The 72089-nt window shown below is 42.4% G+C and overlaps 1 protein-coding gene across 1 annotated transcript; it reads right to left on the reverse strand.

The window, feature by feature from the left end:
- Positions 1-26360: 26360 nt before the first annotated feature.
- Positions 26361-54061, reverse strand: LOC145397252 (dynein axonemal assembly factor 11-like). The gene is made up of 11 exons (XM_080270449.1): positions 54052-54061; positions 51080-51247; positions 49201-49375; positions 47434-47535; positions 45996-46072; positions 41155-41233; positions 38772-38889; positions 37946-38070; positions 32094-32259; positions 27934-28292; positions 26361-26553 (listed from the first exon to the last, which is right to left on the reverse strand). The coding sequence occupies exons 1-11, from the start codon at positions 54059-54061 to the stop codon at positions 26361-26363; spliced, it is 1572 nt and encodes a 523-aa protein (XP_080126575.1).
- Positions 54062-72089: the final 18028 nt, after the last annotated feature.

The following is a 72089-nucleotide window of genomic DNA, read 5'->3' on the forward strand; positions in this document are numbered from 1 at the left end:
TCTCTCTCTCTCTCTCTCTCTCCACGTCTTTGTTCTAAATCCCATAATTACTGCCCTGCCCTGCCGCTCCCTCCTTTCCCTCTGGTGCCACTGGACTTCTCAAGTACTTGTTAAAATCTCCTCACACCGTCGCCCCATTACCTCCTCGTGCTGCTATAATAATCCATCCTCTTCCCCCTATTAATCCCTCGCTTCTGCCATCTCTCTCCTTCATAAATTCAACTCTTAAATAAAGCTTTCCTATATGTCTATCACTATGGTCCATCTATTTTATGAAGAGCGTTTGGGCGTTGTCCGTCTTGGGGAGTCCCCGTCCCACAGTGTTGCCATACTTTGTACTGGGCAACTTAATCGGATTAGAAACAAAGCGCTAATGACAACTCTCTTTCCCAGCACACCACTGTCTCTCTGCATATAGAAATTGCATTTTTTATAGATTAATTCTATAAAAAGTCTACGCACTTTTATAAATTTTTAGAATTTGAGGAAAAGCCTCCAGAGTGACTGTCTGTCTGTCTTGTTGCGCTCTTATTCATTCCCTTTCTCCATGACCTTTCCCCCTACTCTGTTTCTGTGTGTCTGTCTGTCTTTCTCTCTCTCTCTAACATTATTTTTTATTATGACTGTGATTTTCTCCTTAAAGTGTAGGTTTATTTGTGGTTTATAATTTCGATTTATTTTCTACACCACCTTTGAGGTCCTCCGTTTGCCTTCTCTTCTAAAAAATACTTATTTACGTTGTAAATAAGTTCTTTTTCTCTATTGTGGAGCACACGAGAGCGAGTAGCAGGAGTAAGAGCATCCATCTCAGGTGGCGGCCAGAGTGGAAATGACCTGGATTAACACGGTCACTCTACCCTTACAAGTTTGGCACCGTTGGAAAGCAACGTTGCCAAGTGTTGTGGTATTTATAAAAAGTAACTTATTAAAAGAAGAAGAGGCACTTACAACACTATATAGCCTTATTGAAGAATTAACATATATATACTGTAAATAAACTTCATTTAGAAGTAGTAAATAGCTGACATGAGACAGACAGGTGTACACGTTTGGCAAAGAGGCGGCCTAGGAAATTCCCAGGAGGGACAACGCCCAAACGCTCTTCATAAAATAGACGGACCATAGGTATGCTCCATCATGTATACTGAACTAGATATACTATTTCCCATGTAATATAATTATACAGTGTTACTATTTTTTGTATTGGATGCCTATCGCTACTTGTATTTTAAATGTATATACCAATGAAGCATCATTATATGCTGTATATATTGTGTAAGTATATATATTACGTAGGACTATGTATATGCATTACCTTTTGTCAATATGTCTGTCACACTCCATCATGTATACTAATCTAGACATACTGTCTCATGTAACATATATAGTCATTGCTATATTTTGTAATTTAATGTCTGTCGCTAATCATAATTTAAATTTATATACCAATGAAGCATCAATAAAGCTGTATGTATTGTGTATATGTATATATGTATATATATATATATATATTAAGTAGGCCATATATACACATTACCATTTGTCACAAACGCTTATACCAATATGTCCTTTTTATTTTATAATCTTTGTAATTATGTGTACTATAGTAACATGTAAATTCTAGCCCAAATTACTCTTACAACTAGCTGGGAGGAATCTCAGCGAGATAACTCTTCCTTTATTGGCCAACCATGTATAGTCATCATCTACTGACGCTGCCTTCTCACAGGATGAGGAAGGGGTGTCCAATAAACTAGCCCTACGGGGTCAAATTCAAAATTCAATTCGGGATGGCAGCTTCACCACCTTTGCTAACTGGAGATTCATCCACCGCGCCCGTCTGAACCTCATACCATTGAAAGAAGCCCGCCGCCAGGGAGGACCCAACCAACAGTGCGAGATGCCATCACCATCAGGAGACTCTGCCTCATGTGGTCAACCACTGCATGCAACACGCAGTAGCCACGCAGCACCGCCACAATGCCCTTGTTACACGGGTAAAGAGGGCTGGAGAGGGCAGGAACTGGGAAGCGTTAATGGAAAAGCAACATGTACCTGACACCAATGACATGGGCCGCCCAGACTTAGTGTTAAGAAATGGCAGGGAAGTGATAATAGTGGATATCACCTGCCCTTTGAAAATGGGGAGGCTTTCCACGAGGCCAGGAGAAGAAGAGAGCAGAAATATACAGATCAGGGAAGAGAACTGCGATTGACTCACGAGAGAGTAAGTGTGGAAGCATTTGTTGTAGGACCTCTAGGGGGTTATGATCCCAGGAATGAACGCTTAATGCGAAGACTGGCTTCCAAGTCTTACCTGAAACTGTTTAGGAAACTCTGTGTTAGTGACATCATAAGCTCGAGCAGGAAAATATATATTGAACACCTTACTGGTGCTCAAGTTTAAACTTTTTCACCCTATGCTGTTCCCATGAAGGGTCCTATGCACTCCTAAAATTCAGAGAGGCAAGGTTGTTGAAATGCGTGGCTTGCAAGACAGTGGCCCTGGAAACGAGGTGAGGGAAGAACAGTGTAGTGCCCCCAGAAACATGGTGAGAGAGAAACAGTGTAGTGCCCCCAGAACCGCAGTGAGAGAAGAACAGCGTAGTGCCCCCAGAAACACACCAACACCCCTACACGGACCCCACGGAGTAGCCACACCCACACTAGGGGACCCAATAAGACAATGGCATAAGGCAGCCCGGGTACCAGATCAGACTGGGGTGGAGCTGATATCTCAGTTCCTGACAGCATCCCTCTGGAGATGGCCAATTGCCACTCCCACCTTCGTCAGTTGGCCAAGTGTCGCACTGAAGGTGTTTCCTCCAAGACAGCCTATTGCCGCTCATCTCTTCTGCTCCAGGGGATGGCCTATTGCCGCTCCTTCCTCCTACCGAAGGAGACGACCTATTGCCGCTCTGAAGGCGCTGCCCCTGAGATGGCCTATTGCCACTCTAAAGGTGCTGCCCCTGAGACGGCCTATTGCTGCTCATCCCTCCTGCCAATGGAGATGGCCTATTGCTGCTCTGAAGGCACCACCCCCAAAATGGCCTATTGCCGCTCTGAAGGTGCTGCCCCTGAGACGGCCGATTGCCGCTCACCCCTCCTGTCGAAGGAGACGGCCTATTGCTGCTCTGAAGGTGCTGCCCATGAGACGGCCAATTGCCGCTCTTCCCTCCTGCCGACGGAGACGGCCAATTGCCGCTCCAAAGGCACTGCCCCTGAGACGGCCTACTGCCGCTCCCCCCTCCTGTAGAAGAGAAAGGCCAACGGTTGCTTGAGAGGTAACCAGAGGCACGCTGACTCCCCCACACAGCCACGGCCTATTGCCGGGCCCCACGGCCAAAAGGAGGTGTCATCATCACCCCTGCGTGAAACAGGCGCCCGGCTCCCCAGCACCAGAGAGACCCTGCGAGGCCTAACGGCTTCCCCTGGCCTACGGTCTCTACGCCTGGCCCTGGAGAAGACTCACCTGTTGGCCCCTAATGCAGGATGGTGCTGCAGCCCCTACCTGATGGCGCCCCTTGATTCTGGGGACCGCAGCCATCAGTCTCTCCAGGCCCTCCCCAGGACCCCCAGGCGCAACCTCTCCACGCCCAAGAGACAGCGAAAGACCTCCACCTCCGGCCAAAACCTGAGCCAGAGACTTCTGGACCTGTTTGGCCCCAGTCCTGAGGGCCACACCCCTAAACCTAGCCTGGAGACTATGGGCTCCTGTGCCACGTGCAGCCCTGGACGCGAGAGGACGCCCTTGCGAGCCGTCCCGTGCCCTCTCGGCACGCCCTCCCTTGGCGGTGCCCCTAGTCCGGCAGAATAGATGCTGGCATGTCTCCCCACCGCCCCCACAACACGAGTGAATTATGTCAAGTGTGGTATTGCCCCAGAACTAGTGACGTGAAATCATGTTAAGTGTGACGTTGCCCTAGAAAACAGGTTACAGTGATATAGTGACTTAATGTATGTCAAATGTTGGGGTGAGTGAAATCACGGGCGAATGAATAAGAACAAGTACAGCGAGTGAGTTCTGAGGAATCTGACTCATAAGTGACGCACTGATAGGAAACCAGTAAGACTTTCCCTGAGGAATTCGCTGTAGTGAAAATATACCTATGTCCCTTGTTACTAGAAAACAATAGAGAAGTGAGAGTAATATCATCCCCTTTATATTACCGTAAACACAGTGAATATCTAGTGTCCCTCTACTCCCTCGCTTCCTACAGAATCCCCTCCCCACAGCTAACGTAACGTAAACGAGGGATAGAATCAAATGTCAAAACCCCTTTGCTATCAGGTGATACTAAGAGTGAATTAATAATACTTATCCTTTCCCAACATTACCATAACTCTGTTCCGGCCTGTCACGAGTCCTTCCCCTCCCCCCCCCTCCGTGTGAACTCCCTCTTCCCGCGCTCCCACGCGCGCCTGTGTTCCCTGTACACCTGTTCACTAGACTGTATTGGCAACCGTATTGGTTAAGTCAGTATCCTGCGAGATACTAATATCCTAGTTAAGGTTTTATTTCTGTGTCACACATTGTGCTGTAACATCTGCTGCTTTTGTCCTGTGTCTGACTGTGGTAATATACGTGTAAAAGGTTATTGCCTGAAGTTTTTGTGTCCTGCCTCTCTTCCATTGCACTAAGCTCCGGTCTCGAAAGAGGACCCCGCTACACGTTAGGTGCTTTAGGACCGAGGAGTCGGGCCTTTTTCACCTAGCATTACAGTTGTAAATAAACATTCCCACAATGTGTACATAATGTCCCAATTTTTCATATAACATAATAGGATAATATCTCTAATATTAAATGTTACTGCCATATTCCTGTAAAGTTTTGTAAGATTTTCTTCACTAAAAAATAAATCCGTTCTTATCAACTTAATCGTATCACAAATTGCCGTTTGATATGTTAATAAAATGCGAATGTATGAGCCTACACCAAATATGTAAGGCTCCCCTTAGAGAAAGATTCAGGCGCGGCGGCACACGGGTGAGGGAAGGGAAGGCAGAAAACTGCGTCAACCTGTCACTCGAGGGCATACTAGTGAAGGAATCAGTGATAAGTGAAACCGAACATCAGACAGCCTTTCAACAAGCGAGTGACCAAGAAACTTTTAAGCCTCTGAACAGGCTCAACAGCAGCTTGACCTTCCCAGCGCGTGCCTCCGTAGCCTCTCTTAGGTGCATTTAGCAACTGCATTGTGAGAACTAAAACGCCGTATTCGTGATACGACAGTATTTTCTGTCCTGCAACCATATCACCAGCGTGTCCTGCAAAGAAATGAAATCTGCTGTGCCTATAAACACCGACAGTGTCCGTAAACACACGCTAACATACGGGGGCAGTGAAGTGAGTGAAACAGTGTGCTGAACCTGTTCAATATAAGCTCATCAGCTCACCTGTGACCAGAATATTCATTCTAAATCACAAAGTGCCTCCACGAAATTAAACATTCCCAGCACGTGACTCTGCCCCCTCACCAACAAGCAATTCACAGTGCAACAATGGTAACGATAACGTTCCACCTGTGTTACTACATTTGGTAAAATCACACAAAACAATAAATCCTATGATAACTGTACTAATGTCTCTCGGCTAGGTGTGTTGGCATTCAAAACTCTAGATGTGAGAGAATGGGCTAATGGTGCAGTGTAAATCAGTGCACCATTAGCCCATTCTTTCACATCTAGAGGAATTAGTCTCTGCTGTGTACTGTTGAGAAAGTTTATAAATTCTCGTTCTGAGAGAATCGGCGAAGCAAGCCAGAATAAAGTAATCATTGCTTGATTTTTAGCAAGACCACTCATTGTCCTGCTATCAGTATTATTGAATAAATATCCTTTAATATTAAAACACTATAAAAAAAAAACCGTGACAAAAGTTTAGTATTTACCTAAAGCAAGTACTTATCCTCAAACAGTAAAAAAAATAATCTTTCCACACCCCACTTTGCTTAACTAGATAAGGATGCCACCAGGAAGGCAGTTTGGTTATGCCTGAACGCGTATTTTCTTGGGAGTATGCACTTACCGGTTAACAGGTAGCTAGGAATAAGAATAATGTAGAAGCTGTAACAATTGCAAAATAATTGTGCAGTCACAATGGTAAGAGATTGTGAAAAAAAAAAAAAAATGAAAACACTTTTATCACAGAAAACAACATTCAGCATTTATTAAGTTACAGCATGGAAAACACTGAGTTAACGGAAGGCTTACATGAAGGAGTGTTAGTGAGATTATGGTGTGGCATGAAAATGAAAAATCAGGAGTGAGAACAATGGAAATGGGACTGTTGAGGAAAGTATGTAGAGCACAGAGTGGATAGGATACAAAATAATGTGATTCATGAAAATGCAGAGTGAGGAAGTCTGTGGATATCAGAATCGAAGAGAGTGTAATGAGGTGGTATCTTCATGTGGAGAGAATGGATAACAACTGTGGTAAAAAAAAAAAGGTATGTTGGACTCTTTACAAACAAAAGGTTACGAAAAGGACTCAGTGAGGAAAATGTAAGCTATATTAAAAAAAAAAAAAAAAAAAAACTTATGTAGTCTGGTGTGTGTAATACACAGTGTAACTGGCACAGGCGTAGTGTATTGGTACCTAAGAATGAAAGTGCAGATAGCCTGTTATACTGTACAGTAATAATGATCTGCTGATGAAAGGACGAGAGTGTGTGACCGTTTCTAACACACGGAATCTGAAGGTGAATGTAGGGAAGAGTAAAATTATGGTCTTCGAGAGAAATCAAGTCACTGAATATACAGTGTGGTTGGATGAGGTGGAAATCGAAAATGTGAGTGCGTTTAAGTACTTGGGTAGTGTGATGAATGAGGATGGAAGCTTTGAAGGTGAAGTGCTTGAAAGGGTACAACAAGGCAGAAAGGTTGCTGGTTCTTTGAAAGACTCCCCTAACAATGTTGTGAAAATGCAACAGGTGAGTGGATACAGCTTATGCATGAGATGGTACAATACACATACTGAAATTGCAGAGCATAAAGAGATAAAGATCAAGTCAGATCCCACTTGTACCTCTGAATGAGACAGCGGAGATATCAAGATCTTAAAAGTTTTACCAAGTCCAATTAATCGCTCAATATGCACCCTTTTACTGGAAAATTTCCTGTCTCTCAAGACATTTTCACTGTACATCCTGTTTTCTCTTTTAAACATTGTTGGTACATGAACAGTGACACCATATGCACCAAATAAATCTTGGACATCAAAGCCCTTTTCAGCCACAATGCCATCACCTCTGTCACATGATCCTGGTAAATCACTTCGCTCAATGATACTACGGCCACTAGCGGATCCACCGTATGCTGGTGATATGTAGGATATCAGGCCACCCGGGGTTGACCTAGTAACTGCTTTGAGGGTGTTGCGGTTTTTATAATTTGAAAAAGTAGCTTGTTGTGCCACTGGAAGGGAAGGACGTTTCATAGGCACTTCGGTTCCATCAATAATCACCCTCGTATCAGGGAACATGGCAGAAAAGTCTAGTGCGGCATAAAACCTTACAAGGTCTTCCTCTGGCCACAAATTAATTTCCCTCCACTGCACGGCCATGAAGCGAACCTAAATAAGAAACATGTTTAAAATACCCATCTCAGACACTCCAAACAATTCTCAAAGTTCAAAGTTTGTTTTATTCTGCCTGAGTTTCATCATAACTACAAGAAATTGTTCAGGAATCTTGGGCCCGGAAATAGGGCCTTAGAAGTAATTTAGATGAAATGCAGCAGGTCCAAGGGTGGCCAACACAAAATTAAATTTCTCAAAGGATTCTAACCCTGTGCGGAAATGAAGGCTTTGAGGATGATTTATGAAACTTTCAACGTTAAAAACAGGTTCACTGTGTGGCTCGGCTTTTGCTGCACTCTCTGACTCAACTGCAGGCGTTTGTGCAGTACCAGAAGTTGTATGAGGCGGTCTACATTTTGCAGCTGCTTCTGTATCTGCCAAAGAAACTTCTGTGGCACCACTGTTCCCAGCACCCATACCATCATGGCATCTCCGCTGTGTAGGTGCGGGCCACCTCCGAGACACCAGAGCAGATTCCTTTGTCCGTGGAAACAGTGATGGTACAGCCCATGCTTTGAGCCTGCCAAGTATGGCTTGTGGACCTGTAAATCATGTTTAGTATAATTATTTTAAGCTCAGCATGCTTGTCTTTGTTTCTTTTCCTTTTAGTAATAGTCAAAAATGTTTTACGTTGCAATCTTTTTATCTATCTGTCTATTGCCAGACGCCTTAGTCCCATGAAGGGTGGCCACAAACTAATCGCCTCCATGTCGCCCTGTCCCACGCCATTTTACAGTTCTGCTCCTAGCTCACCCCCACCTCTCGTGTACCTCTCCACTCCATCCCTCCCTCTCATCTTTGGCCTCCCCCTCCCTCTCGCCCCTCCACCTCACTCACATACACCCTCCTCGTCAGTCTCTCGCTCTCCATCCTCTCCACATGGCCAAACCACCTCGATGTGTTTCTCCTAACGCTTCCTATCATATCCACATCCACATCACAACGATCCTTCACTTCCTCATTTGTCAGTCGTCTCTCCATGTGACCACACATGCTCCTCTCAAATAACTAATTTCCACGGAATAAAAAAAAAAAATTGTTTGTGGCCACCCATTAGGGACTGAGGTGTCCAGCATAAGATAGGTATTGGAAATTTTGGTCAATACTGAAGCAAAAACATGACCGAGACAAAATGGAAAGGTTAGACTTCTGTAACAAACCTTACCAATAAACAAAGTAAAATACAACATATACAAGGTTTGTGGCATTTATCAAGCAGGATATCCATACCCCTAGCATCAGGAGCTAAGTGGAGCTTCAAGATTTAATAACCATCAGTTGTGCTTTGTAATCTTCTGCTCTGAGTGGTTTCTGCAGACAACACTATGCATATGGAGACCAATTTTTGCGAGTGACTGCTATAGTTCACCTTTACTTCATGGCAGGATCACTGGGGAAAATGTGTCCACCCCCTGTTGCTGAACATCGGCACACAGTATAGGGTTGACATGATGAAACGTTAAGAGCCAGGCCACAATGGTCTTCTATTAAACGAACCATGGATACAACCACATGCGCCGGGAGCTAGTTAAAAGTGATCTATGTATTATCCTCATTTCGGGACGGTCGCCCATGAAATGCACAACCTGTCAAGTGGAGGTATTTGGAAAATATTCAGTTTCAGACAACCAAGGCAATGACATGCTTCAATAAGTCAGTAATCTTACTCAGAAATTCGATACGTAGATATGAAAGCCATCTACGCTGAGCTCATTCGTAATATAACGAACTGATTGTAGGTAAGGTATTGCCGGACGGCAGACCAATTTATGCAAATACAATATATCAAGTCAACAGCATGTATTCCTGTGTGTGATATATATTATTAAAGCATATTTTAGCGACTTGAGTGGCTCGTGCTCTTGCCAAATCTCATACTTTTACCCAGACATACAGAAACGTTACGATATCACGTTAATAATTCGATTGTAGGACTGAGTTTGGGCTCAACAGCTATGTAGCAGCCGGCGCTCGTAGAGTTCCTCATTGCATTCGTTGTTTCATCCTTGTTGTCCTTGAGTACTGTGCACCAGTGTGGGAGTCATCCACAGAGTTGCACCTTTGTTTGACCGACAAGGTCTTTAACACTGCAAAGTTCTGTGTGGTGGTGAAGTGTTATGTCGAACATCGTCGTGCTTTGAGTAGTTTGTGCATGCTGTATAAGACCTGGTCCAGTGCTGCTCACCATATGCATTGCCGCCCACCTCAGCAGTTCGAGCGATCTGCTATCTTTCCAACTGGTCAGATGTTTGCAGCTCCGTGCTTCAGCAGTGCTTCCTTTCTGACACAGTCTACATTTGGAACTCTCAAAATGGAGAGATTTGTGCTGCAAACAGTGTTCAGCTGTTCGTCATTTTTTTTTTTTCCGGTTGTCATGATACTGCTTTCGTGGCTTGTAGTTTGTTATGATTCATCTAGGTGTTTATAATTTGTTGAATAATAATAATAATAATAATAATAATAATGATAATAAAAGTATTATTTTTATTAATAACTTGCAAAACACTGATCGCCTAACCCCAATGAAACTGTCCAATCACATCAGTGCTCTGCAGCAACCACTGCAGTCCTTCGGTGACCCAGATACAATGCAATACCCTCCAAGAAGCAGTGCAAACCCAAGACTTGAGAACCACCGACAGAAATCAGACTTTCACAAGCCAGTGAAGCATCACGGTCACCAGCCATAACTATCTCAAAAGTGTCAGCACATGTGGCAATAGGAACAGAGGAATAGGGCAACACCGAAACAAAGGAGTACCAAGGAGGGGAGAGCGACCCTGCAGAGGGAGACTGGTTACTGTAAAATTTCTATCTAGTGGTAGATGACCTTCTTTATTGGAAAATATTTAGATGTCTTGACAAAGCAGGTCCAATGGCGTCCAGTATCATTGTTAACCACCAATAATGGCAGAGAACTCCGGGAGATATCAGTGGTTGTAAAACAATACAGCAGATATATCTCTGGATACGGCCTCCAAGTGGCAGAGTCTGTACACTCTTGTTATCACTTTTTAAAGGTTGTAGCAAGAGGCAAACGGGGCAAATGGCATCCACATCAGGGTCTGGCTCAATACTAAGTCTCAGAGCATTGACAAACGCCATTTACAGCCACTATGCAGTCTAGTGGCGAGTCAGGCCCTAATGGCAATGCAGACCCTGGGGAGTTTCCTTGCCCTGTCTGTGAGATATTGTTTACAACAAAAAAAAGGGCCTGGGTGTGCACTATCGCAGTGCTCACCCAGACCGCTACTTTGCTGACAAGGAGCCACTAAGATCAAAGGCCAGGTGCTGAAGCTGAGGCCTGGCTCCTTGCCTCGAAGGAGAATAAGGTCCGCAGAGGGAATTCACCAGCAGCCCATCACATCAATCAGCTGCTGTGGGACTCTTTCTCTAACCGGTCTCTCGAGGCGATCAAATCCCGTAAGAAGTCCACTGCTCACTGGGCCCTCGTGGAGGGGATAACCTCAGCTGGCTCCCAGCAGCACCAGGGAGGACTTACCCGTGCGGAGGGTGAGGTGAGAGATGCAGGTGTGACACCGGAAGGTGGAGAAGGAGGTACTGGCCAGAGGAGGAGGCCAACCATTGGTAGGGACGAGGAGCAAAGAGGAGTTCAGGAGTTAAACTGGAGGGAGGAGATTATGGTAGCAGTCTCCTCCTTATGTGAACAATTGTCTATCCGTGAGAGGAATGACCCGGGTGAGTTGGTTCATCTGATGCTGGAGGAGCTTCCCTGCAGGGGAGCTCCGGTGATGACAATAGGTTACTGATGGTCAAGAACTGGGCAGGCTGGTCCCTTAGGGCATTTACGGGCGAGGGGGCATCTCTTCGCCTGCACCCAAGGAATTTGGAGGAAAAACCGGGGCCGACTCATCTGGGACATTCTGGATGACAAACTCTCAGTTGACGATGAGGTTTCCGACGAGAAGATTGCTTTCTGGACTGAGTTGCCAGACGCCCCAATTCCATAAGGGGTGGTCACAAACAAATCTCCTCCGTGTTGCCCTGTTCCCTGCCATTCCCCCAGCTCACACCCCTCTCTCTCATATACCTCTCCACTCCTTCCCTCCATCTCATTCTCGGCCTCCCTCTCCCCCCTCCACCTCACTCACATACACTCTCCTCGTCAGTCTCTCATCCTCCATCCTCTCCACATGGCCAAACCACCTCACTGTATTTCTCCTAACGCATTCTGTCACATCCACACCAACACCACAATGCTCCTTCACTTCCTCACTCGTCAGTCTCACTCTCCATGTAATGCCACATACTCCTGTCTAATAATATTTCCACTGTTCTCACTCTTGACTTGTGTCCTTCTGACAAGGTCAAAGCTTCACTTCCATACGTTATAGTTGTTATTACAACACTATCATGCAGCGACTCTTTTTACACTCATGCTCACTTCCCTATTTCTTATCACTGCTTTCAAAGGTAAAGTACCCTTTCAAGCACTTCACCCTCAAACTTCCATCCTTATTCATCATACTACTCAAGTACTTAAATGAACTCATTTTTTTCAGCAGATGTACATAGTAAATAAACACTGGGCAATCCGTCTTGGGGCGATGGAAACATTGATAGATTCCAAAACAGGCTGTTAAACACCTCTTTACTGAAAGGATTAACACAGCCGACGGGTATCAACACGGTAGATGACCCTCCTCTCCTCTCTCAGATAACTGACCCCCAGGTGGATTTTACCCCATTTTCTGTCTTGGAAGTAGACTGCAGCAGGACCCCCCCCCACACACACACATACTGCCAGATGATTGTCCTAATTATTACAATGTTCTTGTGCTCATATATAACCCTTAACGCCTGAGGTTGAATCTAGCGTTCCATGTGCTCTACCCGGTAAAGTTTACAGAAACTACTTGTTTTCAGACAACCATATCTCAACAACTGCACCACCCAGAACACTCAGTAAAGGCCATAATACTCAACAGTCCTTAATTTCTCCATTGCAAAGTTACCCAGTCTCTTGATGAAGGCGTTGCACAGTGCAGAGGTGAAGAAGAGCATTAACTTTTGGGGTCGCAGCAACGCGGTGTTCGGAGAAGCATGTGAGGCCATGGCTTAGCTGGGCTGCTTCAGCGGGAAGGGGCGGTCCAGCTGTCACTTTTACCTGTCCCACTAGACTTCCCTCTCTTCGTCAGCAGCCCCTGCCACAGCCGCGGGAATAACCCCTCTGTACAATCAAAGACAAAAGTCATGTCGCGGTTTTATCTGAAGATCTAGTGTAACATGTGAAACATCATAAGAGGTCTGCAACAGTTGCTTGTTTGTGGTTGACTAACCTGACTCTCTCAAGCTTCATATTTGCCGCTGATGGGACGGTATGAACGAACCCAGGTCATTCCGAAGCCTCAACATTGATTCGCGAAAATTGTTGCATCCGAGAGACGAACTGTGAACCATATTCTGATAGGTCAGGCAATGATCGCCTGGCAATTACATTTAACATCTTACCACAAAATGTGAAGCAGACCTAGTATATACCTTGGTATGAAGAGGGAAGGCATCATGCATTCATCCAACTACTGGGGTGAAAAGAAAGGGCGGGATCTCCCTTTATTTATGGGAAGAGAATCCCGAATGGATAGTGCAAACATTCGGCGTTAGGAGAATTGTATAGAGGAGGATTAGGCAATTTCGGGAAGCACAATGGAGAACGGTCATCGTTCAGGCCACCGTCTTGTTACCACACCATAATAGGACCAGGACATAATCACAACGATGTAAGACAGCACCTGCACGCAGTGCTTATGCCGTAAGAGACGAATTGCACCTAGAAGGAAGCACACGCATAGTTGTTTGTAGACCTCTGTCTTCTGGGTTGTGTTCGAACTGCATCCTGTGGGATTCATTTCGCCACTCTTAAAATATTCGATTATCTTTATACAGTAGTAGAATAGTTTGGACAATTTTGTGTGATACACAACAGGTAATGACAGTCACAGCTTATAATTATTAGCTTAAACTAAGTAAAAGCTAAATTCATAAAGCACGAGAGCTGATTTCAGGACAGTTCTTTAGCTAACTGAACTGCAGTGTTGTTGACATGACAGTATAAAAGATAACAGATGAGAAACTGTTCATATATATTAAGTAAAAATAGCAGTCGGAAAAACACGATACATAGATATGTTTCGCTTAGTTACCAAAATATGCGCGGATCCACAGGTTCGTCACTTGGAGCAAATGGCAATTCATCAGTGCTTCCAGCTGTTGGTATGACAAGAAGAGCCCACCGAGATTTGAGCCTTTTAGCAGATGTTTTCACCAGATTTCACGACACGATTTCTAAATGCGGCTTGCTTGTTTGCCCGACGTTTTCTGGCCGTTCCAGAGTGACAGTGTCCTATGGTGTGTGGGAGGGGCCAATACCGAGGTTTTGACACTATTCACTCGTTGCCAAGGCCTTGCTTGTTGCATTTGTGTATACAGAATCAGCGTACAGCACTTGCAATGAAAGATCACAGTCTGCTACTTATGTATCTACATTCGTTCTTTCTTCTTGTATTCTAATCACCTGTGTTTATTTTTCTAAATTCTTACTTCATTAAGTGAATGTCGCTCACTGGATACATACACTGGTAATAGCATTGATTATAAAAACTGGACATTTCCATATCTAAGCAAAATTTTTTGCTTACATGTACGTATTTACGCTATACAAGTTCTGTTTATGCTTTCCCCCACACCAGTGTCTAGTAGCAGACCTACATATGGTATTGGATGTAACACTCAAGCACAGTGTCACCTTCTACTCAGCACACGCTTAGCGTCTATGTGCACTGCCTGTAGGCCTTTCTCCCTGCACGTATCTCTTCCAAGTTGCCAAGGCGGTGGCACGAGAGGTAGTCTGACTTGGCCACCCTCGCAGGCACTACAGCAGCACTGTCTCTCCTCAGTCCTGCTGCATGAACATGTGCATACCCACCAATAAGTTTATGCAAAAGTTCTCTCGTGCTCAGTTAAAGAAATACCTCTGTCAGCAATATGCTTAAAATATATGAACAATTTCAGCACAGTGATATCAAGGTGTAGAAACACCTTCATGTACCACGTGCAGCACTTTTGGAGACAGTCAGTGACACGAACCTGCATGTCAGACTTATCTACATGCATATGAGTCACATGCTCGTTTCCATGAGTCACATACTACTGTAGTATATTACAATCATTGACCACATCTGGCTTTAACACAGGGACCCTGATCATGTGGTTTTGCTTCCCAATAGCCTGCATCTCACTTGTGACCTTATGCTTGTCATGTCAGTGGATGGCCGCATATTTGCATATATCTTGGCGGGTAGAACGGCCCATTGAGTTTTGGCGGGGAGGACAGGGTAGTGTTTTCTCCTGTCACAAACAGTCCCACAGGTTCCTGTCCCAAGCTCAAGGAGATACTTCATCAACGCCGAGGAAGTGTAGAAATTGTCATTATTCAAGACGTAGTTAGCCAAGAAATACCGGTTCATGAGGACCTTTAAAACTGTGTCAGGGAAGCCATGAGGGTCGTCACTGGGTATGTTTACACGTGAGGCCGAGTATACGACAAAGTCTAGCACATAAAATTTCCAGTCTTACAGTCAGACAATGTAGAATTCTAATCCAAAGCAGTGATGCTTGGATGGCATATACTGGATAAATGCCACATGCACCTGGAACAAAACAAGTTGTTTGATTGATTGATTGTAATTAAAATCTGGCGGCGCAACAGCCAAGGGTCATATGTCGCCGGGAACAAAACAAGTGAATCTTTAAACACAACCTTCTGGATTCGGCAGAAAATCCTTATGAAGGACTCCTTCATCTTGGTCAAAATTAGGTGATCTTTTCACAACCTGTCATTGGGAGGCAGTCCCAAGTTGGTAAAAAGGCAGGGCCGGACTTAAACAAGAGTTAAAACCGTTCTCATATGGGGACATGTATACAGAACAAGCACCAGACCACTCCACTGGACACAGCCAAGGTCACTTAAAAATATTGCTTGTTGTCTTCCATGCTGATATGCCGTGTTCACAGGCCGCCCTTGTAAACAAATCATCAAATGACATTCCATTAGTTATATTTCAGTATATATGAAATCTCTCTCAAATAAAATATGTATAACAAAAGCACATATAAAGTTTATTAAAGGTGATAAAATAATCGTGACAATTCTAAACAGTTTTTTGTTCTGACTGCGGAGTTCAAGATTGCAGATGATGCACACTACTCAGCCACAACCATGAGAAACTCTGTACAGAAGAAAATACAGAGCTTTGGACAGCAACGGCGAGTGTGGACCTCCGCATATGAGTCTAGTGGCGAAATGTGCTTGGCTGTCCACGACACGACCATGGCAGCAAAACCAGACGTCCTCGGCAAAACTGGACGTCCATGTGTCCCTGCGTGATAGTGGCTTCAACACACTACAGTTTAGGGCCTCGCAGTCTGAAAGGGCCTCTCAGAATCATTTATGTATTAGATTTATAATTTATAAGTAATGATTTAACCTAATTAACTCTCCTTGTGTCAATTTGTTTACGTCTTTGTGGCATTCTTGTGAAGTTCAGTTGTTACAATGCCTTAGTCATTGTTAACAACTGCCATAATAGGACTTCACCCCTTTCCTTTAGTTTGGGGCCACACTATGCCTAAATCAAGCCCTGAGGATAAGTGCAGGAATCATTGAATGTGAAAGGACGCCTACTATTGTGACCAGGAGTAGCGGTCCACCCTCCTCCAGCCAACCCGTTTCGTTTGTTTGTGAGATTCACCCACGCTAACAATGGTGGGGCATGGGTAAACAAAGCGCCCACAGAGGTGGGCAGGAAATAAAAAGCAGACATGCAAAAAAAAAAAAAAAAAAAAACAGGAAAGACAGCCACGACAAAGTCGCAGGCAAAGGCAGAAGGCAGGTCATGGACAATGGCAAACATATGGAACAGGAAGCAATGAGTCATGAGAGCAGTCTGGTGGCGATTTAATTAATCATGGCAGCACGATCGGAATCTTCAGCAATGTCTGCACAGATACTGGCTTCTCGGGAAGGTGAGAGTTCGTTGGACATGTAAGCCACACGGATCTCCTGATAAAGCTGCTGGTAGACGAAAGGTAGAGTATCACTGTCATCGATCGGATCCATGAGGTCACTGAGAAGCTCCTAGAGGTACGTATCCGTGCAGGAAGCAAGGTGATCAACGGACGGAAATGTTGGAAGGAGGGCCTCGATGCATTGGTTAATGCTGGAGGGATCGGCCTTGCTCTTGCCACTCTTATTTTTGTTCTTCTTCCTCTTTTTCTTAGGTGGTGGGTGGGAAGAGGAACGAGTAACGTCGTCAGGCAGTGGTGAGAGGCACCTCTACGACGTCAGCAGCTCTTCTGCGTCCAGATGGATGGAAGGGACGGGAGAAGAGACCCGCTTCTCCTCAGCTCCTGACGGCGGGAGGTGAACCTCGACGATGGTCTCCCCAAGGTTGAGTTCCATGGCCTGTGACTGTGCTGGGTCACTGATCGAGGGGTCAGTAGCAGTGCCAGCCTCCCTGTTGAATAGGGGATCCAGCTACAGCCGTTTCCGTGGTGTCGTGCAGGGTGGTGGTGGCTGCAGCCACCAGGCCTGACGTTCCCGCCAAGGGGGGGGGGTCGCGTACGCGGGTAAAGCTTCGAGGGGTGGCAAGGCATGGAAGTCCATTCTCCTCAAAAAATCTGAGGGAGGAGAACAGACAGAATCGCCTTGTCACCCCCATTAAAAGCTTCACCCGTCGCGATACACATCGCAACGATCGTATTTATCTCCCCAGAACCCCCAGGCCGGTGTCCTTGGGCCGTGGGGCGCCGCCGAGCATGGGCAGAGCCCTTCACAGCAACACTCCCCGGTCCAGTGACATCCCCATCCTCGGGACCCTTGGAAGCCTGAACGACACGAAATTCAACCGTCTCCCCTTCGCCTAAAGAGCGTCGGAAATGCCGCGAACTTGGCACAGCGATCTCAGGCTGTGTACAGTCGCCCCAAGAAGTGAGGGCAGAGTTTCAGATTGCTTCGGTCACTCTGCACTGCCATACGTTCAATGAAACAGTGAATATAATGTAAATATTCAATCCCTTCATCACGTCATATCAAATACAATATATATCACGCTAAGAACGATGTAAAATGAATAACAGGAGGCAGTGATATATTAGAAGTTAACACTTATATAGTTACCTTTCCCGATTTGAATGAATGTGAAATGTATTACTCCGCGCGCGGTGGGCAGTAGGCCTAAAACTCCATGTTCCTGATTTATTTGTTTCCCATGTTTTCAAATACAGATTCTCTAGTTTTAAAGACCAGTTAAGGAAAATTCTTGCGACTGCAATACACTGCCTTATTTTCAAATGCTAATGGTGGTGATACAGCAACAATAAGGATGCCATAACAAATTATTATTCGTAATGATGCCCTACCTGCGGTAGCAGCAAGACCATACTGCCTTCTATTCCGTCTTTCTCCCGCCAATAATAATTATAATTAGCAATTTTATTCCCTACTGATGCAAAATTATTTTTACTTGTAAAGAGGTACGACAGATTCTGCCTTTTTCTCTTACACTAGGCAATTAACAGGACCAAAACATGAGTTCATAAACTCTTACAGTGCAAAAGCACGCACTCAGCTCCATCTTTTAACCTTAATATGTCTTTTTAAATAAACTGCAATGTCCTGCTGAACAGAAAATACAGCTTTGGAAGTTTTGAACTCAATTTGTTTGTGAACCTCTGCATTTTATTACTCTTGCTAATCGATTATGCACTGAGGATATCAGTGACAGAAGTTAGCATTCTCCAAGGAGCTCCGACTCTAGGGAAATTTCGGTTCTTTTTTCATACTTCTTTCACCGATAGCCCTCTGGCATATATTAAATAATCCAGAGATTTTTCTTGATGGAAAACTGGCCAAAGGCAGTATAATAACTTCATATCTTTGAGTAAATGTTATCTCCTTTCGTGCGTGTTGATCGAAACATTTAAAATAGCTTACTGGCTTGCGCCGCCTTCCCGCTTTCTGTCGTCGTGCATGGAGACATTGGAAACGGAAATAAATGACGTTAAATTATTCCCTAGTATTGTAACGGAAATTATTTTATAAATAATAATTATTTTTTATTGTTTATTGAATGTCCCTTATGTTCAGTCTTACGCTATAAAATTATTGCGTGTTACCATACTAGACGAACTCCACAAATTATTCCTGACTGTCCCTGAGCGATAGTTGTGAAATTTCAATTAGGTCCGTTTAGGATTTCCCATTATCGTAACTAACGAACTGCTTCCTACAGTTTTGAAATATACAGGTACTTTAGCATTGATTTATTGTTTTTTGTAACAATTTTACGTATTAGGTTTCACCTCGTAGAGTTATAAGCAAGAGTATGTGCACTGTCGCTGACCGAAAACTTCTGGATACTCCGCCGTCACTTCTTAGGCCGACTGTACGAAGACATAAGCGCCAGTGTCCTGGCGCTTGATGAATCCATAACACGACCTTACGTTGAACCAATTCACGATTCCCTTGATCTTATCGGCACCTGGCGGTTCGGTTCTGCTGCTGGGTGCCCCCCCTCAACGAGTCGCAGGAACGAGCAGAAGCGCTGGTATGCTCTCGGAGCTCGGGCACAGTAGCGACTGCCGACTGGCCAGGCCTAGCAATGACCGGAGAGTACAGCCGACCCACAGACTCAAACAGTGTGCTCATACGCAGCTTACTCCGCCCCCAGAATATGGCTCCTCCCACTTTTCTTCGTGTCTACGTCACTTGGAAACTGATTTTCTCTCTCTCTCTCTCTCTCTGTACAGTATATATATATATACTGTATATATATATATATGTGTGTGTGTGTGTGTGTGTGTGTAAAGATATGTTTGTTTGCATGCATGAGAGAGAGAGAGAGAGATGCCGTACCTATTTCACCTGCGGGTATTTGCCAAGCTCAAGTGTCGGAGGAATACCTCTCTCTCTCTCTCTCTCTCTCTCTCTGTAATTTCCTAACCCTTCTGTTTTTTCCGTCGGTATTTTCAAGGGTTTGAATTAATGTAATTATAAGAAGTACTGTCACATATATAGGGCGGTAGCATTAATATTTTGCTGCATTCACCAGTTGTTTCGTTATACCTAACCTCTTCATTCATATTACAATGAATCTATCACAATTTTGTCATGGAAATTGTATAAATAATTGTATGTTTAATGAAAATATAGTTATGGTGCACTGATAATGCCCTAGAGGTACTTTAGACATGGCTGGGTCCACATTCATTTATTTAGCCTGTTACACACACCCCTTGGTTTCTCCGTGATAATGCATTGCATAGGGACAAGAAAATCCTTAAAGCATCTTACGTGAACATTTGATGCTCATACTTGAACATAAATCCCCTAATAATTATTAATCTTACTGCAGTCAGTTATTTTTCACCATAAAACTATTTACTCACTGCATACCTTGCTGTTTATTAGACAGATTTTCATCAGGGACTGCTCCTGACTTTAGCAGTCTTCTGATTGGTGGTGGTGTCCCCAGCAACTCGCTTTGCAGGTCTCTTGCATACTGTTGCGAGCTGAAATGCCTTTCACTGACACGGCCAGTGGTAGAAACCTTGTTCTTCCGTCCACACAAATGTATCCACTTTTGCCTGTTGATTTTATCATTTGGCATGCGAAAGCGTCTCAGAAACTTGCCATCAGATGTCTTCCCTGAACACCCAAACACACTGCACATCGTGAAAAATATTTTAACTTGAAACGTATAAAATAAAGCAGGCTATGCGTCACAAATGGCTGGTAAAAACACACTGTTGTCCCCTGCTCCTGTGAGCGAGACAACCATCCAAGTGACGTCACGGGTCAAGGCCACCAATCATAAGGCGTTTTTTGTAGCACCTCGGAAAGTCAAAAGGGTTTGGGTTTCCGCTGTTGGAGTTTACAGAACGCTAAGCAATAGCACAGCCAGACGAACGAGCACTGTGAGCCCTGGAAGAACTGTCGTACATAGCCAGTCTGCAAGGAAATGAGATGACAACTTTTTCATAATGACATTTTATGCTCCCAAGATAAACGTAGGAACATTACTTACAATTTTCGTTCCATTCCGAAGCAAAACTTAAGGCCAGTAGAAACCATTTACTCTCCTTCTCTTTTTCAAGTAAGCCCAACCTCGCGGTGGATTTGTAAACTTGTTTCAATGGCTGCAGTTCCTGCAGTAAGACGTATGATAAACTGGAAAATTTTGGGATCCAAGCACATTTCACGTTTTGGAAATGCATCTATATCCCTCAAAAAACATATAACATGAAAATACTTATGATTGACTGAGACGTTACTTAAGAATTTTGTAAGTCTGTACTTTCGTTGGAACGAAGCCAAAACCACAGTCAATTCATTGGACGCGTCGGCCATTTTGGGGCTGGAGGTGCGAGCTGGTGCGAGACGGAACATTTAAATTGATTGATTTTCGTAATAAAGTACATTGTTAGAATTCCTTATTGTCATATAGTCATTAACATGATTATTTGTTATACATTATAATATAAAAAATGAATAGTTATCTTCTGATATTGCGAATTAAACACCATGCTAAACTCCCTAACTGGCTATACTCCGCTACACAACACGCTGATTGGTAGTTTGGGTATGCACCACTGCAGAGGCAAACTCCTCGGTGAGGAGTTTGACTTTTCAACAGCAGAATCTCAAACCCCTTTGACTTTCCGAGGTGGTACAAAAAACGCCTATTGATGACCTGCGCAAAACCGACCTTATTTTGGTCCAGAGATGAGCACACTGTTTGAGTCTCTACACTGTGAACAAGTCTACCCCGCCTTCTGCCCCCAACTCCCCCACCCTCCACCTCCAGCTGCCAGTTACTGATTAGACGCAAATTTTCTCATGTCCTTAAACATGACTAAACTGTCGTCGCACATGCTTTCAACGGTCAAGATTTGGACTATATTTTTAAAATAAATTATTACCGTATTGAACTGCATTCTCAAATTGAAAATATTCACCATCATTGTAATCCAGTGTCGTCCGCTGCACAATTCTGGGTTCCAGTGCTAACCTTTTCACTTCCCCCAGCTGTCTCTCTCTGAATTTACTTTTCCCACTCGCTCTTTCTTTTAAATTTATATAACTTTCTCTTTGCTTCTCTCCCCCTCTCCCCCTTCTCTCTCGTTCTTTGTCTTAAGTCTTCCCCGCCTCTCATCCCTCCCCTCCCCCCACCTTAGGCCTGATCAGCAGTCAGTTATACCGTCACCGCTCCTTCACATTTATCACACAAACTTAGGTCAGATGTATGGAAAGCTATTTTTTTTTATATGTATAATTGTATTTCTCATTGTGCCAAGTTCAAATAGAGAAAACCAGACCAATAATCGTAATTTTTATTAGAGTGACCGTTCCACTTCACATAGCTGGGTAGCTGGGCTTATAAACTGCACACACACACACACACACACACACACACACACGACTTAAATTTTGCACTGACAGCGTGGCGACTACAAATATAGTCATTCTAACAACTGGATCTGCTGGCTCCAAACCTTCCCTGTCCCAGTCAAACTCCTCATTCAATAACCGGTTATTCAATAATTTGACTTCTGTCCTGTAACTTGGTCTTTGGTCCATTGTTCTCAGAATTGAATCTCATCTTCTACCTTTCCTCCAAGCCTGGTACAAACAAAGAAAAGTTCGAGACAAATGTTCGTACCTTTGAGCTGGCACTGAGACCTTGACCTTGAACTACTTATTCTCAAACTAAAGCCCTTCATTCTTACTCTGCTCTAACCATTTCACTTTGTTTAGTATCATATCAAAACTTTAAGTTAACCTTATTATTTGACTCTAACCTCTTACCTATTTTTGTTCTAGAACAAGTGGCTGATCATTAAGTGCTGTTAAAATCGAATAGAAACTGTTTTTTTTTTTCAATTCACATACACATGTGCACGCATCTGCCGAGCAGAAAATTAACCCGCCAGATAGTCATAATTATGTGCGAGCATAATAAACAGTGCTGTTATAAAGAACAGGTACATTATTTAGTGTTACAGCAAACAGATATATTGATGAACTAGGGTTTTGTTGGGAATATAAATTTCAGAGTAATTATTGGCTCTAAATTTAGAAACTTATTATACTGCGTCGCAAAACAAAACAAATGAGAGCAACGCAGCTTATCTTACTGGAAGACACTCTGAAAAAAAACTTTCCTGCTCTCAAATCATTAATCCTGCAGCACCCATTTCAACATGGACCATTTGCACTCCAGCCACAATTCTAATTAATCTCACCCACGTCTTTGTCCCCCACGCACATTTCTTTAACCCCAGACGTTCATTCTCAAAGGATAGTTTGACATTCATTCAGTCATCCTTACTGCACTCAGATACACAATTTCGGAGGTTGTGCGTCACTGCCCTAGCCCCACCACACACCAAAGTTCCGGTCCATTCCATCCGTTCCTTTGTTCAGCACGTCTATGTATTGGGGCACCATAGGTCACGGGGTTGACAAAGGCGCTTGTTACTGTCAGGGAAAGTAAGATCTGAAATTTTGTATTGCTTCTAATATATCATTGTCTTACAGCCGTCACTGCTGAATGTATTGCCTTTTGGAATACAATATATTATTTCATCACTGGAAGTGCTCTTGTCCCCGCCGCAAAACTTTAATAGCGTAAATCTGATGACGTATATTGCTATTTATTACACTCGTGTTCGCGAGTTTATTCGAGCGCGATTTTAGTCAGCCTTTGTGGAAGGACTGAGAGTCAACCAAAGAGGAAACTCATTTTTGTCTTATAACAATAGGTCAAATGTCAAGGGTACAGGGCTGGGTCAATCGTTGACCTAGTAAGATTGACTTTTAAAAATTTCTACCCAGTTTAGACTAAACTTGGGCAGAGGATTAAGGGTCAGGCAAGAATGAACTGATTCAGTTTTGAGAACATTCAGTCAAAGATCAAGGTCAACTTACTAACCATTTATGTGACTACTGGCAAAATAACTCGAACAGTGTTGATCCTATTTTAACCCAACTTAATGGAGTTGTTGAGGCTCAGCCAAGGAGTATACTTCTTCTCCTTCCTGTGTATGTGTGTGTGTGTGTGTGTGTGTGTGTGTGTGTGTGTGTGTGTGTGTGTGTGTGGTATAAGCTAGATGATCTGTTACCTGAGATCAGTCTATTCCAAAGGTGGCACTTAACAATCCTTCATAAATACAGACACGTTGGTTCCATTTAGGGAGAGGTGGGGTATAGAACAGACGATCCCTTCCCTGAGGCCCGTCTGTTCTAAAGTTCCACGTCACAATCGTCCACAACACCTTGGGAATTTGGTGTATCTAGGGAGTGTTTCGTACCCCAATTCTCTCCATTCCTCCCCCTTGTTCACCTTAGCATCCTCAAGACTCCTTTCAGCGTTCTTCCACACCCGCAGACCGACACAAATAATGATGAATAACAAACTCTTCTGGTTACATTAAGAAACAGTGCCAACATCCATATATATTTTACTGTTAATTCTAGGCCTTTAACTTGGCCCAGATTTTATCGATTCTTTGTTTATATCAAGTAGCTCAGTGGCAAAATTAGACATGACTGTGACTCTGTATCCTTCCCATAGTACTCCTACAAAACTATCATCATATTTCTGTGTCAATTTCTTGTTACAACTCGTTACTGAAGATGGAGAGAAAGTAATTCTTTACCGAACTGCCGCGGTAATTCCAACTACATTGTAACAAACTCACGATCTCATGGAAAGTAATTTTGATACATATGCAACACAAATAGATATATGTTGAATTCTGACTGCAAGGAGTGATTAGAAAAAAGAACAAGACAAAATGTACCTAATTTTGAGTACTTGAAGAAGCGGCCAGGTAGACCGCAGCAATGTGTTTACCGACGATCTCTCCAACTGGCTGCGTTGTTTCCCAACCGTCGCTCCGACTGGACGCGTCAGTGTATCAAACATACTCAAATGTACGCAAGGAGTGGAAACATTAATAGCCGTGTCAAAGCTATGGGACTTAACTGCTTGACCAAACCTAATCTAACCTAATCCAACCCAACCTCTGACAGCCAGCTTGCAGATTTTAAAACGTGCCTTAGGAACGCATTTTAAATCCTCGTTTGCAGTTTCAGAGGTAAGTTCATAAAAATGTCCTGTAGCTGTGGTAATCCAGAAAAAATAACATGTAACCTGCGAAAGACTCGTTTCAATAAAAAAAATATGTAAAGGCCGCGTCCGTTTGGTAAAGAATTAATAATAGTATCACTGCAAGATAAGCTCATATATATATATATATATATATATATATATATATATATATATATATATATATATATATATATATATATATATATATATATATGCAAATTACTCTGAAAATGAAAATGGGAAGTTATTCTGGAAAGAGGTGCGGAAATGTAGAAGTGACAGTGGAAAGAAATGTGAAAGTATGAAGGATGTAAGTGGTAGATTTTAACCCATGGGGATGAAGTAAGGACCAGATAGAAATGTCTGTGAGCGTCGTGCCTTGAGAGTAAACGTAGAAAAGTGTAAAGTGATGGTAATCGAGAGAGATGGTGAATCCCAGTGTGATGTTACAGTGAATGGAGAGAGACTGGAATTGGTGAGAGAAAAAATACCTAGGTACTGTGATAGAAAATAATATGCAAAAGGAATGGAAAGTAGAGTGACACAAGGACGGAAAGTAGTTAGTGCTATGACGACCTTGATGAGAAACAGAGACTTGAGTGTTCCAGCTGCACGAGGCTTACATGAAGGAGTGTTAGTGCCAACTTTAACGTATGGAAGTGAGACTGTGATGTGGAAACACTCATGAGTAAGAGCAGTGGAGATGGGACTGCTGAGGATTGTATGTGGAGTACAGAGGGTGGATAGGATATGAAACAATATGATTCTTGAAAGATGTGGAGTAAGGAAGTCTGGACATCAGAATCGAAGAGAGTGTACTGAGATGGTATGGTCATGTGGAGAGAATGGATAACAATAGAGTGGCGAAAAAGGTATATCTGGGCGAATTTGAAGGAGGAAGGAGGCGAAGTAGGCCAAGGAGAAGGTGGAAGGATATGGTGGATGAATGTGTGAGGAAGAGAGGTTTGGAAGCCGGTGAGGCTAGGAGATTGATAAGAGATCGAGCCGGCTGGATGAATGTTGTAAGATAAAGTGCATGATCGGGTATTTGGCACCCCTTTTTAATGTGACAGCGTCCGGATTGACTCTATCTGACACGTTTATGTGAAGCTACAGAATGTGGTGAATGTTTTTGGCGTATCAGACAGAGTCCGGATTCCGGGGGCTTGAATGATAAATGAATGGGAGTGTGGCCTCATTGAATTGGGAAAATTTGGGCTGTCTGGACGTGCTACTCCTCACCCTGCCGTAGGGTGGGAAAGGAGGTCCGGATGATGATGATTTTATTGACATTATATACATTCTGCCAAGTCAGAATGAGTAAAAAAAAATCATATTTAGTACAGACTTACGTTATTTTCTTAAAGTTTTTGACAGTTACAGCAGTCTGTCGTGGCCCCCAGGTTGACATTTACTCTCTCTATAGGTAAAGGGGAAGGGGGAGGGTATATCCTAGACGATCCGTTCCCTGAAGCCAGTCTATTCCACTCCCTTTTTACACTCCTCCACAAATCCAGCCAAATTTTGCTCTGATATTTAAGGGGAAGTGAAGAATAGAGTAGGCGATCCGTTCCCTGAAGCTGTCTACTCCAAGGGCGGCACTTCACAATCGTCAACAAACCCTGGCGAGTTGGGTCTGTCTGGGGGAAGGTGGGGGTGGTGGGTGGTATAGGCTAGTTGGTCCCTTCCCTGAGCCTGTGATGGGAGTGTCGTGTTGTTGACGATGTTGGTGTAGTCAGTTTTACCCACCTCACACACCTCCAAGTACTGCCCACTCCTGCAAAGTACATCATCATCATCATCATCATCATCATCTAGTATTATAAACATCATTTCCAATATTATCAACATTTATCATCTTCAACATCATCGTCATCATCATCATCATCATCATCTTCACTATCATCATCATCATCATCACCATCATCATCATCATCATTAACAACTTCACCGTCGTCACCAGCTAGTATTATAAACATCATTGCCAACATTATCAACATTCATCATCATCATCATCATTACCAACATTGTAAACATTCATCATCAACATCATCATCATCTTCACCATCATTATCATCATCATCATCATCATCACTGCCAACATTATCAACATTCATCATCATCACCATCATCATTATCATCATCATCATCATCATCATCATCATCACCATCATCATTATCATCATCATCATCATCATCATCACTGCCATCATCATCATCACCATCATTATCATCATCATCATCAATGCCAACATCATTGTCATTCATCATCATCATCATCATCATCATCACATCATCATCATCATCATCATCATCATCATCAACAGCAACAACTTCACCATCATCATCAACATTATCATCATCATTGCCAACCTTATCAACATTCTTCATCATCATCATCATCATCATCATGACCCAGTGATTACACCCTGCAATCAAGAGACATTTCTAGTCGATCCGGAAAATTCTTAACGCCTTTTCCTCAGAGATTTATTCTCTGGACAGCTCAGCATACACATTAATGATAAAAATAACGTACGAGGGAATGGTAACGAGTAATAGGCAAAATAAATCTTGTATTGTAGCAGGGTAAGAAGGCTCCCTAGCACCTCTTCCTTAGCGATTCATTTTTGGATATGACTAGTTAATATTCTATTGTGTGTTATTTATGCACAGGATGGCGATGTCTGAAGGATTTAGACAACAGATTAGGACAATAGGGTGTAATAAGCAGAATAAATGACTTAGGAAAAGGCGTTAGGGAGCTTTCATGACCAAAAGGAATACGGACCCAAGAAACGGTACAATATCTATAAAAATCTATAAAACATTGAGGGCAGTATTTCAGAAAACATGGCAGGTTCCTAGCACATCTTTCTAGCGACTTATTTTGCTCACAGCTCCTTAGAATCCACTTGTAGCTATTAATCAAAACTGTATCGATGTTTAAACGATATGAATAACAAAGGAGAAAGAATATAATGTTGTATTTAAAAGATATGACAAAGGAGATAACATTACGTTGTGTTCAGACGATATAACAAAGGAGAGAATATTACGATGCTGTAGGCCAAAGAGATCGGTAAAGGAGAGGTACGGTCTGTCACTTGGAGTCGTCACCTAACCCCGCCACCACCTGAAGCACTTTTAGCCTTACCTCTTATTGTCTTCTGGGTCATTTTCTTGTGCTGAGTCCCATCTGGTAGTTGCGATGTTAGCAGGTGTGGTGTTGGCAGGTGTGTTGGTGATGGATGTAGTGTTGCTGTCGTTGACAGGTGTGTTGCTGTTGGAAGATGTGTTACTGAAAGGTTTGCTTTTGACAGATGTGCTGTTGGTGATGTTGACAGTTGTGTTGTTGTTGAGAGATGTGGATGTGGTGGTGGTGACAGGTGTGTTGTTGGCAGGTGTGGATGTGGTGGTGGTGACAGGTGTGTTGTTGACAGGTGTGGAGGTGGTGACGGGTGTAATCTTCTGCGGTACTGACGTGTTTTGCCTCCATTTGGGTGGTGGTGCCAGCTGTAAGGTTAAGGAAATACATTAGTTCCCTGCAATAAGCGTGGACGTGTTGTCTCCATCTGAGTGGTGATACAAGCCTTGACGAGGTAAAGGTGTTGCTTGTTATGAGTGGCACTGTTGTACGTTCGTTGTAACTATTACGTGTACAGCAGGAGTTGTCAAATGGGGAAAATTACTCCATGTGAATGAAAATGGACTTTGCCGTGGGTCAGTAAACGAAACAGCTTAATTATTTCTCATGTTTTTGCGCAGTGAGATCAAGAGCAATGAAGGATTTTACTTCTTTTAGGACGGTAATGAGACAAGTGAATAATTCTGATGTACAGGAATTATAAGTCAGATGATGTAGCTGATGCCAAAGTGAAGGGTAAAGGGACAGAGGAGAGAGATTTTTCCAACTATTGTTTCATAGCAAGTGTGTGACATCTTTCTCTGCAACGTAAATGAATGCAAATAAAATAAAATAATTAATGAATAAATAATTGCCAATACAAGGGAGTTTCCAGTTCTTCACTTCAGCACCTTTCACTAATCTTTTGTAATTTTCTACATTCTCTTTACCAAACCACAATAATATTCTGTAAATATGCAATTCACGCAATATATACGGACATGTAATGCAAGATATACACACAGATAATGCAACATACCTGACATCCTCTGACCTGACCCAGCCAATCTTTGAGTAACCTAACCTAACCCAGCCCAACCACATAAGTCAACCCAATCTAACCTAACCCAAACAGCCCAATCTAACTAAACCTAACCTAGCCTAACCTAAGCTAGCCTAATCAAACCCAACTTAATCCAACCCAATCTAATCTAATCCAACCTGCAATAACCGAATCTAACATCTATCTGTTGTCAGACGCCTTAATCCCGGAAGGGGTGGCCACAAACAAATAGCCTCCATGTCGCCCTGTCCCACGCCATTTCACCGCCCTCCCCCCAGCTCACATCCCCCTCTCTCATATACATCTCCATTCAATCGCTCCATCTCATCCTCGACTCCGCCACCCTCCCCCCCCCTCCACCTCACCTACATACATTTTCCTCGTTAGTCTCTCTCTCTCTCTCTCTCTCTCTCTCTCTTTCTCTCCACATGGCCAAACCACCTCAGTGTATTTCTCCAAACATTTTCTAAAACATCCATATTCACACCACAATGCCCCTTCACTTCCCCATTTGTCAGTCTGTCTCTCCATGTGACCCCACATGCTCCTCTCAAATAACTCATTTCCTCTGCCTTCACTCTTGGCTTATGCCCTTCCAACAAGTTCCGAGGTTCACGTCCATACGTTAGAGTTGGTATCACAATACTGTCATGCACCAACTTTCTTACTTCCATGCTCACCTCTCTATTTCTTATCACTGATTTCAAAGAACCAGCAACCTTTCTTTCTTGTTGCACCCTTTCAAGCACTTCATCCTTCAAACTTTCATCCTTAGTCATCACACTACCCACGTACTTAAATGCACTCACATTTTACATTTCCACATCATCCAACCTTACTCTACATTCAGTGACTTCATTTCTCTCGTAGACCATAACTTTCCTCTTCCCTACAATCACCTTTAGATTCCGTTTCTTACACATTCTTCCAAACTCATTCACCAAGCCTTGCAGTTCCACTTCGTCTTCACTTAACAATACAGTATTCTCTGCAAACAACAATACAGGAAGTTTCTAAACGCTGCCCTCTCTCATTAGGGCTGCTCCAACAACCACTGCTCAACCTTTTATCTCTTTTATAAACCCATCCATATAGAGACTGAACAACCATGGAGACATGACACATCCACGTTTGAATCCAACATTCGGATAGAAAAATTCACTCAGTTCACTATCCACACGGACTGCCCTCTTAGCGCCTTCATACATACTCTTCACGGCATTCATCAACTTCCCATTGACTTCATATATTCTTAATACTCTCCTCATTTCTTGTCTATCCACTTTGTCATATGCTTTCTGCAAATCCATGAAGGCCACATGCAACGTCCTTCCCTTCTCTAGAAACTTTTCCACTAAAGACCTAAAGATGAATATCTGATCTACACAACCTCTTCCCTTCCTAAGGCCTCTCTGTTCTCCTCCAACTAATTCCTCTGTTATTTCTCCAGCTCTGTCGGTAAGTTTCCTGCCACATATTTTACCTATTGCAGGAAGAAGACAAGTGCCCTTATGGTTACCACACACTTCGTTTTCCTTTTTTCCTTTGTACAGGGAAATAATTATACCTGACTTCCAATCCCCCGGGACACTACCCTCCTCCCAGGCCAATCTACAAATCCTCCATATCCATTCTACTATTATCTCCCACGCATGTATCAGAATTTCACCACACACTCCATCAATTACAGGGTCTTTCCCCATTTTTACTTTTTCATTGCTTCCATTACTTCCATCTTACTGATCTCTTCCTCTTTTCTCACCATCCTCTTTCTCCCAGCCATTCCCCAGCCACATACACTCGCATTACTTTCATTCTCTATGTTTAACAGTTCCTTAAAATGTTCACTCCATCTGCTCACTTTTTGTCCCTTCTCCATTAATCTACCATTTTCATCTTTAACTCCACTACTAACGTCTATATCACCCTGTCTAACTCTTTTTACCTCCTTCCAGAACATTTTCTTACATTCGCTCCACTTTACACTCAAATTCCTTCCAAATTCCTTCTCCACTCTCTTTTTACTTTCTCTCATACTAATCTTTTCACCTCTCTCTTCCTCTCTACATAAAACTGCTCTTCCATCTCTCAACTTCCTCCAAGTATCTGCTTCACATCCACTCACTCTATGCTTTCTTCTTTTGCGCCACAGCCGGTCACAGCTCCTCATTCCACCATGGTGTTCCTTGCACTCCTCGTTATCTCGTCACCTCACATACCACCTCACATGCTGCACAAATTTCTTCTTTGAATATCTTGCACACACTTTCCACCTTCCCCATCTGCTTCAAATCATGATTATTCAATTTCTCCTCCACACTTCTCTTATATTCTGCCTTTTTTTCTATCCTCTTGCAACCTTTCTACCCTCCTTATATGGGCTACCTCCTCCTGTCCTTCCCGCCTTTTATTCCTACATTGCACTTGAACCCTGACTTTCACCACGACCAGTTGGTGGTCAGAAAGTCCACTCGCCCAACCTCTGTATGCTCTTGCATCCATTACACACCTCATTCTGTCATCTAAATACACATAATCAATCATTGCCTTCCATTCATTGAGTTCACCACCCACCCTTCTCATCACTCGCCACATATACCTGTGGATCATTTTGTGCCTGAGAGGGCATTAGCTATCACCAACCCCCTCCCGGCACAAACGTCCACTAGGGCATTGCCATTCTCATCCACTTCTGCAGGCACACCCCACTCACCGACTACTCCATCGACCTTCACATTCCCTACATTTCCATTCATATCTCTAGGCAAAAAGGCTCCCTCATTCCTCTCAAACTTTTCCATGCATGCTTCCACATTTGCCCAGAATTCTTCTTTCACTTTGCTTGTACTATCTTGCATTGGCGCATACACACATACAATCGCCCACGTTTGTATTCCCACGTTCAAGCTTAGCCACACAATCCTTGAACCAACTGATCCATACTTTCTAACATAATCCATTTAAATCCAATCAAACCTAACTTAACCTATCCTACAGTACTCTAACTTAACCTAACATGATGTAACCTAACCTAACCTAGCTAAACTTACAACTAACCTAACCTAACCCAGCCTAACTTCCAACCTCATGTAACCTAATCTCCTTCATTAACCTAATATGACCTAACCTTTGGCATGGTAACAACAAGCTGTCCGGTGAGCTGTGATCTCTTAGCGGTGGCCTGATCTGACCTGACCTCCTCAAACAACACCAACTGCAGCACCTTGCCTCTCACCCCCACCCGCACGTACTGCGGCTCCACCTCGCACGTCACCAACGATGCGTCCAAGTGCCTGTGCCGGGAAGGGTTTGTAGTAGTAGTGGTAGTAGTAGTTGTGATAGTAGTGGTAATAGTAGCAGTAGTAGTAGTAGTAGTAGTAGTAGTAGTAGTAGTGGAGGTGGTGGTAGTAGTAGTAGTAGTAGTAGTAGTGGTGGTGGTGGTGGTGGTGGTGGTGGTAGTAGTAGTAGTAGTAGTGGTGGTAGTAGTAGTGGTAGTAGTAGTAGTAGTAGTGGTGGTGGTGGTGGTGGTGGTGGTGGTGGTGGTGGTAGTTGTGGTAGTAGTAGTAGTAGTAGTAGTCGTAGTAGTAGTAGTAGTAATAGCAGTAGTAGTAGTGGTGGTGGTAGTAGTAGTAATAGTGGTAGTAGTAGCAGTAGTAGTAATGGTGGTGGCAGTAGTAGTAATAGTGGTAGTAGTAGCAGTAATACTAGCAGTAGTAGTAGTAGTAGTAGTGGTGGTGGTGGTAGTAGTAGTAGTAGTAGTAGTAGTAGCAGTAGTAATAGTAGTAGCAGTAGTAGTAGTAGTAGCAGTAGCAGTAGTAGTAGTTGTTGCTTTTGTTGTATTGTTTTGTTGCTATCTGGCTGTGAACTATCCTTCTTTCGTAGACTGAGACGGGTTGGGGGACGTCTGTGTAACCAGGCAGCGGATCTACCCTGTTACATTCATGCCACCACGTGAAGGAGTCCAGGGCCCGTATTCTACTCGGGTATGGAGGCTCCTTAACACCTCTTCCTTAGCGATTTGTTTCTGGATATGGCTGTTTAATATTCTTTTGTACGTAATCTGTGCTGCGTATGACGGTATTGGAAGGACTTACACAACACAGGGGAGGAAAGTGTGATGTAATAAGCAGAGTAAATCGCCTAGGAAGAGGTGTTAGGGAGCCTCCTTAGTCTACGAGAATACCATCCCCTGTCCAACATCTGAAAAAGATTATCATCAGTCCTATTCTCAGTGTCTTTTCCGTAGCGATTTATTTTACTTGCTCCTTCATATTATTCTTTTCTTTGTTATTTTCTAGAATTCCATTACCAAATAAGTGGTATTAGTGACAGACAAGACGATGTTCAGATGTAATTGAGAGAGAGAGAGAGAGAGAGAGAGAGAGAGAGAGAGAGAGAGAGAGAGAGAGAGAGAGAGAGAGAGAGAGAGAGAGAGAGAGAGTTTACATTAAGTTTTTATAACCACTGACAACTATGGGTCAAAAGTCAGGGGCACAGAGCTGGGTCAAACGCCCATCTTGCAAAATCATCTTCAGCCGATTTTATGTATTTTTGACCAAACTTGGGGGAAGGGTTGAGGGTAAGGCAAGAAGGAAGTGATTCAATTTTGAGAACAATTAGTCACAGGCCGGGTCACAGGGCCAGGCCAAAGTTAGACCCGTGTGTGTGTGTGTGTGTGTGTGTGTGTGACCGAAATCACTCACATTGTTTTGATCTGATTTTACCGTAACTTGGTGGAAGGGTTAAGGGTCAGCAAAGAGAAAAAGAACAATAGGACATAGGTCATGGTCACACAACATGATCAGCATAAAGATTTTCAAACCGATTTTAAAAACTGATTTAGACCAAACTTTGCGGAGGGATAAGAATAGAAGAATTCGGCTTTGAGAACAGAGTCACAAGGTCAAAGTCCAAGTTCACAGGACAAGGTAAGTTCAAAGTTTTAATTTGACATGATTCAAACTTGGTGGAAGTATTAAGGGTGAGGCAAGAAGCAAGGGGTTTAGTTCTGAGCCAACAATCAGTCAAAGGTCAAGGACACACGGCAATAGCGAAGTTTGACCCGTGTGTGTGTGTGTGTGTGTGTGTGTGTGTGTGTGTGAACAAAATAACTAAAAGTTTTGATCATATCTGGATCATACTTGGCGGATGAGTTGAGTATCACCAAAGAGGTTGGCTTAGGTCAAAGGTCTATGTCACATGGCAAGTTATCTTGAACAATTTTTATCCGATGTAGACTGAACTTTGTGAATGGGTTCGAGTTACAACAAGGAAAAAGAAATTCAGCTTTGAGGTGGCTCAGTTCAGACGCACCTCCTGGGTTCTGCTGAGTTGTTTAGTGACTCACTCCCGTCTGTTGTGAGAATTGCATTACTAGTAGTAAGTGTAGTGACCTGCATTATAAATGGTGTAGTTAGTGTTTTCTTGTGTACCAGAGTGTGTTCTAGTGTGTACTGTGGTGATTGTTTCAGAGTGTTATAAGCTACTGTTTAATGAGATTTTTACCTTGTGTTGAAGTCTAGTGTGTGAGTTTTACCTTGTGTGTAGCCTAGTGTGTGGGATGGCTTCCTCATCTGTGATGAGTGTTTCCACTGCCAGCTCTGAGAAAAGCTGCCGTGTTTTAAAGGAATTTCTTGGATTAAAGCCAGGGATACGAACTATCAGGCAAGAAAAGGTTGAGATAAGAGAGTTAGTAGAGGAGTTGCTTGAGAAGATAGATAAGAGGAAAGCTGAAGGATGGAAACTTGTGCATAAGCAAGCGTGTGTGAGGTGTGGTAATGCATGCAACACATTGAGTGACGAATGTGAGGGTGAGGACGTGAGCGAGGTGGAGTGCTAGAGGTTTGGCGGCAGTGGGGTGGTGCCAGTACTGGGTAAAACCGGCATCTTGAAAAACAGTGGAGATAATCCCATTACCTGTACCAGTGTTTGAGGAAATGATAGTGGAAGGCGGAGGAATGAGGTACTGTACTGTGACAACAATATAAAGAGATGTTAGATAAAGCAGGACTGAGTACCCTCTCCCCCCCCCCCCAAGGCCTTTACGCTACTGAGGGAGCAATTAAGGACTGGAAAATAGAAACAGCAAATGGAATCCGGTGAGTGGAAGCAGCTAAGATGCGGAGATTGTGAGTGTACAAGGTATGGGAATTTCACATGCTTAAAGTAAAAACGTCAGTTAACTTCCGCTCTATATCCAGCAATAGTTAAAGGTAGTCCCTGGTCGTGAGGATGATCATAGTGTGTATTCTTGTAGTGAGTAAGAACTTAGGTAAACATAAGATACTCATGAGTCATTATGATACATTAAGGGTTGGTAAGTATATGCAACTGAGTTAAACCTCTGTGTAATGAGTGACTTGTTTCCATTTGTGTTGCTAAAGTAATGTATTTGTCTTGTACTAAGGTGGTAATAACAAAGTAGAAAAAGTACCTATGTTTTGGAATCTCAGTGTGTGGAACAGTTTTTTCTTTTTTCATTTTTTTTTCTATTTATCGCAGTCCGGGAGGGAACTGGAACAGAAAGCGATACACAGTGTCACACTGTCCTAATTCTGATGTTACAGATTTTCTCTGGACTTGTCGCCACACTCCCTACTCCTGTTGTTCTCACGCCACCTATCTAGATATATAGCAGTCACATATCGTGCTCATTAAAGGGGAGTGTGAAACATGTAAATGACTTCTGAGGGAGTGTAGGGAACGACAGTAGTAGTAGTAGTAGTAGTAGTAGTAGTAGTAGTAGTAGTAGTGGTAGTAATGGTAATAGTAGTACTAGTAGCAGTAGCAGTAATACGAGGTCACCAATGTAAAACAAGTAGCCTATGCAGATGATCTCACAGGGGCTGGCAAGGTGGAGATTGTGAGGAAATGGTGGGACCTTGTAACATCTTATGGACCTGAAATAGGTTACTACCCTAATGCAAGTAATTCCATCTTGATCGTGAAACGAGCTTACTATCAAGATGCACAGGAAGCCTTCAAAGATACAAAGATGATGGTGACAAAGGAAGGTCAGAGGCATCTAGGTGCTGTGATTGGAACTAAGGAATTCAAGGACCAATATGTGAGTGATAACGTAAAGACATGGGTAGAAGAAATTCATTTACTATCCAGCCACGCAAAAAACAGAACCCCATGCAGCATACAACGTATTTATGTATGGTGTAAAGCACAACTGGACCTTCGTGATGCGGACATACCAGACATCGAGTTGCTGCTGCAACCACTGGAGGATGCTATCAGGGATTCATTCCTCCCATCACTGACCAATGGCCACATCCCCACACCAGAAGAGAGGATCTCCTATCACTTCCGCCCAGGATGGGAGGCATTGGCATTACAAATCCAGCAGCCATGTTAGGCAATGAACATAAATATTCGCTCAGGCTCACCGAATCCCTCTCACAAAAGATTTGTGCCCGGGATGAGACAGGTAAAATCCACCAACAACCGCAGAAAGATATACAGACACAAATGAGCAAGCAGAATGAACCAAGACAAAAGGACCAGCTGCAGCACATAACCGAACATCTTCCATCAGACCAGTGTAGAAGAGTTGAAATGACACAGAAGATTTGGTCGTCGAATTGGCTGACAACCTTGCCTCTCAAGGCAAAAGGCTTCCACTTCAACAAACAAGAATTTATTGACACCATAGCCATGAGATATGGGTGGCCAACAGAGAAACTTCCTCACCACTGTGCCTGTGGCACTGTCTTTGATGCAAACCATGCAATGGTTTGCAAGAAGGGAAGCATTGTGTGCATTCGACATGATGAAGTACGTGACCTCACCGAGAAAATGCTACAGGAAATATGCCATGATGTCACCATAGAGCCACCTCTGCCACCTCTAGACTGTGAGCACTTCATCCACAGAACAGCAAACACATCAAATTATGCAAGAACTGATGTCAGTGCTTGAGGTTTCAGGAAACGTGCGCAGAGAGCTTTCTTCGACATTATGATATTTGATCCTATGGCAGCATGTCACCGCGAACTATCTCTCGAGGCTGCACAGAAGAGGGATGAACAAGAAAAAAGAAAAAAATAAACTATCAAGAAAGGATCCAACATGTGGACCACAGTCTATTCACTCCCCTTGTGCTCACAACATCAGGTGGGATGGGTCCAGAGGCAGGGAGATTCTACTCGAGACTTGCAGAGGTTCTTTCTTAGAATAATCATCAACCTCAGAGTTCCGTTATGGCCTGGATGAGATTTCGACTGTCATTCTCCCTCGTGAAGTCTGCACTGCTATGCCTCAGGGACACAAGATCATCAGCCCTCAGGCCTGTCTCTCTGGCGGGTAAGGATTTCGAAGGTACTGTGGTTGAGAGCCGCATGAACCAGCGACTCCAGTAGATTAATGTCTTTATTAGCACTGTAATGTTAAAGTAAAAAAAAAGTGATAAAAGTAGTAGTAGATGGCTGGTAACCACAGTCGCTGGCGTGTTTGGGGCCAACGTACTGAATGTTAGTGAGGGTTAGTGTCAACCTTCACATTACAACTCCAAATGGTGAACTGTAGTATGAAAGTTGATTTTGGTCTTCACAATATAATTACGAAATGGAGGTGATTAACAAAGTAGTCGTAGTCGTAGTCGTAGTCGTAGTCGTAGTATTAGTATTAGTAGTAGTAGTAGTAGTAGTAGGAGTAGTAGCAGTAGTAGTTAGTAGCAACCCCAAGTTCATATGAATGTGAAACCAGTGAATTGCATGCTGAAGCTGCCATCTTCCTGCGGATCACCATCATCCATTTGAGGGAAATGGAGAGAGTTGAGGCACATTTATATAACTAGGCAACTTCATCACTTAGCCATATCGGTGCCATCACGTGAAGGAGCCCCTCTCCACCACCCTCAGAAATGTACAGCATTATAAAAAGATGCAATATGTAAAATAAATCGGTAACGCAGACTTGGTAAGGTGTGATGCAGGGTAGGAAACACCTTTGCAGTACAGAGTAACGTCTCACTTATATGTATTGACTTGAAGGACGAAGCAGTTGTTGTCCTCATCCTCGGTCAGCGTGAAGTCCAGCTTGGCGGCGTTGACGTTGAGAGGACGACCATCTTTGCTGAATAGACGCACTGGCCCATCCTGCAACACAACGCAAGAGACTGAGCATGGACGTAGCAAGGAGCACCAATTCATCCTGCAACACAACACAACAGACTGAGCATGGACGTAGCAAGGAGCACCTATCCATTTTGCAACACAACGCAACACAGGTACAGGAAAAGGCAAATGTATGGAACCATAGGGATTCACGCAACATAAGAGTATATTCTGTGATTTCCATTTCCCCCGTCTTTAATATTTCCAGATTTTTGACACGCTGTACAGTCGTCAAAAAATATATCAGAACATTTTAACCCTCTGACATCAGGGACGAATATCTCTCCCTTCTTCGTATATTCAGACGATTTTATTATGTTCCGGGGAGACTATCTGACTCAACCTGTACTGTACATTCGTCAAAAAGTAAGGTACAGAGGCAGGTAAAGGTGAAATAGGCAAAAACTTACTGAGAAAGAGGTGCTGGGAAGTGTCCTTGTTATTTACTGTAAGGAAGTACATTAATATTAACGTCTCCTATGCCACCTCGTTATTTATTTTAAGGAGGGTACGTCAGTAAGAACGTCTCCTTTGTCACCTCGGTATTTATGTAAGGAAGTGCGTCAATATTAACGTCTATGTCACCTCGTTATTGACTAAGGAAGTGCATCAGTATTAATATCTGTTCCATACCTTCATTTTTGGTGGCATTTCCTTTCCTAATTAATGTCACACCTTCATACCTTCTTTTTGGCTGCTGTGTCCTTCCTCTTGGCGTCTTGTTTACTGCGTCTGCGGGCGATGTGGCGATGCATAGCGACCCTGGTTTCTGGGGTGTGCTCGCTGTCTCCTCTCCACCACCTACACCCGAGTAACAAATATTAATACTAAGGCTTGTATTGTCCACGGGTAAGATATTTCCCTAGCACCTCTTCCTTCGTGATTTATTTTCCATACATACTTGTTTTTGTTTCATCATCTATTCACACTTGTTTCCATACATACTTTTTTCCATACATACTTGTTTTTGTTTCATCATCCTTTTATTTTCCATACATACTTGTTTTTGTTTCATCATCCTTTCATTTTCCATACATACTTGTTTTTGTTTCATCATCTTTTCATACTTGTTTCCATACATACTTGATTTTGTTTCATTTTTTTTTTTATTTTCCATACATACTTGTTTTTGCTTCATCTTTTCAATATTGGCATAGATTGCATGAATAACACATATTGTAACGGAACAGATTCAGAAATAAACCGATATGGTCGAGGTGTTGGTAAGCTTCCCAACAGCACCAGAATACCAACCTAAATCCTAATTGTCATATTTTTTCGCATCCTTTTTGTGCTGTTAAATCATGAGAAAATTAAGGAATCGTTTGTTGATTAGTTTCATTGGTACGTGTAAGCTGAGTTGCCAATGTACCCAGTTTATATCACCAGGTGTAGAAGAAAAGATGTGATGTTGTGGACCTTTGCCCTGACTTGTAAAGGAACATCCCATAAAACAGTGTTATAGTGGCAGTGTTGTGGTATGATTATGGTCCAACTTCCGTTATGATTTATCCTGAAAATTTCGTGTCTGTACTCCCTTTTAGGCTACCAATATTCTCTCTCTCATTCGCTCTCTCTTACCTCTCTTGTAATGATTTATCCTGAATATTTCGTGTATGTATCCCCTTTCAGGCTACCGATATTCTCTCTCTCTCTTTCTCTCTCTCTCTCTCTTAATAGCAACAGGGATTTCTTTTTTTTCCTTAACAGATGATGAACAGAGGAAGGAACAACAATAGACAAAAAACATCCACACACCAGAGTACAAGTGTTGTCTGTTGATTAAAAAAAAAAAAAAACTACAAGAAGACCTACTGGCGGCAGACACTGATATAACTGATAAAGAAGAGGTGTTGGAGAGCCGCCTTGACTGACCTGGATATTTTGTGGCAGGTCTTCCTTTGTGATTCACTGAGTACATTCCACACAGCATTATTTTGTATGTTGTTTATATGACTTTGGTGCGACACTGCTTACATCAAATCATTAAAAAGGTCTTGAGGTGTTGTGTGCAAAATTAATCGCTAGGGAGGATGTGCAACGAGCCTTCCTATGCCGCTAAGTATGGTCTCAGAGGTTAAGAAAGCTCCGTAACTCCTTTTCGTAAGTGACTTATTTTGCTTATTACACCTTACTGTCCTTCGTTTTATAAGTTATTCCAACATCGCCCTACTCTTCGTAAACAGCTTACAAAAGGATATTAACCAGCCATATCCAAACATAAATCGGTAAGGAAGAGGTGTTAGGGAACTTCCTCAACCGACGAGAATACGGGTCTAAGAATATAGTCTTTGTTTCCATCTGTTTCTTTGTGCCTCTTTCCTTCATCACGGGGGCAAACTTTTACATCCACAGCACAGTCACTCCAACACCAAGGTACGCAAACTCTCTGTCTGTCTGTCTGTCTGTCTCTGTCTACTGTCTGTCTGTCTGTCTGTCTGTCCGTCTGTCCGTCTGTCTGTCTGTCTGTCTGTGTCTCTCTGTCTGTCTCTCTCTCTCTCTCTCCTGCATCACTGGATGGAGGCGGATCACATACCAAGGACAGAAAGTAGTGCTCATCGGCCCTGCGGATCACCTGTCCTTCACTAATCCTGAAACATACATACATACATACATACATCCGTCTACCTGTCCATCTATATACATACATACATACATACATACATACATCCGTCTACCTGTCCATCTATACACACATACATAATATATACATCCGTCTACCTGTCCATCTACATACATACATACATACATACATACATCCGTCTATCTTGGAAAGTAACTGGAGGAGCCCTGGTAAGCTGCTGGCCGCCTCACTGACTCTTCCCCCCACCACTTCACATCGTCTTGTCTCCATCGCAACACTTGCATTATTAATTTTGCTGCGTCGGTTTGTTTGTTTTTGTAAGGCTTTGTGGTACCGGAGAGGGATGCCTTCACGCGGTGGCACCTATTTAACCGGTCGGCTCCCCTGCTGAATTACAGTTTGAAAAGTCTATGCAAAGCTGGAGAAGGCAAGAATAACACAGGTCATTGTAGTTAAGGGTACGAAAGGGAAGACACACTCACTCTTCATCATCATCATCATCGTCTTCGCTGCTCCCCCTCTCACTGTCTTGGTATTCAGCTTTCTCCTTTTTTCTCTTCTCTGAAAAAATAAGAGTCAGAATTAGAGAAGAAAAGAGAAGAAAGCTTTGGATTAAGGGTTGGGTTTTGGTGGCCTTGGTATTCTTGTAGGTTAAGGAAGCTCCCTAACACCTCTTCTATTGCGATTTATTTTGGAAACTACCCATCAGTGTCCTTTTTTTGGCTACTTATATCTTTTTAATATTGACAGAGATCGCATGAATAGCAAAAGATTATAGTAAAGAAGCAGAACAAAAAATAAATCGGTAAGGAAGAGGTGTTTGTAACCTTCCTAACCGCACCGTAATACCACCCTCAACGATATTTTTACATCTTACGCCTTAACACTCCCTTGTATCTACAGTATATTGTCAGCATAAATCGCTACAGAAGAGGTGTTAGGAAACCTGCAAAGCGGTTCAATGGAAAGAATATTGAGGTGTAATTGACAGAATAAATCGGTTAGGCAGAAGTACCACGGATAGGATGCAGTGCTGAAATATTGTCTTTCTCTGCCACTGAGCTACGTTGAAATAAGCTGCAAAAGGACGAATATCTGGGCCAAGTTAAATTACATGGAGTAAAGATTCGGTAACAGCGAAGCACTTTGGTTTGTGCCCTTCGGTTAATGACTTGTTTAGTGGTATGGTGTGGTGTGGTGTGGTGTGGTGTGGTAGGGTGTGGTGTGCTGTGGTGAGGTGGGGTGGGATGGAGTGTGGTGTGGTGTGGTGGGGTGGGGTGGGATGGAGTGTGGTGTTGGTATGGGTTGGTGTGGTGTGTGGTGTGGTGTGGTGTGTGGTGGTGTGTGGTTTGGTGTGGTGTGGTACGGTGTGAAGTGTGGTATAGTGTGGTTCATGGTGTGCTATGATGCGTGCTGTGGTGTGGTGTGGCGATTTGGTGTGGTGTGTGGTGTGATGTAATGTGTGTTGTGGTGTTGTGTGTGATGTGGTGTGATGTGGTGTGGTGTGGTGTGATGTGGTGTGGCGATTTGGTGTGGTGTGTGGTGTGATGTAATGTGTGTTGTGTGGCGTGTTGTGGTGTGGTGTGTGATGTGGCGTGTTGTGGTGTGGTGTGTGATGTGGCGTGTGGTGTGACGTGTTGTGGTGTGGTGTGCTGTGTTGTGGTGTGTGTTACGGGTCGGTGTGGTGTGATATAACTTCACTAAAGTCTATAGAAGTGAAACACCTCGCGTCCGAAAAACACTAATGAGAGACAAATGGACAGGGCAGCTGCAAGAGACGCTCCCGCATCAACAAACATCTAACCGGATTTGAGAGAGGTAATGACAGCATGTACACTGAGGGGGAAAACAAGGAAAAAACCTGTACTATAATTGTAATGCTGCCCTCCATATTTTTTGTGTGTGCAACTTACTATATGTTCAAGATATCTGTCAGAGGCTGTTTCCCTTGTTTTATATATTTTTTCCATTCCTTTTCATACATTTTCTGTACTTTACCATGTTACGTTTGACGGTGATATTTATTTCCATGTGATTTATATATTTATTGTACTAACACAGGTTAATTCAGTACTGTACTAGTAAAACTAACTAACACGTAAAATACATCGTTAAAGATCAGGTGCTATGAAGCCAGCTCGGCCATCTCTTCCTACTGCTCCTCCTCCTCTTATTCGTCCTCCTTCTACTCCTCCTCCTCCTCTTACTCGTCCTCATCCTCCTTTTCCTCCTCCTATTCCTGCTCCTTCAACTACTGCGCCTCTGTTGCTGCTGCTGGTATATTTTTACGGCTACTACTACTGTAACTTTTTTACTGCTACTACATTACTATTACTAGTACTAGTGCTAGTACTACTACTACTATTACTACTAAAGTAAATGTGCAGTTTCGTCCTGTGCATTCGGGAAAGCATGGATTTTTTTTTTTTTTTATGTGCTCGACTCTGGGCATAGGCTTCACAGCCTGCTCCCAAGGCCCAGTAGTCCTCCTACATATCATACACCTCTACATGTCACCTCTTCGGCGCTAACACCCACCGTCCATATTGAATACATGCTAGGGCTGTCTCATACAGGACTGGTGTATTGGTATTAGAGAGGGTATTTTTACGACATGTTGGCGGGTCTTCTGGTAGATCGGTAAAATCTGCTTTACATGCAATTCAAATCCTTAAACTGTGCCCTGCCCCAGCGGGGATTTGAACCTGGGTACGGTAGGACCGCAGGTCACCTCCCTACCGATTGAGCCACAGCATGCCCAAGCCTGCAATATGTATGGTGATTTGAAAGAATTGCAAAAAATATTTCGAAGCTTCATAAAAGAAGCTGGTATCCCCATGTAAAAGCCACATGATAGCAGTGATGGTATATACGTGAAGGAGTGATATCCCAGGATACACTCAGTGAACATTAGTAGTAGTAGTCGTAGTATTAGTATTAGAATTAGTAGTAGTAGTTGTAGTAGTAGTAGTAGTAGTAGAAGTAGTAGTAGTAGTAGTAGTAGTAGTAGTAGTAGCTGTAGGAGGAGTAGTAGTAGTAGAAGTTGGCGGATGGAAGCCAATTGTACGAGTACATGTACTAAAATATCAAAACGATATCTGCCCTCCTTCCTCTATTTAATATCCCGTAAAAGTTTTGGAGGGGAGCTGATCCCCCCTAAATATAATGGTGGAGAACTTTATGTACGGTAGTGGAAGACATTATCAAGAAACTAGACGAACTGACCTCAGGGATTTCGTTGAAATCCATTGCGGGCTGGAAGCCCTCAAGATTTTTCCCTCCAGGGAAAAAAATAAAAAATAAACACAAGATAATAAAAAATCATTTCATATGAGATGGCTGGGCACACTGCGTTTAAAAGACTGGAGGTCATAGGCAGCAGGAAATACAGACAGAGCAAGACAGTTACACAACTGACCTGTTGCATAAATGAAGGACTGTGAGTAACGGTTAACTCTTGCATTAGGGAGTTGGACTGAAAAAGGATGAGAGTCTGTTGCCAGATGGGTGTTAGGCGCCTGCCGTAGTGTGGAGGGATGCAAGCAGACAGTTCAGAAAGCAGTAACCATTGAAGTAGTGACAGAAAAGAGATAAAGATGCAACAGTGTGGCGAAGAGACAGAGGCTGAAAGGCGTCAGGAAGAGGAGAGTTACGGGGGCGAAAAGCCTCTGACTCAACCTTGTTGAGAAGAGCTGTATGTGGGGAGCCTTCCTACACGAGAGTTGTACTCTATATAGGGGCGAATATAACTTTTGTATAAGGTCATCAACTGTGCAGGGGTAAATAAGGCGTGGAGTCGGCTAAGCACACATAATCTCTTGGATGCAGATTTTACAAGAGAGTTAATATGATCTTTCCAAGAAAAATCCTGAGAGAATGAGATGATGCAGCACTGACTTGGATATTGTTAAAAATTAGAGGATACTCCTGAGGTAGATTCTGTTGAGTCGACATATATAATAACTGGATTTTTGATGCATTAAAAACAAGATTACATTTACCCCAATCAGAGTTATGAGTCAGACACTAAGTGTGCCATAGCTTCATCCCCTGTCTGTTGAAGTAACTGCTGAGATGGACGCTGCGGGAAGCGAATGGAAAGGTGAAGGATGGAGTCATCAAGTCATCAGCGTATGAATGGATAGGGTTAGATGTACAGCTTAGAAGGTCATTGATGAATAAAAGGAAGAGAACTGGTGATAGGACAGAGCCCTGAGGAACACCACTATTGATAGCACTAGGAGAAGAATGGTGGCCGTCTACAACAGCAGCTATAGAACGGCCAGAAAGGAGCCTAGAGATGAAAGCACAGGTAGAAGGATAGAAACCCTTACGGAATCTGTACTGACGATCGGAGAGAAAGTTATGATAGGAAAGATGCATAAAAATTGTTTAGTTAAGAACAGATTTAACAACTTTAGAAATAAGGATGTTAGAGCAACAGGGCGATAGTTACACGGCTGGAAATGGTCACCCTTCTTTGAGAGAGACTGAAGGAAAGCAAACTTCCAGCAAGAAGGAAAGGTCCAAGTTGACAAAGGAGAAAGAGTTTACCCAGGCAGGGTGTAAGCACAGAAACACAGTTCTTGAGGACAACAGGAGGAACCCCATCAGGCCCATTTGCTTTGTTAGTACTGGGGCCAGAGATGGCAGAAAATACGTCAACTGAAGAAATTTCAATGTCAGCCATGAGGAAGTCAGAGGGGGGAAGTGATGATGGAACAGCACTTTCCCCTATTACTGATCATTTTTTTTTTTCTGGGACTGGGCTGATCCCCCCCAGGAATGCTGGGGTGTCACCCATCCCAAATAGCACATTGAGGATGAGGGTCCATTGTACAACGTTAAGAGGATATCAAAGCCATATCTTCCCTTTCTTCACTATTTCTAAGAATTTTTCAGTTGGTGAGGAGGGCATGATCCCTTTAAAAATCATGGTAGGTCAATAACTGACCTACCATGATTTTTAGGGGGATCATGCCCCTCTCACCAAATGAAAAATTCTCAGAACAATTATTGTATAAAGTTGAATACCTTCGGAGTAACCAGACGGACTAACCTGAGAAGTTTCATTGAAATCCATCAATTAGCCTAGGAAGAATTAAGGAATAAACACACAGACACACACAAGATACACACTCGCACAGATTGAATCTCTCACAACAGTATCGGGTGACTTGCCGAAAATAACACCATTGAACTTCGCTGGATTAAAAATAACAGTAAAATACTACTACTACCACCACCACCACCACCGCCACTACTACTACTACTACTACTACTACTGCTACTACTACTACTACTACTGCATCACAAAACTAACCTAGAGCCTTCTCCTGGTCCTCCAGAAGTGACTTGTGAGCCAGAGTGAGATCCTGCAGTGCTCTGAGACGTTCAGATCTGTGGACACAAGAGTTCAGTCCCTTTACGTATCCTGGTATTAAAGGTGGTATTGTAGGTGGTATGACAGGCTTTCAAACACCTCTTCCTGAATAATTTACTTCATATATTATACCTGAACATTTCCTGGTATTCTGGTATTAAGGGTGGTATTGTAGGTGGTGTGACAGGCTTTGTAACACCTCTTCCTGAATAATTTACTTCATATATTATACTTGAACACTTTCCTGGTATTCTGGTATTAAAGGTGGTATTGCAGGTGGTATGACAGGCTTAGTAACACCTCTAAATAATTTACTTCACATAATACCTGAACACTTTCCCTTTGTGATAATATCGTTTTCATATCGATATGTTTGCATCAGTAACATATCAGAGGACTTTAGAATGTAATATGCAGAATAAATAGCTAAGAAAGAGGTGTTGCGAATTTTTTAAAGCCACTTATATAAAGCGATCTCAATTCTTGGTAATTCCAGACGCTACTGTTCAGCTTAAGAGTAACTGCCGGGGACTGGAGGTGTGAATGGAGGCTACAGGTATCCCCCCAGGTGGAAAAATGTAAAGGTAAATGCAATGGACTAATGGTGGCAGTAAGAGGATATATAACAAGTATTAAAATGTATGTTATAAAACGTATGAAGATCTAAGGATGGCAGAGTCAAGCACTAAAAGCCATCAGAACATGGTGGAGGCAGTATGGAGACCAGGGTTCGTGTTATTGTCGGCGAAGGAAGCTCCTTAACACCACTTTCTAAGCGATTTATTTTACTTATTTCACCTTACTATCGTATTCTATATTACTTAAGTTAATCTAATATCACCATAATCTTCATAGTCTGTATAAACAATGTGCAAACCGATATTAATCAGCCCTATCCAAAAATAACTCAGTAAGGAAGGGGTGTCAGGTAGCTTCTTTAACCGCCAAGGAAAGGAGCCTAGGTATTCATGATGCAACTAGAGGGACACTCGTGGAGCGCATCTCTCCGACAAGGGTAACGTAATTTCACCACTCATCATGATGGGTTAGGTTTTCTCATCACTGATTAGGGTTTCGCAAAAAATGTTTTCCGGATCCAGAATATGTAATACGATCCGGATCGGTCCCAAAAGTTAATCGATTGTTCCCTGGGACATAGACTATCTACCCACCAAATTTGATCCAAATCTCTCTTTTAGTTTTTGAGTAATCCTGCTAACAGACAAACAAACTACCACTCAAACAGGGGTGAAAACATACTCTCCTTGTCGGAGAGAATAAACACAGGTAGCATCATCCCGTAGCAGTTAGCCTCTTCAGCACTAGTACCTTACAATTCTTATATTCTATTGTCACTAGGTGATTTTATTAAGCGTACCTTGTCACTACCTGCCCGTCCAGCTCCTGTAGTTGACTCAAGGTACACACCACCCAGCTTCTGTACCCTCTGTAGTCGGTACAAGGGTTGCCAGTTAGGTACCTGTAAGATATAACTAAATATATACTGATCTAACATAACCGATACATAATTATTATTTTTAAATAAATCTTTCTACACGTGGTGGTAGGTGGAGGCGCTTACTATTCAGTCTTGTAGTACTGCTCTCGGGTGTCTGCCCTTTCCTCTTTTCCGTCCTTCTTTCCTCTTTTCTCTTCTGCGTTTCTTTCCTTCATTCTTTCCTCTTCCTTCCGTCCACAGGTGACTCTGCACTGAGTGACAAGCCAAATGGTTTCCTGTACACCAGGAACCATTTACTACGCTGGGTAGTAACCATATTACCATAGTAAGGCGCCTGGTGATTTAATGGTTAATTACGGCGCTCCAATAGGACTGAGTCGGTGCAGGTTTATATCCAAGGGCTGGTTGGAGTTTATTGCTCACGTAATACCACTCAGGGATGAGGGAGGCTGGTCACTCTCATCTCAAATGTCAGGACCAACTTGCCTAACCCCGGGCTTCTACGCTCCTCATGGGGCAACACTGGAATAGATGGCGAATGAATGAATGAATCTTTTTACAGCCAGACGTCTTTTTCCGAGACGGGGTGGCCACAGATAAAACACCTTCATGTCATGCAGTCCTCCGTCATCAGGCTGCCCTGCCTCCAACTCACACCACCCTTATTATAGCTCCGCACTCAATCCACCACCTAATAAATAATAACAGGTATATAATACCAATGAAATGGTACAGCCAATCCCATTTTGCCGCAGTATATGTCTTATTCTGCCACTGATCTACGGGATATAAGCTAGAAAAGGACGCCAAGTTAAAGGGAATGAAGTGTAGGAGTGATGGAAGGGAAGTATAGGAGTGATGGAAATGAACTGATGTAGAAAATAATGCTGGCTGTAAGATCAGACTTAAGAAGTGAGGTTAACCCCTTCAAACCGGCGATATATATTTTCATTTTTACAAGCGAGCGAGCGATGTTTACTCTCAGTAAAGTTTGGAAATGAGCAGCCCGGCCACGTCCGATCCGGCCCAGCCCTACTTGATCGTCACGCTTAGCAGAAACTAATAACTTAAGTCCTATACGAAGTAGAGTTGATATTCTTTCTGCATGTGATACATTCATTCAGTAAATTTTGTTGTCAACTAAATACTCACCCATAAACGCGTAGCAACCCCTTGAAATTTTGGATTTTCCCTGGGAGTGTTCGGCTCCAATCGGTGAATGCCTCAATTAGGGAATCAAACAAAAAAATATTTTCCGTCGTAACACTGTGTTTTTTGTCATCTCTGACAGTTAAATATTGGAGATTCCGCTTATAACTATATATCAGAGGAAAATTGTGATAACATGGCGCTTGCTCGCTTGTCACTCGCTCACAGAGCACACTGTACTGGTATTACAGCTGCAACGATACGATAGTATTTGAGTTAGGATGAAGCTCAGTTAGTGAAATGAGTTAGCATACGCTGCATCTGATCGAACCAGCTGGAAAAATCTCTCAAGCTGAATAAAACTGTTTGGTGAAAGCAAGGAAAAAACTACAAAACCTATACCATCGGAGTGCGTTTTTTTTTTTTTTTTTTTTTTTTTTATACATCGATCTTGCTAAGGGCCAGATGATTTTACACAACTTGGGAAAGGAGAGAGAGAGAGAGAGAGAGAGAGAGAGAGAGAGAGAGACTACTCACAACTGTGTAAGGTTCGGCAGGTCCTGGAGTGATGTAAGAGATGTGATGTCTGAGATGAAGTTGGCTGTAAGATCTAGTTTTCGGAGCGCATGGCATCCCTCCAGCCCTGTGACACACTCTATGTTGTTTAGCGCCAAATTCAAGTACTCAAGATCTCGGAGCCGCCGCAGGTTTTCTGTTGAGGGATAGGAATGTATTGTGAATAACTCTGGAGATTTATTATAAGATTTTTGTTTTTGTCTTTTGTTCCTTTCCTTTTTTTTCTCACATTGCACCTACACACTGTATTGGATAAAGGGAAAATATAACGGCTGTATTTTATTAGTTGGCATTATTTCATTTTAGTTCACTGAAGATAATAAGAGATGTTGAAATGTTTGATAATGAATATGATTTTTATTTCGTCCGTCATATTGTTCCTTCTGAAACTGAGATTCCCCAAGAATGTACCCACGTCTGATGGTCTTGAATGTTACTGATGCAGACCATGTTGATACCAGAACAACATAAAGAGCATACAGGACAATGTTAAGGTGTAATATGCAAAGTAATTCGCTAAGGGAGAGATGCTGAGGAGTTTGCCGTGCCACCTATAGTATGGCTCATAAGGTTTTCCCAAGCCTATTTGCTGGCTGTTTGCAATGGCACTTGTCCTGCCATAGGTGAGGTGGGCAAAATATGCCCTCAGAGAACATCAGTCTGCTCTCTCTCTCTCTCTCTCTCTCTCTCACACACACACACACACACACACACACACACACACACACACACTCACACGATATAAAGTACGTGTGTTTGCAAAGCTACGCCTCCTTCCAGCTATTTTTCACAGACGATTCCATTACAGGTGCACAAGTGGCCAAAAACATCCACTCAGAGGACATCAATGTAGCCCAGACTTTGAATGTCAGTTTTGGATTCCCAGTGGTTGCCTGTGTAATATTTCAATCAAAACGTGTCAGGTTCGGATCATCGTTACACACACACACACACACACACACACACGCACACACACACACACACACACACACACACACACACACACACACACACACACACACACACACACACACACACACACACACACACACACACACATACATGCATACATACACACATACATTTTCACACATACATACTGTAAATATGGGATAAAGGTGCCGTGAGATGCTTCGCTGTGTTGCTTATCTCTGTATCATCGGCCTTTGAGCCTGTAAGAGATAATATTCACCCACTGTCTTGGGCTACAAGGCCAGTGTATCAAGCAGGTTACCACAGTTATCCCCTTTGGTGTTGTACGAAGTATTTGGTACTTATTTTACCAGCAGCTGCCTGCACTAGGATTTGAACCCTGGTGTTGACGGGTCTGCAGGTGCATAGTTAATAACGCTAATCACGTGGCTACCGCAGCAGCCTACATACATACATACATACATATGGAGTGAACATCAATAGTAGTGCTGATTATAAGTGTTGTCTATAAATATGTGGGAATCTGTAGCTCCTCTTCCTTAGTGATATAGTTACATTTTAAACGTTAATATTTCCTTGTATGTTATTCATATACTGTATTATGTTATATAATATCACTATAGGTTCTGGCGAAGGATGCATGCTCACTGTGGCACCGATATATTTGGTTAACTTCGCTGCCCAGTTAATACAGACATCCCTCAACTCCCTCCTCATCCCCCGAAAGGAGGATGGTGGCTGCAGATGAAGGGAAACTTTGGTCTGCAGTCCACCCTGTTTAGATGAGCCTAGTACAACTTCAGTATCATTATTCTTATTCCTAGAATTATTATTCTCCCGTACAATGACCTCAGAAAATAATAATAATAATAATAATAATAATAATAATAATAATAATAACACGTACCAATTTTCGGTATAAGGTTGCCCTGGAGATACAATATACGAAGTCTTGGGCACCAGCGATGAAGGTGTTCGATTCTCTCAATGTCCTGCTGGTGAAGAGACAGCTCCTCCAGTGTTGACAGTTCTCCATCGTTGTGTTCAGCGCGTCTCCTTACCAGATCTAGGGTTACTGATCGAAAGAACAGTGAAAATAGTTTCTTAGTCTATTTTTCTATCTATCTATCTTTATTTATCTATCTGTCTATATCTATCTAATCTATCTATTGGAAAAGTCTAGTTGTTTCTTTTAAGTTCTACGATCATGCCACGTCACCTTCAGTAAGCTCCTCGTCTTCCCAGTTTTCTCTCTCTCTCTCTCTCTCTCTCTCTCTCTCTCTCTCTACCAGATCTAGGGTTACTGGCTGATATAATATTGAGGATACTTTATTACACTTGGACAGAGTAGTAAAGACAAATATACCCTGCAAACTCCTTTACTATTGCCACATGTCTGTTTTTTTCCTCCGTGCTGTCAAATCTTTCTCATTATGTTTCGCGCCACCTTACCATATCTACAGTTACTGGTAGACAGAAATGTGAGGATATTTTGTCGCTACAGTTATATAGAATAATAAACAGTTTGTAATCTCCTCCAGCGTTGCTAGATCTCCGTTATTATGCTTCACCAGTGTTGCCAGATCTCCGTTATTATGGTCTGGACTTCTGATGGACTAAGAGTGGTCAGAACAGCTTGCTTGTGCAGTTTGACAGAGCAACAAAAACACTTGCCCGTACTCTCGTCGGTAAAGGAAGCTTCCTAACACCTTTTCCTAAGCGAGTTACTTTGAGCATTACACTTTACTCGTACTGTTCTATTCTGTGTTATATAAATTCTTCCAACATTGCCTCACTGCTTAAATAACGTATCAGAGAATATTAACCAGTCATAGTGGTAGGTTTTGGCGACCATCATCCACTCACTTGATGTAGTGCTGCCTACTTCTTCCTTAGCCTTTATCATTCTTTTTCTGTGCCTGCCATCCTCTCTTCCTATTTCTCCCATCTTTCCTGTCACTTCTTATTGCTTTTCTTTCCTTGACAGGTGGCTTTACATTGAGTGACAAGCCAAATGGTTTCCTGTAAGCCAAGAAACCATTTACAGCGCTGGGTGGTAACCATATAACCAAACCATACGTGCTCCCTACGTGTCAACAAGTGGGTTGGTGGAGGGTTAGTGCCCCTCACTGTAAAACAAATAACTCAGAGTCAAATGGCCACCTCTTACGGGATTATGGCGTTTGGCAATAGATAGATATGTAAAAAAAAAAAAAAAAAAGGTGTTTGGAAGCCTCCGTACCTGACGAGAGTAGAGCCTCAGAGAGCTCACACCCCCGCCAAGGTTTTAAATGCAGGGTCAAACTGGGCCATTTTTTACCTTGACCTCTCGACCCAAACCCGTATTCTCGTCATTTAAGGAGGTTCCCTAGCACCTCTTCCTTAGCTATTTGTTTTTGAATACGGCAGGTTAATAGAATTCTGTACTTTATTTACGAAGAGTATGGTGATAGTAGAATGATTTATGTAATGAGCAAAATAAGTCGAGTAGGAAGAGGTGTTAGGGAGCTTCTTTAACCAGCAAGAATACGAAGCCAAGACCTTAGTACAAAATGAATGGTCTTTTTCTGTGCAGCATTATGGTCTTGGTACAGTCGCCCCAAAATGTGATGGCAGAATATCCGGAAATTTGTGGTCAGTAATAATGCACGAACTGTACCTTATATCTGGCAGTTCAGAATGACCGAAGTAACATGAGACTCTGCCATCACTTCCCGGGGCGACTGTACAATGTTTTCCACCTCGTGTCAATGGTCAGGTAAGGGTTATTTAGGGATTTCAGTGTTTTATCAGCTGCGCCTTTGCTCTGGCGGAAGAAATTTGACCACTTTATCTTCTAAGGGTCTTCAGGGGTTACTGAAACTTTGGTACATTTATATCCAGTAGTTTTTCCGTGATGTTAACAGCGATAGATATACAGTTGGAAAGATAGACAGATAGATAGATAGATAGACAGATAGATACTGGTAGATACAGACAGACAGACTGATGGATAGATAGATAGATAGATATTGGTAGATAAATATAGATGGATAGATATATAGGAAGAGATAAAACTGGAGAGTATGTACAGAGAGAGAGAGAGAGAGAGAGAGAGAGAGAGAGAGAGAGAGGTAAAAAAATAAACGATCGAAGAACATAGATCCGTATTCTCGTCGGTGAGGGAAGCTTCCTAACAACTTTACCAAAGCGATTTATTTTGCTTATTACATATTACCACCGTATTGTGTGTTATGTAAATCCTTCAAACATCGCCACACCATGCATAAATAACGTACAAAAGTATATTAACCAGCCATATCTAAAAATAAATCGCTAACAGAAAGGCTTTAGGGAACCTCCATACCCGACAAGAATAAGTGCCATAGTCTGCTTAGTGGAGGCTTTTTTTTTTTTCTTTGTTAAGGGAAAATTAAAATATTGTCAGTCCTTCATTGCCGGCTGTTGTAGGTGCCATAGAAGGTCTCGTAGCACCATTTTCTTAGCGACTTATTCTATATATTGCACCTTGAAGCGAAAATTAAAATACTGCCAATTTCTCGCCATTACGGGTTGTGTTCTAGGAAGCATCGTAGCACCCTTTTCTTTAGAGACTTATTTTACCTATTGCACCATGACATTATCTTGTACTGTATATTTGATACTGAGTCAATTTGCCTCTGTAACACACAAGATGATACTGAGGTGTTATGTGCAGAGTAAACCGCTAAGGAAGAGGTGTTAAGGGATATCTAAAGCCACTTGGAATATGACTCTCTCTCTCTCTCTCTCTCTCTGCGTTTGTCTGTCTGTCTGTCTTTTTTCTGTGTCTGTCTGTCTGTCTGTCTGTCTGTCTGTCTCTCTCTCTCCATATAATAAAAATACAATTAATACACTTACTTCGAACCATGTTTCTTCAGCTCCAACGTAGATGATATTTCTGTAAAAAGAGAATAAATGATAAGTTAATAAATAAATAAAGAGATATATAAGATAATTGTCACTATATCCATTCAAAAAGAGGACTTATTTTGTACTTATTTTTATGCACCATAGACGGCTTTATTTACGTAAGACAGACCTCTACTATTAAAAGTATAGATAGATAGATAGATAGATTGATAGATAAAGATATAAGGATGGATAGAGATAGGTAGATGGATACTTTTTTTTCTTTAATGCAAGGAAAAAGGAACCAAGGGCTAGAAACCCATAAATTATTCCCTCCAAGAAAGAAAATAAATGAATAAAAACAACAGCGAGCCAAATTCAAGATCCCTACATTTCGAGATGCCTGGACACACTGCATTTGAAAGACTGGAGATCATAGGAAGCAGGAAATACAGACAGAGGGAGACAGTTCCAGAGTTGACCTGTTGCATACATGAAGGACTGGGAGTAACGGTTAACTCTTGCATTAGGGAGCTGGATAGAAAAAGGATGAGAGTTTGTTGCTAGACGGTTGCTACGCGTCCGACGTAGTGGTAGAGATAGACAGACAGACAGACAGATATGGATTGAGAGAAAAATAAATAAGAGAGAGAGAGAGAGAGAGAGAGAGAGAGAGAGAGAGAGAGAGAGAGAGAGAGAGAGAGAGAGAGAGAGATTCGTATGAAAGCTGTATACAACTTGTCTAGTTCAAATAGTTGCGCCAAAGCTGAATCATTTGACGTGGTGTCAGCAGTGATGGAATATACACTTCAAATCCTTACCGCAGTGCACTGATTGCCTCCTTCACTGCGGTAACGTCATTTGGATTGAATAACATCGTACTGTAAAGCAGCCTCATCAGCGTGGTGCTCGTACCCACCTCGCCATTGCAGGCCTAAAAGATGTGTGGCCGTCACGTAATTATGACTTTCTTTTCAGACCTATTGCAGTGTGGGTGGCAGTGGATCTAAGGTGTTCAGGTGACGATGGTTGGCTGACTGTTTGTATATTAACGACAGGTGAAATAACGGGCTGGTAGTAAGCTTATCTATAAACACTGTATTTAGGTTAGCAAAGACTTTAGAACTGAAGGGGTTATTTATAGTCTTTATTTGTTCCTTGTATACTAGAGCTGAGCAAGGAAGAGCCACCATAGAGTGCCACACACACGCCTTACGTACTTGACCTTGCACTGTGACCTTGACCTTTGAGTGATTGTTGTCAAGATCGAATAATTTCATCTCTGCCTGACTCTCAACCCTTCCATGAAGTTTGGTAAAAAACATATAAACAATCTTTTAGTTATATTGTACACGCACAAGAGGAAGCGCGCGCGCGCGCACGCACACACACACACACACACACACACACACACACACACACACACACACACACACACACACACACACACACACACAGAAAAACAATACACCCACAATATCGGCACAGGTGTGTGATAAAATCGTTGACGATAATGTTGTAGAGGCAGCAAGAATATAGTATAATAGGCTACGTCAGGTGAAGCGAACTGTGGAAGAGAAGGCAGCATACTGTATATCGATAATTATGGAACCAATGTTTCTATATATATATATATATATATATATATAGTGACAGAAGTGAAAGTAGAAGGATTTAGGATGGATAATTATGGAACCATTGTTTCTCTCTCTCTCTCTCCCTTTGTATGTTACAGAGGTACATTATCTTAATGATAAAAATAAATCAATAACACTAGAAAGCGCTCACAGAGCGCATACCTCCGCCAGTGCTATTGCCATGAAAATGGATCCCAATTTGGATCCGTGGATATAGAATCCGTATCCGGATCCGAATCGTCCTCAAAATTTAATCATTTCTTTCTTGGTTCATGACCCACCTTTCCACAAAATTTCATTGTAATTCATTGAGAACTTTTGGAGATATTGTGCGGGATACTCCGGATCAGGATCTTTAATCCTTTTTTTTTTTCCCTTTGGCCCATGGCCCACCCTTCCACAAAATTCCATCAAAATCCGTTCATAACTTTTTGAGTAATCCTGCTAACAGAGAGATAGACCAATCGACCAACCAACACAGAGTAAAACATACCCTCCTTGGGAGAGTTAATAAAAAAGAATATGGTGTAACAAGCCTAATAAATCGCCTCCGGTGCCACCCACAACACAGGCCTTAGAACGAAGAGTTACGTTAATCCATTCACTACCATGGCATTTTATCCTCATTTGGGTCTCGATATCTCTATACGAATTTCGTCAGATTAAGATAGACTGTTCAAACTATACCCTTTGTACTCTAACTTGGCCTAAAATTGCCGTCTCTCCATCTCTCATACCGAGTTGTAGCGATAGATTAAGACTACAGTATAATGCTAGTCACGAAGTGCCATGGTAAGGATGAGGAGCGGTGGCATCATCTTTTTCTGCTACTGACCTGCGTGATATAAGTTTCAAAAAGACGAAAATCTGGGTCAGGTTAAGGTAAAAGGAGTATATAAGTTTTAAGTAAGCCAATGTAAATCACTTGTAGTAATATGAATAAAATCCTACCCTTTTCCCCTAACCTGGCCCAGATTTTCGTCCTATTGCAGCTTGTTTCATGTAACTGAGTGGCGGAAAAAGACAGTGCTATGGCTTTCTATATCCTTTCCATAGCACTTCCTCGTGACTAGCATCATATTTGTGTGTTAATCTAGTGTTACAGCTCAGCATTCACGATGGGGAGATGGCAGTTTTAGGCCAAGTTAGAGTAAAAGGAGTATAATACGTTAACTAAGCTTAGGGGTTAGGCCTCGTCACTCACTCAACTGAATATAATTGTCTGTTATTGTCTGTTATTTTAGGTTATTGTCCGTTATTATCTGTTTCTGTTATTTCCTGTTATTGTCTGTTATTTTCTGTTGTCTGTTATTTTCTGTTGTCTTATTTTCTGCTATTGTCCGTTATTTTCTGTTATTGTCTGATATTTTCTGTTAGTCTGTTATTTTGTTTGTTATTTTCTGTTATTGTCTGTTATTTTCTGTTATCTTCTGTTATTGTCTTATTTTCTGTTGTCTTATTTTCTGTTATTGTCCGTTATTTTCTGTTTGTTATTTTCTGGTGTCTTATTTTATCTTATTTTCTGTTACTGTCTGTTATTCTCCCCTATAACCCCCTCTCAGGCTCTTATAACCCCCTCTCAGGCTCCTATAACCCCCTCTCAGGCTCCTATAACCTCTGTCAGGCTCCTATAACCTCTGTCAGGCTCCTATAACCTCTGTCAGGCTCCTATAACCTCTGTCAGGCTCCTATAACCCGTGTCAGGCTCCTATAACCTCTGTCAGGCTCCTATAACCCCTGCCAGGCTCCTATAACCCCTCTCAGGCTTTTATAACCCTTCTCAAATTCATGTAATAGTGTGGCATTGTCTGGAACATAATACCAGAGTTGTTCCTACCTTACAGGGGTTAATAGCACCAGCATAAACACCGTCAGGCTCCTATAACTCACTGCCACTTAAAGAAAACCGTTGATGGCAATGTTTATCAGCTGACTCTGCAGTTGTTTACACTGGTCGTCATGCCAACGCACGAGGCCCATACGGTTGTCATGGCAACGCTGGTTCTGAGAGCAACATTTATTGCAAAAGTATACCATAACTTCAGTTTCTTTTATTATGCATTTTGTTATTAAAGTAAGTGGTGAGTAGTCTTCGTAGTATAAGAATATATTGGTAGAATGAAGTACGTAAAGGTAATAGTCTCTCTCTCTCTCTCTCTCTCTCTTTGTACACCGTATGCACAAATTTGTATCCACTGCCTGTATATAACTGTTTTGCTGAAGGAAGAGTGTGGCAAGACCCGCCACCTCCTTTTGTTGTACTCTGTATACCTTTATAATATAAACATTTCAATCAGTCACGTAACATACTGGAGATCTGTTCTAATATCTGACAATGTTTACCTGATAGAGACCCCTTGAAAAGTATATTCTTGGCTTGTCATTCCTGGTGTAACTCTACATTTATATTCCCGCTAACACTCGACAAAATTACTTAGCTGAGTTTGAGTCAATAGGAGCCTGAGAGCTAATATTGTTCCCATTAACGCTGTAATCGTGAGAACAACTCTAGTGTTATAATGCAGTTAACGTCTGACGCGTTCATCTGATAGCCACAGGCGCCTCAGAACTGACACCGACACCATTGGGATAACTTTCTTGTGGTTGGAATAACTCTATAGTAATATATACAGACAATCCCAGGCGGTTTGAGTTGTGAGTCATAGGAGTTTCAGAATAAACACCCTCAGTCCGATAGCTTATTAATCTTACTTTCCATTTTAATGAAGCTCTCACCTGCCGATTGTATTCAACTCAGAAACGACCTAGAGTACTGCAGTGCACGGAACAAGGACCATATCTAACCTATTTAGTTAGAAAAAGCTCTCCTGTGTGTGTGTGTGTGTGTGTGTGTGTGTCAAATACTTCGTTTAGTAGTTAGAAAATAGAGAGGAAGTAGGGACGGGGCTAAATCTCCACCTCGTACCTCCGTTTTCCTTCGCATCATTGTTAAAGTTAGTTATAAGTTACGTAGGTGAGGTATGGTCAGGTTACTTCAGGTTAGTAGATGCGACAGAGGACACATATAGGAAATAAAATAATCCCCGATCCCTCCCAAGCTCCCTACTAAATATATCCTTTACACAGATAAGATTTAAAGAAGACACATCCTCATTTACTAGCACGAGTGATTTATGACTCTTTTCTCGTAGCCGAAGAGGTTGAAAAAGACTGTGTAGGGCTGTCTTTGCATTACATTTGTTACTACAGTTACCCCAATGAATTACTGCCTGCATACTCTCTGATTCTCTACGTTTTCTTTAATGGTTATGGATGGTAAACTGTGATATAAGTAGTAGCCTGTCCCTTCAGCGACTCATACATTGTAGAAAAATTAATATACTGGATTCATTCATCAACACAGTCAAGTCATATAGGGAAAAATGAAAAGCAGCCGAGTATTGCAGCTGAAAAACACATACAGCAAGATAATGCGTAATCGCAAACATGTAAAAATAAATGATTAAAAAAGATAAAAAAAATGTTATTGGTGTGAGATGAGTTTAGGTCTTCACCCTATCTTTCTATCTCATCCTCGGTCTCCTCCTCCCCCTCCCTTCTCCACCTCACTCACATACACTTTTATAGTCAGTCTCACTCTCCATCCCTCCATATGGCTGCATTATCTCAATTTATCGTCTCTTAACACTTCTCTTCATATCCACATCAACATCAGGTCAGTCCTTAACTTCCTCTTTTGTCTGTCTGTCTATACACGTAACTCCACATGCTCTTCTCAGATAACTACTTTCCACTGCTCCGTCTTGTGTCCATCCAACATAATCCAAGCTTCACTTCCATATGTTAGAATGGGGATCACAATACGGTAATGAAACGACTTCCTTACTTCAGTACTCACATCCCTATCACTGCCATTAGTGTGCATACAACCTTCCTTCCCTATTTTACTTCTGGCATTTCTTTCCTCTAAACTTCAACCCTTGCTCATCGCACTACCTAACCATTTAAAAGCATGCATATTCTTAGCTTCTCATAACTTCACTAAGCATTACGTGACTTCATTCCTCTAAGACACTATAACTTTTACTCTATGCTACATTCAATTCAGATTCCATTTCTTACATACATTTACACCACACATATAAGCTCATTCATCAAGTCTTGCAGCTGCCTCTCGTCTTCACTTACAAGAACAGTATCATCAGCAAATAACAAGCGGCAAATAGCAAATAACAGTACTGACAATTTACCAAACCCTATACCTTTCCCACCCTACTGCCCTACACCTTATATTTCTTTTATAACACCATTCATATACACAGGAGTACAATGAACAACCATGGAGACATGATACAAACCTTCTTCAGTTCACCATCTACATGAAAGACTTTAGGTCATTTTCACAGTATCTACCGCCCCTGCGCCCTCGTAAGTAATCATCACCGCATTTAGCAGTATCACATCCACTTCATGTAATTTTAGCACCTTCCACATTTCCTCTCTACTACTTTCCCCTGATCCAAGAAGGCAGCATCTATCTTCTTTTCTTTCTCTAAATGCATTTTCACTGTTCATCTTAATCTGAATATCTGGTTTGCATATCCCCTTCCCTTTCTAAATTCCTCTCGTTCATTTCTAACCGATTCCTTGGTTTTCTTTTTAATTCTTTCAACTAATATCCAATCATATATCTCCCCCCCCCTTCTGTCTCTCTGTCTCTCTCTCTCTCTCTTCTCCATCAACATTCCTCCATTTTATTTCTTTTACTCGTTTTCAACCTCCCTTTTAACGTCTTGTACTTTCTTGACCTCCCTCTAAAACATTTTCTAACATTTCCTTCACATTACACTTTGGTTTCTTCCCACCTTCTCATCTACTCTTGTCTTTCACTCATCTCTTCATCTGTCTCCTCTTCACACCACGCAGCTCCCTTTTCCTTCCCTCCACATCCCAAGTCCTTCTACTTTCAGTCCAGTCACTATACATATATGCTGCCTTCTTTTCCACAGTTCACTTCACCTGATTCTAATGATGATAACGATAATAATAATAATAATTAAATTGGTGATGATGGTAATAACGACGAAAATGATGATGATGATGATGAGGATGATAACGATGATGAGGATGATGATGGTAATAGAGATGGAAATGGTGATGATGATAATAATAATAATAATGAAAATGATGATGTTGGTAATAACGACGACGACGACGATGATGAAAATGATGATGATGATGGTAATAACGACGAAAATGATGATGATGATGATGGTAACAGAGATGAAAATGGTGATGCTGATGGTGGTAACAACAAAAATAATGATGATGATGATGATGATAATGGTAAAAACAATGATGATGATGATGATAATGGTAAAAACAATGATGATGATGATGATGATGATGATGATGATGAGGCCACCAACCCACTTCACCTCACGGATGACAGACTTCACTAACGTGCATTTCCTCAACTGCAGTATTTTTTGCACTACGAGATATAAAAGGAGAAAAAAATCAAAAGATGTTCTGGCGATTCTTTCGGGGTAGAAATACTGATCGGGAATACGAAAGTGACGTTTTTAATAAGCGGGAAGGATGGTGGGAGTGGGGTTGGCCATGGAGGGGGAGCGAGAGCGAGAGCGAGAGCGAGAGTGAGAGTAAGTGGGGGTGGCTCTGGAGAGGGAAGAAGAGAGAGACGGAGGAGAGGAAGGAGAGGGACAGGGGTTGGAGGTGGTGGTGGGAAAGGGAAGAGGAGGAGGAGGAGAGGAAGGAGAGAGGGTGGAGGTGGTGGTGGGAAAGGGAAGAGGAGGAGAAGGAGGAGGAAGAGAGAAAAGGCTGGGGATGCAGTTGGCTGTGGGGAAGCGATGACGACGAGGACGGGGATGGGGGCAACCAGGGATGGCGAGGGTGGTGGGGCAGGACTTGGGATGGGGAGGAGGGGGAGAGTACCGAGCCCCTGGGCAGGCTTGGGGACACGAGAAAGCTGTGGCGGCTCAGGGGCTTCGTGGTGGCGGTGATAGTGACGCTGGCGGTGGTGTTCCTGGCCTTGGAGATGTACGCTAGGGCCAGGTACCGGGACGCCGCCATCTTGATCCAGGACCATCACCTGCGCCTCCACCGCCGTCGCGCATGGGTACACTCCCTGCCTCTTGTAGGGCTGTTTGTGTCCCCTCCTCCTCCTGCTCCCCTGCCACACCCTTCCTGGCTCCTGCGTCTGCCCCTTCTAAGCCTGGTGTGGCGCCTCTGGGAGGTCAGGAAGATGGAGGAATACCTTCTCCACCTCCAAGACAAGCAGCCCATCTTCAGGGCTCCCTTCGTCGTCGTCCCCAGCGTCATTATCGCCTTGTGTGCAGTAATGGCAATCTTGTGGATCCTTTGGACCAGAAGATCAAGCCTACTGGCTACCTGCACTTACAGCCTAACCTCTTCCGACTTACCTAGTCCTTCTCAAGTACTTAACCCTTCCCAACTACCCAGTCCTTCTCAAGTCCTCAACCCTTCCCAACTACCCAGTCCTATTCCAAATCCCACCGCTGCCCCCAAATCCTCTCCTTCTGAAATACCTACCTCTTCTCAAACCCCTAATCCTTCTAGAGTATCCACCTCATCCACAACACACGATCCTGCTCAGACATCCGGCACAGCTAACTCCGACTCTCCTCAGGTCCCACAAGAGATTCAGCCTCCCTCACTGAGTTCAGAGTCCTGCCCTTCGGAGGAAAAGGAGGAGCAAGAGATTAAAAAGAGTAGGTTCCAAAAGCTTAAGATAAAAAAGCCTAGGCTCAGAAAGCCCAGGCTCTACAGGTCTAGGTTCCAAAAGCCTAAGACTAAAAAGCATTGGAATAAAAAATTTGATGTCCTAAAGTCTGAGACCCTAAAGTCTGAGGCCCTAAAGAGTGAGGCCCTAAAGAGTGAGGCCCTAAACTCTGAGGCCCTAAATTCTGAGGTCCTAAAATCTGAGGTCCAAAAGTCTGAGGTCCAAAAGTGTGAGGTCCAAAAGCCTGGGGTTCAAAAGCCGGAGGTCAAAAAGCCAGTCAAAAAGCCTAAGGCGTTCGTGGTGCCTCTGGTTGGCGATGAAATGCTGCCCTACGACCGTAACGATGGCTTCTCCATCAAGAGCAACTCCAGCTCCGAGTCCTCTCATGATTCCTCCTCCACCTCCACCTCCAGTAAATGAAGGGACAGGCAGGGGGGGAACTAACAAGGACCCATTATCCTCTTCGGGTAAGGAGGCTCCCCGACACCTTTTCTTCATATCATATCGTTTACAAAGACTCCAGTACGCTTGCATGTGTTGGCCTTGGTCACCTAAAGGCAGCTCTTCACATTACTTGATCTCTGGCAGCCTCCCTATCTATGACCTCGTCCCAGGTCTTTTTCGGTCTGCCTCTCGCAATCCTACCCCCGACGTTCACACTTTTCAACTTCCACACACAGTTGTTATCTTCCATCCCCAAAATGTTCCCAAACCATCTTAATCTACCCCTCCTCATCAGAACACCAATACACACCAGTCCCATCATTCCTTTCAACTCTTCAATCGTAACCCTAGACCCCCAGGCCTCACATAGCACTGAAACATTGCAGTACAGTGGATCATAACATACAAAAGATTATTAACCCACCATATCCAAAATTAAATCGCTAAGGAAGAGGTATTAGGGAGCTTACAAGACGAGAATACAGTCCCCCTTCATCAACAACAAGGCCTACCCACAATAACATGCCTACCCATAACACCCACATGGCATAACAACTATACCCATAATACGAGTATTACTCTGTATGGACCTTCAAATATCATTGACATTTTATTGTCTCAAATGTGAATGATGCCATAGACAATGTCACCTATGCTGATATTTGATTCTTTTGCCTTCTTTTTAAATGATTCTGTCATTTCTTCCTTGGACATTGTTAACTGTTTCTTTAACTTTGTGTTTATCTCCTGGAATTCACGTAATCGAAGTTCAGGATAATCTTCATAATTGTATATAGGCATTTGCTCACCTTCCAGTATCTTATATGGGAGAGTTTGTCTGTCCCGTAAATAATAAGATGAGACGTGTCTCCTATAGACTTGTTAATTGCACAATTAATTGCTGCTTCAACTCTGGGGATCCAATCATCCCAGTTTGCATAGTTCTCACTGAGAATGTAACATGGTACATCTAGTGCATTTTTTATTCCACCTGTCTACCAATCCACTGGAAGTTGGATGGTAGGCTAAAACCTTTTTTATATTGTATTGATTTTTATATTTCTTGTAAGATTTCAGAGTTAAATCCTCCCCCATTATCACTTATTAGCACCTTTGGTGTGGTGAACCTACAGATACATTAAATGTGATTACCTACGTGACTGTTTCTGCTGTCCTATCCTTAACTGGGACCAAAAGAACATATCGTGAGACATGATCTGTAACAACTGAAAGATATTGATTAATATCAGATAAGGGCAGCTTAAGCAAGTCAACCGCAACAAAGTCCCACTGTTGGTTAGGCACAGGACATTTTCCTAAGGGTACTGGTGATAAGGTGTAACCTTTGTGCTTTCCGCATGATTCACATCTGTCAATGTGATCATGTATGTCTTTACGTAATGATGGCCAGTAATATGACATCCTGGTCTGCCTGACTGTCCTATCTTTGCCAGGATGGCCTGCTTGTGGACTACTGTGTATTATCCTTAAAATGCGAGGTATCATTGTATTAGGAATGACTAACTGCTTGATAAATCTTCTATGATTTTGTCCTGGATTTACCCTATGTAGAGTATTGTTTACTATTGCGAATTGTTTAAGAGGTAGATGTCGTGTTTCCCCGAGACTAACTGTAGCAACATTGGTTGTTGTTGGATTTCATGATGAAGCGTCTGCTGCCATATTTATTTTATCTTTTATATATTGGACATTTACGTTGTAATTCTATACTGTACATTTCCATCTTGCTCTCCTCCCAATGAAGAGTTTTTCCTGAAACATGCCCAAAAGAGGCATATGATCAGCACAGAGGTGAATATCGTATCCATATACAAGATTACAAAATTCTGTAGTACAGTTATCACCGCCAGAGCCTCTAAGTCTGTAGGACAATAATTTTTCTCTGCTGTTTTTGTATGTCAAATTTATTTTATGCAAGGAAAAAGGAACCAAAGGCCAGGAGCCCTCAAACCGTTCCTTCCGAGAAAAAAACAAAACAAAAACAATACAAAAGAGAGCCAATTTCAAGGTAGGTTCATTTCGAGATGCCTGGACACACTGTGTTTGAAAGACTGGAGATCATAGGAAGTAGGAAATACAGATAAAGGGAGACAGTTCCAGAGATGACCTATTGCATAAATGAAGGACTGCAAGTAACGGTTAACTCTTGGATTAGAGAGTTGGACAGAAAAGGGATGAGAATTTGTTGCTAGACGGGTGCTACGCGCTCGTCGTAGTGCTGGAGGAATGCAAGTAGACAGTTCAGAGGAGCAGTGACCATTGAAGTGGCGATAGAAAAGAGGTGAAAATGCTATAGTGCGGCGATGAGACAGAGATTGAAGGGAGCCAGTAAGACGAGGAGAGTTAATGAGACGAAAAGACTTTGACTCCACCCTATTGAGAAGAGTTGTATGTGGGGAGCCTCCCCACACATTAGAGTTGTACTCTACACAGGGGCGAATAAAACCCGTGTATAAAGTCAACAACTGTGCAGGTGTAAAGAAGGTACAGAGGTAGCTTAGCACACCTAATCTCTTACAAGCAGATTTTACATGAAATGTAATATGATCTTTCCAAGAGAAATTCCGAGAGAATGAAACCCCAAGTATGTTCAAGGATGATGCAGGATTGAGCTGGATATCATGAAACATTAGTGGGTCCTCCTCTGGAAGATTTTGTCGAGTTGATAGGTGTAAGAATTGAGTCTTTGATGCATTAAAAACAACAGAGTTACTTAGATCCCATTCAGAGATACGAGCCAAGTCAGACATTAAGTGTGCCATAGCCTCATCCCTTGTTTGCTGAAGTAACTGCTGAGATGGACGTTGCATGAACCGAATGAAAAGGTGAAGGGTGGAGTCATCAGCGTATGAGTGGAAAGGATTAGACATACAGCTTAGAAAGTCATTGATGAATAAATGGAAGAGAGTTGATGATAGGACAGAGCCCTGAGGAACAACACTGTTGGCAGATCTAGGAGAAGAAAGATGGCCGTCTACAACAGCGGCTATAGATCGACCAGAAAGAAAGCTATAGATGAAGGCACAGACAAAAGGATAGAAACTGCAAGAGGGCAGTTTGAAAATTAAAGATTTATGCCTGACTCGATCGAAAGCCTTTGAGATGTCAAGTGCAATGGCAAAGCTTTCGCCAAAGCCCCGAAAGGAGGATGACCAGGAGTCTGAAAGGTAGGTGAAAAGATCGCCAGTGGAGCGTCCCTGACGGAACCCATACTGACGATCAGAAAGAAGGTTGTGATAGGAAAGATGTTTTAAAAATTTTCCGTCAAGAGTAGACTCGAAAATTTTTGAGACACAGGATGTTAAAGCAACTGGGCGATAGTTAGAGGGCTGGGAATGGTCACCCTTCTTTGGGACTGGTTGAATGAGAGCAAACTTCCAGCAAGAAGGAAAGGTGCAGGTTGATAGACAAAGGCGAAAGAATTTACCTAGGCAGCGTGTAAGCACAGAAGCACAATTCTTGAGGACAACAGGAGGGAGTCCATCAGGCCCAAAAACCTTGTTAGTATTGAGGCCAGTGATGGCAGAAAATTCATCAGCTGAAGATATTTTAATGTCAGCCATGAGGAAGTAAGTGGGGGGAAGTGATGGGAGATTAGCACTGGAATCGTCTAAGATGGAATTGGAGGAGAAAGTCTGAGCGAAGAGATCTGCTTTATCAGTAGAAGAAATAACCACAGAGCCATCAGAGTAGAAAAGAGGAGGGAAGGATGATGAGGTAAAGTTGTTAGAAAGGTTTTTGGCAAGGTGCCGGAAGGAACGGGAAGAATTCGAGTTGGAGTGTTGAGAGCATTTAGTACGGATGAATTTATTTTTAGCAGAGCGAAGAACAGACTTACCACGATTCCGGGCAGAATCATTAAAAAGATGTGATTCAGGGGTGGGTTGGCTCCGGTAAATTTTATAAGCCCTCTCCTTGTTGTGGACAGCATTAGAACAAGCATGATTACACCAAGGCTTTCTTGCATTAGTCAAACGATATGGGAAAGGAATGTATGCATCCATGCCTGAGAGAATAACCTCCGTAATGCGCATATCACCCTCATGGCTCCCGTCCATGGGAGCAATAATCATTCCAGGGAAAATCAAAGAAGTACTGCCTGAGGGCCTCCCAATCAGCAGCTCCAAAGTGCCACAACCGACGTTTCTTTGGAGGGTCCACAGGCCGTACTGGAGCGATAGGATAGGTTAAGGTAATAAGATTGTGATCTGAGGAGCCCAACGGAGAAGAAAGCTTAACAGCATAAACAAAAGGATTAGTTGTAAGGAAGAGGTCAGGTATATTGGAACTCTCTCCAAGGCAGACAACTGGCAAATGCAGTTGTTTGATATTTTCCATTATCTTCTTGCATCAGTATGGCTTCTAAGCCTTTAAGTGAGGCATCTGTGCATATTATGAATGATTTATTGAAATTTGGATATGCCAAGCAAGGTGCACATGTAAGTTTATCTTTTAAAGATGTACATGTAAGTTTACCATTTAAATCACTAAATGCTATCTTTTGTTCCTCTCCCCACTGAAATATAGCTTGTTTTTTCAGTAGGTGGAATAAGGGCTTTGCTATAATAGAAAATCCTTGTATAAAATCTCTGTAATATCCTGCTAGTCCTAGAAATTGTCGTACTTCATCCACAGTTGTGGGTTCAGGGAAGCTCTTACTGCCTTCAGTTTTTTTTCTTTTTTTTTTTGTCGGAAGTGTGGATACCCTCTGCATCAAGCCTATGGCCAAGGAATTTAATATCTTTAAAGCAAAATGTACATTTAGGCAGCTTAATTTTTAATCCAGCATTGGTTAACTTGTTTAGGATTTGGTCTAATTTCTGTGAATGCACTTCTGTTGTTTTTGTTGCAGTTATAATGTTATCCAGGTAAACAAAAATACCATCACCTAGCATACCTGATAACACACTATTCATTAATCGTTGGAAGGCACCTGGAGCCGTGTGATGCCCCATTGACATTCTGCAGTACTGAAAATGACATTTATATGTGGAAAGTGCTGTATATTTGCATGATTCCTCATCTAACTCTATCTGCTAATAGCCACTGAGCAAAAAAATTGTTAAACCTACGTGGCTTTTCTAGTCTAATATTTTCTGACATCACTTACTATTGGCTTGGGAGAATGATCAGGAATTGTTTGCTGATTTAGTTTGCGATGATCAATGACTGCTCACATTTCACCACTTGGTTTAGGCACAAAGAAAAGTGATGCATTCAATGGGGACACTGCCTGTTTAGTGATAACCAAACTCAGCATTTTATCTACATATTGTTTAGCTGATGCACACTGAGTGTGCATCTTTATATGCAGGTGCGTAGATAGGTTGTGTGTCAGGTTTTACGATAATTCGTACAACCTAATTTTTCACCAGGTAATGCGACTGTCTGTCTGTGCTTTTGTAACTAATGCTGTAGGTCATTCTCCACATTATAATATTCTGAATGAATCAAATGTTCTTTTATGCACTCTCTGTTGGCTTGATGTTCTGGCCATTGTTATTTCACATATAGGAGCTCAACAAGTCTCTAAATGATATATACAAGTTCCTTTATTGATCTGCACATCTCCATTCATCAGGTTAACTAGGAAAACATTTGTTTCCCCTCTGTTATTTATTCATCATAAAGCACTCTCTATAGACAGGCCTTTCACTCGACAAGTTTCTTCTAATACAGTACCAATGCCATTCCTCAATTTACTCTTTAGCGTAACTTTTATTAATGATCTTGGTGGTAAGGTTATGTCAGGGCTGATGAATGACAGGTGAGTTTACGTGACCTTGGCTGGGAGAGTGGGAGGGGGTCAGACTGCCCATTTTCTGTGAGTGATTGTAGGTCATAAGCTTCGTTTCTTCTTTTGTGCCTTTGTTCATTACTGTGCTTGTAATGATAATTCCTTCTGTACCTTTTATGCCCTGTGATACCGATTTTGTTTTCCTCATGCACCCCTCCCTGCTTGGCCTTCAGGGACAGTGTTCCCCAGAGTGTTGGGGCTTGTACTGAATGGTAAATAATGAACCTAAATAAAATGAAAAAAATGTTTACTTGCTCCTGTTACTTTGGATTCTCTACAATTATTGGGTGTAGTATCTGGAGAAGAAATTTCCTGTATGAAATCATCTTCAAATTGTACACCTTTAAAATGTGGCATCAGTTAAATATTTTCTTTTCTCATCGTACATAGGCTAAGAAGCATATTTGCTTTAACCCGTACTGTGCTAGGCAAAAAAAAAAAAAAAGAAAAAAAAAAAGACTGATGCCCCTCTACGCTTGCCGATTTTAGATTATCTTTTTTTTCTGGCTAAATATAAGATCCCTGGCACTAATAAAAGTAATCAATTAAGCCAGATAGTTAGTTGAATCGAGTCAGGTTTGTGCCACTCTACCCCTGAAATCCTCGAGATTACTGAGAGAGTAGAGCGGCTGTGAACTTGTGAATCGATTTTGGATATTTTTTTCTGACTAAATGGGCTTAATACAGCAATATAAGATCATTAGTACTAATAAAAGTAATCGCCAAAGCCTGGAAGCTGGTTGAATCGAGTCAGGTTGCTGCGACTCTACCTCTGAAATCTTCAAGGTTACAGACAGAGCAGAGCTACTGTGTGCCTGTGAAGACTCACTCGCGTTCCGTGATCCTAAATCAGTGTTGTAAGCGTAGCAGAGATATGTCCGAAGTTAGCGAGATACGATATCACCTCTCATTTTACTTCGGTTGCTTACAATGACTTCTCAGTGTTGCAGGACATAGATCTACGTCACTGGCGGTTTTTAAGGGGACGTAGATCTACATCACTAGCGTGGTACGGGTTAATAAATTCTCTACTATGCAGAATATAGCAGTGATTGTTTTGGTAGTCTCTGCAAATTTGATGTCTACCTCAATTATACCTTTTACAGGTATTTCTTTACCATCTACAGTGTATAAATCTAAGTTTGGTGCCTCCATAAATGTTACCTATCTCCTATTTCTAAAAATTTGTTCTAACTCATATTAGGCTATTAGACTGACTGGAGAGCCTGAATCCATAAATAATGAGATCTTTTCATCTTCGCAAAAATTGGAAATCAGAACGCTTTCATTTCAATCTATGATTCATGTTTTTTCTCTGGGGTTAAGCCGACTAATAAAATTTCTACCTGCAGAGAATTTCCTTAGGATTCTTTCTTAAATTCATCATTATGTTTTAGTTCGCAAAAGCTGGTCTGACTTAAGCCAGCTGGGCAACATTCCTGATTTATTCTAGCTGAAAAGGCAGATATGTTTTCCTTCTCATTTGTAATGTTTCTCTTCATGAAATATTGTCTGCATTCATCTAATGCTGTCTGTAAATTTGCTCTGTCCTTATCATTACCATCTTGTGAGAGTCTTTGACATGCTAAACATACACTGGTACTGAATTTGTGTAGTGATGTTGTGGTGAAGGGAATGCGCTGGAACATGCTCTATTTATCTTGCTATTGTCTGTTTGTCCATCTTTTTTACTGGACTTTCCTTGCAACTGTAATATGATGGTAATTCATATGTATTTCCTGATCTGTGTTCTCTCTCGTTTAGGTTATCATCGTTATTTATTTCTGAGTAATTTTCACCTGTATTTAGTAGTTCTGTTTCTACTTCTGAAAGGGTATTTGTTTCCTGGTTTTGGTGTTCTGCTTCTGCTTGTGTAGAGCTATTAGGAAATGTTAATGCAGTTTCTTGTCACTAAGCTTGACGTTTTTTAAACACAGTGATATTACTAGACAGCATTAATTAATAATAACATTTTTCAGTCGATTGCTCAGTAAATTAAAATTATATTATAATGCACTTGCTATATATCGGTGTAAAGTACCGGTATATATTGTCTATCACTATAGCTGTATAGGGAAAAACACTGAGATAAGTAATATAATAGAGATTTATAACTGAATGATATATACTCGTATACAGTGTATATAATTGTTAGTTAGCATTAGTACGGTACAATATGTTGATGTTTCGTTACTGTTGATAAATGAATTAATGTTAGAGTATTTATTTAGGTAAGTTAGGTATATTTGTAAATGATGAAGGCCTAATGAAATAATGCAGCTTTGAAAAGAATATATATTTAACTCACTAAAGGTAATTGTGGTAGGAATGGTTGTAGCCGATGGTGGTAGCTGTTGATGATGGTGGTGGTGGTGGTGAAGGAGGTGCCACGTCATGGGTGGTTGTTATGCTTTCATTAGCCTTTGTTGTCAGCACTGCATTCCTGCTGGGTCCTTGTGGTAGTTGTAGTAGATGTGGTAGTAGTTGTGGTAGCTGTGGTAGTTGTGGGAGAGGTGGCTGTGGAGGGTGGAGGTTAGAGGTCAGGTGTTGTTACGATTACTGCTTCAAAACTCCATTCATATGCAGGTCAACACAGCCACTTCCTTCTTTCTTCATCCTTGTGATTAACATGTAGAGATTGTTACTTGTACATAACTGCTGATACTGTGTTGTGGTTGAGTGTGGAGTTATAAATCGAACAGGTGTATATTGCAGTTGTAAATGGAAGAGTTGTAAATTGAAGGGTTGTAAATTGCAGAGTTGTAAATCATAGAGTTGTAAATCATAGAGGTGCATCGTAGATTTTTGTTATAGTTTCTTTACCACTCTCCTTCTTTACAGCTTCTTTATCATTTCTTTATCCCTTCTTCTTCTTTACTGCTGTTTTTCTTTACCACTCCCACCAGTGTCAATAGGTAGATATAGAAGTACGTAGTCAGCTAGATAGGTAGGTGCCACCAGTCCCAATAATGTGGATATTGCAGTGAATCATTGCCACCAGTGTCGGGTATCGTTGAGGATCATAGATTACTGCTGCTGCCAATGTAAAATCGTGAGGCGCTGGAACGCGTGGAGAGTGTGTGTTTGTGGGAATTATCTTTCTAGTCTCGAGATAGGTCTTTCTCTGTCTCAGCCCCCCTCCCCCCGCCATTCTGTCTCTTTTGTATTGTAAGTGAAGGTGAGGTAGCGACACTCTGGGGTTACGGGGTTTTATTGTAACACATTTATATAGTTACAGCGTACCCCTGCTGTTGGTTATGGACAGAGTGATGTGACCAGGATTATCAGAGTACACCTAATTCTACTCTCCCCAATCTCCTACTTTTTCTCAACTCAATTTCCTTCTCTAATGCATCCAAGCTTCCTCCTGACTCCCTACACCTGATATCGAGGTATATATTACTGCCTGGCTTCCGGTTGGCTG

The sequence above is a fragment of the Coenobita brevimanus genome, chromosome 40 (assembly GCF_032717465.1).
Source record: "Coenobita brevimanus isolate Jiangsu-jjx chromosome 40, ASM3271746v2, whole genome shotgun sequence".
Classification (NCBI taxonomy): Eukaryota; Metazoa; Arthropoda; class Malacostraca; order Decapoda; family Coenobitidae; genus Coenobita; species Coenobita brevimanus.

Excerpts from the sequence above, each read along its gene's own strand:
- LOC145397252 (XM_080270449.1), bottom strand. Across the intron at positions 49,376-51,079 it reads CAACCTTATACCGAAAATTG|AAAACCTGCGGCGGCTCCGA; the intron begins GTACGTGTTATT and ends ATCCCTCAACAG. Across the intron at positions 32,260-37,945 it reads CTTCAAGTCAATACATATAA|GCACTTGGACGCATCGTTGG; the intron begins GTGAGACGTTAC and ends TTCCCGGCACAG.